The sequence below is a fragment of the Pholcus phalangioides genome, unplaced genomic scaffold (genome assembly GCF_987345545.1).
Source record: "Pholcus phalangioides strain wild (caught in Gottingen) unplaced genomic scaffold, Ppha-v1.0 ptg000004l_1, whole genome shotgun sequence".
Taxonomy (NCBI): Eukaryota; Metazoa; Arthropoda; class Arachnida; order Araneae; family Pholcidae; genus Pholcus; species Pholcus phalangioides.
This window is the reverse complement of record NW_028301597.1, coordinates 45,260,283-45,319,559: the sequence shown is the minus strand read 5'-3', so window position 1 is coordinate 45,319,559 and position 59,277 is coordinate 45,260,283. Positions and strand designations below refer to the sequence as shown.

At 37.9% G+C, this 59,277-nt stretch overlaps 3 protein-coding genes and 1 non-coding gene across 5 annotated transcripts; 3 read left to right on the top strand and 1 right to left on the bottom strand.

The window, feature by feature from the left end:
* Nucleotides 1-2,536: 2,536 nt before the first annotated feature.
* Nucleotides 2,537-14,060, bottom strand: LOC149087692 (F-box/LRR-repeat protein 6-like). The gene is made up of 2 exons (XM_089231864.1): nucleotides 13,864-14,060; nucleotides 2,537-3,992 (listed from the first exon to the last, which is right to left on the bottom strand). The coding sequence occupies exon 2, from the start codon at nucleotides 3,940-3,942 to the stop codon at nucleotides 2,740-2,742; it is 1,203 nt and encodes a 400-aa protein (XP_089087990.1). The 5' UTR covers nucleotides 3,943-3,992; nucleotides 13,864-14,060; the 3' UTR covers nucleotides 2,537-2,739.
* Nucleotides 14,061-14,392: 332 nt separating this feature from the next.
* Nucleotides 14,393-14,464, top strand: TRNAA-GGC (transfer RNA alanine (anticodon GGC)). The gene has a single exon. It is a non-coding gene; the product is annotated as a tRNA-Ala (tRNA).
* Nucleotides 14,465-20,333: 5,869 nt separating this feature from the next.
* On the top strand, nucleotides 20,334-51,793 carry LOC149087689 (uncharacterized). Of its 2 annotated transcripts, none has more exons than XM_089231863.1 (2): nucleotides 20,334-20,655; nucleotides 50,445-51,793. In XM_089231863.1, the coding sequence occupies exon 2, from the start codon at nucleotides 50,491-50,493 to the stop codon at nucleotides 51,673-51,675; it is 1,185 nt and encodes a 394-aa protein (XP_089087989.1). In that variant the 5' UTR covers nucleotides 20,334-20,655; nucleotides 50,445-50,490; the 3' UTR covers nucleotides 51,676-51,793. The 2 variants fall into 2 exon arrangements, with proteins under 2 accessions (XP_089087989.1, XP_089087987.1); XM_089231861.1 differs by lacking the exon at nucleotides 20,334-20,655 and adding an exon at nucleotides 24,882-25,009.
* LOC149087690 (uncharacterized) lies at nucleotides 31,621-36,081 on the top strand. Its single transcript, XM_089231954.1, has 2 exons — nucleotides 31,621-34,855; nucleotides 35,084-36,081. The coding sequence occupies exons 1-2, from the start codon at nucleotides 31,621-31,623 to the stop codon at nucleotides 36,079-36,081; spliced, it is 4,233 nt and encodes a 1,410-aa protein (XP_089088080.1).
* Nucleotides 51,794-59,277: the final 7,484 nt, after the last annotated feature.

The following is a 59,277-nucleotide window of genomic DNA, read 5'->3' as shown; positions in this document are numbered from 1 at the left end:
TCTTAAAGGGTGGTTGATGGCGTAAGCATCATACAAACCCCCCTCCCCGCCCACTTTGTCATCAAAAGTCAGCAAATCGGAAATCCCCATCGAAACTAACGTCATACCTGAATGACCCCATATACTGTATGTCAAGGCTTATTCAAGTATTACGCCAGCATCGATGGGGGGGGGGGGGTTTCATTTCGTTTTGCTGACGGGGGGGGGGGAAGGGGGTACTACATTTTTTTAAGATATGAAATATTCTTAATGGCATCTTACTTGGTGCGCCAAAACCGGGAAAAACCTTTCAACTGTAGTAACATCCCCCCCCCCACCCTTCATTGATAAGTGCCCCACAGAGCCACTTTAGTGATCTCTAAATTTTTCGGGGATCCAATTTATCTGGCCGCTCAAGTGCTCTGGAACTGTGCCACGCATCACTCAAGTGATCCTTAATTATATACCGCGTATCACTTAAATAATCTGAGAATGTACCGCGGGTAATTTGAGTGATGTAGAACCGCACTGGGGTTCACTCAAGTACTATAAAACTATGCCACATGTCACTCAAGGGATCTTGGTCCCGGGTCATTTAAGTGATCTGAAAATATGCCACGGACCACTTAAATGCTCTGGAATTGTACCACGGGTCACTGAAGCGATCTGTAAATGTGTCGCTAATTCAGTTTTACAAAATTAAGTTTGAGGAGGGCAGGCCGCATCAGATGACCGCCAGGGCCATATTTTGTCCGTGGGTCAAGGGCCTTCATGTGATTTACCATATATGGATTAGAGCAGTGTTTCTCAACCTTTTCAGGCGCACGGCCCGGTTTCATTCATTTTTGCGAGTCGAAGGCCCGGCCTGGCCGAACACACGACCAACGGAAAATGAATAAGGAAAAATGTAACGGCTAATCACTCGCGGCCCGGTATGAGTGATATCAGGGCCCGGTGGTTGAGAAACACTGGCTTAGAGGGTGGGTCGCAATGAATTTGTTAAAGATAAATTCTGGGTTCATTGCCTTCAAACAGCATTGAAATTAACGGAAATTTATTATAACAACATATAAAGGTATTTTCTTCCAATGTTGAAATTTAAAAAAAAAAAATTTCATTAAAAGAAATTTTTTTTTAATCGTCGGGGCCCCCAGGTCTCTGATCCCACCAATATGCGTTAGGCTTCAGAGGGGCAAAGCTGATGACGAAATTTTACTGACAAGGGAGGAGAGGTCAGAGTTTTGCTGACGGGGGGGGGGGGGGGAATCATAAATGGCAAAAATTTGCTCACCTAATATATGAACGGCCCCTTACGGTAAAAGCCCGAAGTCGAGTTGGCAAAATCCCGATAAACTTGTTACACATACATTTCGGGCTTTTACCAACCACTTCGATAAATGCTGACACTTAGTAACTGTCATGAAAATTGGTAAAAATTCAAATTTTGTAACTTCCATAAACCTCTGAATGCTTATAATTTATTAATCACAACGATCCTCATGCTAATGAAGTTAATAATTAATTAAGTGATTAGTCAATCAAATTCGTGAAAATTAGTAAAAATGTGATTTCTTTAATTCTCATAAGTTTGAGAGCTTGACATTTATTAATCACAGAGACTCTGATGCTAATTAAACTCATAATTAATTAACTAATTAGTCATTAAAATCTATGAAAATTAATAAAATATCGAATTTTCTGATTTTTATAAATTTCAAAGATTGTCGTTTATTAATCGCAACGATTTTGATGCTAATTAAAATCATAATTAATTAAGTGATAAAAAGTTTTTAGTGGATTTGAAGAGAAATGGATGTTATATTTTATACAGAGACTGTTATTTTTAAAAAGACTCTTAATTTTCATTTTAGAAATATGACATCCATATTTGTTATAGGCATCTCTCTCTCAGCCACCTCGTTGTGCATTTTGCCTGATGTGGCCTTGTATTTGTGATGAGTCTTCTTCATCGTTGTTTGTTTCAGCAGATTAAAATGTTCCAAAAAAACAGTAAAAATAAATGCTTTCTTTACTTAAAGATGTCTGTAAACTGTTTGTTTTTTTAGGTTTCAGAGACCCTTATTTTATTTAAAAATTCAAACATAAAATTATTTTGGGCATTTTTACGCGAAAAAAAATTCTCTGTCCCTTAATTGTCATTATAAATTTTCTTTTTAAACCAGAAATTGAAAGCTGAGATGTGAGGCTACCTGCAGTAAAATCCCCACCAGCCTAGGCAAAGTATAAGGGAAAATATCGAGGAAAATGCCACAAAAAGAGTGGCACAAATTCGCCTCAGTTTATGATAGTGTTTCAAAAGTTTTCCATAGCTGAGAAAATTATTGAAATAAGTGAAAAACTATCACAAAACAATAGTTCGTTCGCCTCAACAATGAATTTTGGAATGTTTACTTTGGTTGCCGTGACTCCCAAACTATGTGTTTCAGACATTTTTTTGTCTTGAAATGGTTTGTCACTTCTTTAATTCCAGTACATGGAAAAAAACTCGGGCAGGGCCGAGTGTATAGCTAGAACAAAACAAAACTACAATCACAGGTATAGTTTCAGACACCATGGTGCAAATTTAATTTCTTACACAACATAATAAAGTGTTAAAAGTTAAATCGAAATCAAAAATCAAGTTTAAGTCGATGTCCCAGGTTTACGTTCATAGTTTCTTGAGAAAGTGTTTTCTTCTTGTGAATGCTCTAGAATTCCATTGACATTGGTGGATGTTGATGATGTCGCATACTCCGAGTTCTAGTCAAGAGTAGACGAATTCGTCATTCCATCCAAAAACTTTTCTATATCCTCACGATTCCAGAGAAGGATGTGTTCAGGGCAACGGGCGTTGACGTATTTGAGATTTTTAGCAGCTCGCATAACTTCTATCAAAATGTTTTTGTTCACATATTTAGACCTATCAAAATCCAAACTTTCGAGGTTTGGGTTCGGATTTTGATGCAAATAAGCTTTCATAACTTCGGTTATGACACTCCACTTTGCCGTAAGACATAGATGTGTCAGCGTGGCTTTCCACTTGACCACGGCTTCTTCCAGGAACTTCGAACAACCATTCCAGATCCTTTCTCTGTAAGTAAATTGAAAAAAATTCACCTTGTTCGATGGAATACGTGATATGTTGCTCAATATCACGTTTCGGCAATCTTCTATACGTAATATCTCAAGGTCCTTTGAGTACTTCAGTATCGAATATACGTCCATTCCACCGAAATCATCGTAGTAAGCGCGAAACGACACCATATTTTCAAACCCGTAATGATTCGCCACAGCAGATGAAACCAGGTTAACACCACAAATTTCCAATTTTCTCAGTTTCGGGCATCCTATGGCGAGTTCATCAACTCGAGCTATCTCTTGAGTATTACCATAAAATATTAATTCTTCTAATGAGTGACAAGAATCGGCGATTGGCGACACAAAGTTGCGATCAGGTACATCATCAAAAATATTTAGATACAATCGCTTCAAGGTTTTCCCGCAGACTTTCAGAAATGTACCAGACAAATCTTCAGGCATTAGTGAATTATGCGCGCTACGCAAAAATAATCTTTCGATATTTGGGCACTGCTCCGCCAAAATATCAAACAAAACTTTAGGCATCAAGTCATATTCTAATTTCAATTCCGTCAGATTGTGGCAGTAACGAACCAGTTTAACGGAATAAGTTTCTTCTTTGCCGTAACGTGGAAAAAACCTAAAATCCAGTTTTTGGACAAATGAGAGGTATCCTTTTTCGCCAAAGTTGCATAATTCATTCGGAGACCAATCTTCCCCTCCAGTGTCAAGTTCTGCCCATAGGAGAGGAGTCGAATGAAGATCGTTCCATCTTTTGCATACCAGTGGAATGTTCTTTAAGAATCTTCGATGTCCCTGCGATTTGATGTAGAAGGAGAAGATGTGGACGAGGATTTCAGTAGGTAAGTCATTCATTGAGATCATGTTCTTGTGCCAAGATTGGGGCTTTACTTGAAAACCGGAATCCGAATAACCTGGGAAAAAAGTTAATAAAAATATCAAATCGCATGTAACTAAAAAACGCTAGAACATAATATTTTTAGATATATATATAGATAGATACAACCGTTCATAACCGCAGACTGGGGCAACGCAACTTACATCCGTATTACATTACTTCAAAGGAGAAAGGAGGCAATTTTTTGTGTCGGGGGAAAAAAGTTTGCGAAGATTTATAGCAGTGCCCGTCTGCCCCGTGCTTGCAAGTATCAAATCTCTCTCGTCGTTCTTCCAGAGACCAGGGCTATATAGTAAGGGCTGTCTCATCACTTTGAAGTTGCTCTTGCCGGCTGGCTCATTCGGTGTGGTGTCGGATCAGGTGCGTGAGCTGGTACCGACTCCGGCACGTCATGAGATACCCCTTATTATATGGACCTGGGTGGAGACGGCTATCAAATCGATGTAACGTACAAGACATTTGACTAAAAATGGATAACTGAACCCATTATCAAGGGAGAAATAATTGTACGTGCGCTTAGAGTTTCACATAAGGGCCGGAGGCCACAGCCTGGGATTTCAAAAGAAGTGTGAAGACTTGACGAGCAAAGAAACATGTTGAAAGGGGAGAGAGTTGAGAGTTAATGTTACGAAAAAATATCGGTAACGTAATTTTTAAAGAACTCCTCGGTACAATAATCTCCTTTTGCCAAAGCGAATACAAGGATGGGAGAAGGGCTCTGGTATACGCCATGAAATTCGGAGCAGCCCAGCAAGCTTCGAGGAGAGATAGGCGAATGGTCAGCGGTGCTGTTGTGGAGGACCGTACCGCGGACATCATCAGAGCGCAGAAAGAACTGAAAAGTGCTAAGAACGATTGTGGGAACTTGAAAGACAAATCACCGGTGTGCTGGAAAAGCCACCTGCGGAGCGCATGCTCAGTCACGGATGTAGATTACATTACAGAAATGTACAATTTTTTTTTCACATACGTTATTGCTTGTTGATCCCATTGTGACTATTTTAAAAAAAGTATGCGATAATATTCCATAGTTTTTATCTCACTTTATTCTGTTTGTAAATGATTACTTTTGTTATATAAATACTCTTGTTTCTTAAATTTTTTTTTGATAGTTTTCATTTAAACAAATTCGGGAGTTGAGTAGGGAGAAGGAGACTGAATTATTTTTCACAATTTTAGCAATACCGTCTTTTTTTTAGTGTTTCATTCAGTGTAGAAATGGCCGTTAGCCGCAAGAAACACGTCATGGATTGGATTTGAACACAAAACAGCAGGACATAGAAACTAAAGAAAAGCAGAATTTAAAGCAGCATCACAGAGATGTAGCATTTTTCTTTCACAAACGTTATTGCATATTGATCCCATTGTGACTATTAAAAAGAAAAGTATGCGATTCCCTAGTTTTTTATCTCAAATATTGAAAATTTTTCACTTTTGACAAAAGTTCACTCTATTGCTATTCAGCAAAACGTTTTATATTGAATTTTAACAATTAGCGAATTTAATATGAAATTTCAAAGGCTTTTGGCAATATGAACCATTATATTCTCATTCAAAAACTCAATTCAGCTGGTATTCCATATTTTAAATTGGTTCACTTCATATTTATATAATAGAGAACAAAGAGTCAAAATACAGGATAATTTCAGTAATTATGTCATATAAATAGAGGAGTCCCACAAGGATCTATATTGGGTCCTTTGCTTTTTCTGATTTTCATTAATGATCTTTGTCATTTAGAATTTGACGGTTCCATGATCACTTATGCCGATGATTCTGTTTTAATGTATTCATGTGATGATCTTGACAGCCTTAAGAATCATATTAACCATCTAATATTAATTCAAAAGTGGTTCTATGCAAAAATTAAATTTACAGAAGACAAAATGAGTTAGTTTCAATCTTATGCAATCTGATTTACATCTTAATCTTAAATTTCACACCCTCACTTGTGATTTTCAACCTCTTTGTCATTGCGATGCAATTCAAGAAGTAAATATTATTAAATACTTGGGTTTAAATGTAGACAGCAATTTAAAATGGAAATCTCATGTTCATGAACTACTTAAAAACACTTGTTTTGTTTTATATAATTTTTATGATATAGGTAAGAAAGTTTCCGCTAATTTCTTAAAAGACCTTTACTATGCTTGGTTTTATTCACTTATAAATTATGATGCAATTATATGGGGTGGTGATTATAAAACTAATTTATTGCCTTTATTTTCAATACAAAAGAGAGTTTTCAAAATTTTGAATCGGGGTCAGCCGCATTCTTCTACAATTTTTAGAAATCTTAATCTACTTCCTTTACGCCATAATGCCCTTTTTCGTATTATTCTGTCCTTAAACCGTAATAAAGGCTTATGCAGTTTAAAATATAATGTTTCCGAGCGAAGACCTCATATGATTTACCGTATTCCTACTTTTAAGAAAGAAAGTTTTCGTAAATATTTTTATTATTTAGCTCCGAAATTATATAATTCACTACCACTAGAAATACAAAATATACACACACACGCGACATTTAAAAAATTATTATTCAAATTAATAATTTCAATAGACGATGTAGATTCTTATTTTGACCTTTAGGAGGAGCAATAAAATTTATTCACTTTAGCTTTGCCACTTTAATTATTTGATTTAAAATGTACAGTAATTTGAAACAATAAACATAAAATAATTTAAAATTATAATATCATGTCCCTGCTTAATATAATCGTTGGTTTATAGTAGTTATCTTGATATTCTCAAAATTTATGTTTTGCAAAACGAACGATAAAAATAAATCGCTGCATATATGTTTTTGTGTTCACCTTTATGAAACGGAAACCTGTCTAAAACGGAAAATAATTTTAGTCTCGTGACGTTCTCCGTTTTATACAGGGCTCACTGTATTTGCGACATTTTCTTTTTTCTTTCATTTCAAACCGAGCACAACTCAGGTCTATCACAATCTATGGGCGTTTTTCTACCTAGTGAGTTGTGATGGAAGTGTAACTGTGTGTGTGTGTAGCTAATAGTCTGCCGGCGTATGTAGTGTTGTGTTTGATTTTTCATTGCTGCCACCTATATTTCAGAAGTGAAGTGAATGATGTGTTATGATTGAATTACAATTTGTACTGTTTGTAGGGCTGTTGCTCTCTGTGGCGAGACTTTTTAAAGGGGAGATCCTTGGAACCACAGAAAACCAACTTCAGCCAACCATCACTGTGGTAACGGTGGGGTTCGAACCCGGGACCTCGCGACGCAAGTACGTCACTATGTATTTGCGACCGAAACCACAGGGAGCAGCTAAGGGACGGTGATGGGAATGTAGGTCCTCTCATATATTTCCGTTCTCAGGCGTTTCCGTGTAGATGGCCATCTGCAAACTTTCTTTTTCAGCAAGAACAAAGAAAATGGCGAAGAAAAGAATGAATCACAGTAAGTGTAACAGCGCCCAATTTCAAAATTATTATTCCAAATCAGTTAAAAAATCCATTAAGAAATTATGAAGCGAAGTTTGCTTGGAAAGAGGGGAATGGGCTCGAGATACACATGCCAAAAATAAATTTAAAAAAAAACAAACAAACCTATTTTGATTTCTTACTGTACATTTCACGTCGCTTCTCATGCAATCTATAGCTTTTTTTCCCTTGATGGATGTTTTAAAAATTGACTAGTAGGAACAAATTTTTAAACATATAATAGATGGCGTATAAATTGTGTCAAGTTGAAAAATCGACTTCTTTTTTAACATGAACGTGGCCCATAACACCTTCAAAAATTAATATTTCATTATTGGTGCATAAGAGTTGCAAATGCGGATTAGGAAATATAATTTTTTCTCAAAGTATGTGTGAAATTCAAAGTAGGTTATGAGACAGTGTATACAGGTGTGACAACACTGTATACTGGGGGCCGAGAAGTACCCTCCTATTGTTGCAAAATATTAATTAGCAATAGAATGCAGTATTTTTTTTATTGTAAACAAATACACACACCATAGCAATAGAATGCAGTGTTTAGCAATAGAATGCAGTGTTTAGCAATAGAATGCAGTGTTTAGCAATAGAATGCAGTGTTTAGCAATAGAATGCAGTGTTTAGCAATAGAATGCAGTGTTTAGCAATAGAATGTAGAATTTAGCAATATAATGTGGAATTTAGCAATATAATGTAGAATTTAGCATTAGCGATAGAACGTAGCATTTAGCAATAGAGTTTTGGAGTTTAGCATTTAGCAATAGAGTTTAGCATTTAGCAATAGAGTTTAGCATTTAGCAATAGAATTTAGCAATACAATTTAGAATTTAGCAATATAATTTAGAATTTAGCAATATAATTTAGAATTTAGCAATATAATTTAGAATTTAGCAATATAATTTAGAATTTAGCAATATAATTTAGAATTTAGCAATATAATTTAGAATTTAGCAATATAATTTAGAATTTAGCAATATAATTTAGAATTTAGCATTTAGCAATATAATTTAGAATTTAGCATTTAGCAATATAATTTAGAATTTAGCATTTAGCAATATAATTTAGCATTTAGCAAAAGAATTTAGCATTTAGCAATATAATTTAGCATTTAGCAAAAGAATTTAGCATTTAGCAATAGAATTTAGGATTCATTAGAAGAACAGAAAATAGAAATTATCATTTATCCATATACAGTGTAGCATTTAACGACAGGATTTAGTATTTAGCAATGGAAAATCGGTTGAGTGGTGGTTGAAGTTTTTTACTTCTACTTGAAAGAGTTGTGTCAAAGCTTCTTTATCTGCAACCCCCCCCCCCCCCCCATCAAACATGCAGGACAACAGAGGAGGTGTGGTTGGAGGTGTCCATCAGAGTGACAGGTTGGCTACACCCATTAAGGGATTCTCTAGTCTTTGTTAAACACTCAACTTCAAGTATATTCAAAGTATGTGTGCGTATTATCATACGCTGGAAATTGCGGTACGTTTATCTCACAAGGGAAAATCCATTTCTTTCCTAAATCACTTCTTCCTAACTTTTCTTTTTCTTTTTATTTATGTAGACTGAAAACAAATTTATGTTTTTATGTTACTTGATTTATTTAGAACTTTTTATCTCTCTCTTTCCTTCTACTCTTTTTTTTTTCTTTCAACAGTAGCACTGAATTTCCATTGAAGCACATTCAGAAACTACACCAGTCAAGTTTACCCCTGAATCAAAACTGGATATTGAAAAAAATTTATTTTTGCTTATTGTATGTCAAAAATGCCCCTTAAAAAAGTTTCTTTTTCTAAAAAAACTAATTAATTAATTAGGGTCGATATCCTTACTAGGAATATTGGAGTTAGGTACACGTGTGTACCTCAGGTCTTGAAAAAAGAATCATTACAAACCAATTAAAACAGAAAAATCTAAAATTTTAAGGAGCGAAGAGGTTAAATTATTGAAACGATTAACTAGAAATAGCATGAGTGATGTGTATATATTCTAGATGGGTTTCAATGCTGGGTTTCGGCCAACAAAAAGGGTAAAAAAACTTTGGCAAAAAAGGGGTAAAAACATCAAGAATGAAAGTAAAATACTAGATAATACCTAAATGATCAAATATTGGTGTCACATTCTGCTTACAGGGCCGCAACTAAGGAGGAGCAGGCGGGTCTGGTTCGCCGGGCGCTGAACCAGAAGGGGCGCCGAATTCATCCTTTAACTGCTTCCCCTACATGCAAGAAGCGTCAAAATTGCCCAGGGTGACAAAGTATCTAGTGGCGGCACTGTTAGTTACGATTTCTTCATTCCTTGGATATCTTACCACAAATATATTGTTGAGGAAGTAACTTGCCTTCGATATACATTTGTATTCGATATAACATTTTGCCTTCGATAACATAACATAGAAAAAACTCAGTCATTAGTCCTTACAATTAACGGTCGTTGCAGTTTTGCGAAAACTTGACTTCACATAAATATGACAGTATATCAAACCAATAGTAAGATGTCCATTCAATTGGGAAAATATTCAATTTTTACCTATATGAGCGTCGTTATTGATTTTTGTTTTTTTAATTTCAATGAAAAAATAACAGAGAAAAAAGTTCAATTTTAAATAGGGATAAATGTGGGGGTGCCATGATCTCAATTCATATACAGTATATGCTTTAGATAAATCAGCTCCTCCATTAAAGTTTGGGGAGGGCGGGAACTGTCCTCCACGGCCCCCGCCCCGTATGTCCAGCCATGTTGGCGTTTCAGTCAGAGTCGACATAATTGAAGTTATTTGTCGTATAAATTAAAAATTTTAATATTAAAATTAGCGAGGAATTATGACCAGTGTTGCCAGAAAGAATAATTTTCAAGAGTAATTTCACTCCTCTCCAAAATTTTAAGGGATAATTTTGTGTAGAGGGGAATATTTATTTTTTTACTAAAATAAAAAATAAATTAGATATGACTACCTTCCTCCCCCCAATTTATTATTACCATTTTATAACAATTTTACATCAATTGGATTTTTTCTTCTTTATTGAGGAATTTCCCTCATCATTGAGGGAATTATATAATTTGTGTGAAATTACATTGCCATATGTTCATATATATTTTATGTAATTTATCCCGCAAAATTATTTCTTTCAGTATTTCAACGATAAATTTGTCGACATATCAGATCAAAATAGTGCACTAAAAATGTAAAAATAACTTTGGACAGGTTTCCGAGTAAAATACCCCACTATGCGTCGTATAAATGGGAAAAATCCCATAAAGGAGATATTCAAGAAGGTCGTATAAATGAACCGTATTCCCATAGTTCCACCTACATTGGTGATATGAGGGAAGTTTCAAATTAGGTCAAAATAGTCCCGTTTCATCCGATCTCTTGTTTCCCCTCCCACTTCCCTGGGTTACTGTCAATCAAGATAAAACACCCCGTAGTTTCACACTGAGAAGAAAGGCGAGTGATTGACGTACCAGCAAAATGTCTGAAACAATTCATATTTGGCCATATTACACAGGAATGTACCGTAATTTTAGTGATATACCCGTGTTTTCGGTCGTTCTCACTTTCCAGTTTATACACTTTTCCAGTTTTTTTTTAACACAGGTTATTTGAATTGGCAATCTCTACTGAAATTATGAAATGAATATAATTTTCATCAATTGTAAATTATATTATGATAACTGCGTATAAATATGAATATTCATCTAAACTAATTTGTTGTGTACTCTCCAAATTTCTTGTAGTTTCTGAATGAAATATATTGGATGTATGATAAAATATACACCCAAGTCATGTTGAAATATATTCTATTGAAATATATCTACTATTATTCTTTTATTATTCTTTTTCAATTGCGATTTGTAACAGCTCTGTCGGGAATTTCAGCAATAATTAGAGAAAATTCGTCGTATATTGCAGTTTTGTTATTGCAATTATGTCTCGTATTACGGATCGCAATTTCCTGCATTGTTCTCCTTGAGATATGTTTACCCTTAGAACGAAAATGTCTCATTTCCAATTTTAAATCATAAGGAGGCATTACTGTATTTACATAAATTACAACAATTTAAGTTTTTCGGTCCATAAAGAGTTAAATTACCATGTCTGCCTGTGGACCACCTGTGTCATAGGTTTGAAATTAAGGCAAACTGTAAAATTTTCTCTTAATTACCCCTGTGTGAAGAGGAATTTATCTGGCCCCTGAACTTTATTTTTCGATTTGTCAAGCCCTGATGTTGATGCATTACTTCAATGAAAATTATGCTAATATTATTTTGCTTCCGTTTTCGTAAAAAAAAAGTTTTTCATTACGTTTTCACAGGGTGAATCAGAGAGGGTTAAATAACTTTCAAAAAAAGTTTATTTTGTAATTCATTTAGTACAATGTGTTTTTTTACTTATGTATTTGCCATGTATATTCCAATTATGATTTCATTTTCATTTTCGTTCTAAGGGTAAACATATCTCAAGGAGAACAATGCGGGAAATTGCGATCCGTAATACGAGACATAATTGTAATAACAAAACTGCAATATACGACGAATTTTCTCTAATTATTGCTGAAATTCCCGACAGAGCTGCTGTAAATCGTAATTAAAAAAGAATAATTTTAGTAGATATATTTCAACATGACTTGGGTGTATATTTTATCACACATCCAACATATTTCATTCAGAAATTTGGAGAGAACACAACAAATTAGTTTAGATGAATATTTATATTTAATACGTAATTATCATAATATAATTTACAAGTGAGGAAAATTATATTCATTTCATAACTTCAGTAGAGATTGCCAATTCAAATAACCTTTGTTTAAAAAAGACTGGAAAAGTGTATAAACTGGAAAGTGAGAACGACCGAAAACACGGGTAGATCGCTAAAATTACGGTACATTCCTGTGTAATATGGTCAAATATGAATTGTTTCAGACATTTTGGTGGTACGTCAATCACTCGCCTTTCTGCTCAGTGTGAAACCACGGGGTGTTATATCTTGATTGACAGTAGCAAAGGGAAGTGGGAGGGGGGGGGGGGTGGGAAAAAGAGATGAGACGAAACGGGACTATTTTCACCTAAGGATGAATCGGGAAAAAATGAAACGGGACATCACACTTGGCCGCACAGAGCACGACACCCACTCTAAAAGAATATACTGCATTCTTCTATTCATTCACTTATCCTTCAAGCCACGTAAAAAAAAAGTAAATGAAACTTTCTTATCAGTTGATCACAGACTTGTGTTCGGTGACCATACGTCCCGGATGTCCAGGGGCAGTCCCTGTTTTTTTTTTTCTTCTGCTCACCCCGACTTTTTCTACACCAAATGTTCCGGTTTCTCCTGTTTTTCGCACGAAGCCTACTTGAAGTTTTAGTTCTTTTTGAAGATAGAGATTGAAATTATATCTAAACTCATAAATTATATAATTACAACTATAAATAAGAATTTTGTGACCTCATATATTTGTCTTGGTAAACGTTTTATTTCGAGAAATTTTCATTTCAATGCACTGCAACTTGCGGTATAATAATGCTTCTTTTCTCCCAACATTGTGACCTATCGGTGCTTTCAGCAATATTTGGCAACTTTGTTTAATTTTGACGTCATTTTTGGTGATAATCAGCATGTACCGTATTTGGAATCCCAATTAAAATTAATAACTAAATTAAAATTAGTAAAATAAATCGGGGGTTCTTAACCCTTCGTATATCACAGTTCCTTTGTACCAATGAAAGAGAGGTCACGATATAACATTGTAAATAATCTGCAAAGACCACCAATAATATTCAGTATATAGCTATCCAAAAACAATGATTTAATTGTTTTTTTTACCCTTGGTCACGGCGTTCGTGAAATTTCTCAAAGAACCCCTTCTATGAATAATCTATATGCCATTAATTTATCATATTCCAGTTCATTATTAGAATATAGTTTGAATGTATTTCTGTGCATAATTTCGTGGAGGGGTAAATATTAAAAATAGACTGATTTTAGAAAAAAAAAAATCAGAAGCGAAATTGGAAAATAATCTAAATATTTATAAAATTTATTCGATTCCTTTGATACAAAATTTGGGGGGGTAAAAAATACCGTGAAAATTACGCCCTTAAAAAAAATTCTAATGCAATACGTCTCCTAAGAGTTAATAAATTAAGTCATTTGTGCCATTGTTTAACTTCGATATGAAAGGGGGGGGGGGAAATACTGTGCAGACCTGATGAATCCTCCTACTCGCGCTCAGTTAAACCTGCACTGGTCTGACCTGTACAGTTATGCCGAATGAAGGAACAATTTTATTCAGGTCACCTGTGCAGGTCAACTGATGGTCCCTACACATATTCATTCATACTCACATTTCTCATCTACGCTTACTACTGCCGTTCCCAAATGAAATAAAAACAACCAAAAAATAGTAAAAACGCACTCACCAAGAGAAATTTTAAAGTTGATTAAATTTTTCTTTGACAAACCTTCCACTAAGCAACAATTTGGTTCCTGTGGCTGGAAAAAGAAACTGCGCAGCGATATCTATCCACCAACTTTCAAGTCAACGATTCACTCTTTTCAACTGTCTTTGAAGGGATTAGATGCGATTAGAACTAAAGTCTGCCCACAGCGCAATGCTTATTGTTCTCAATGAAAAAAGTCCCAGAATCCTTTGCGTTATGTTCAGGAAAGGTTACCTGAATAACTAACTTATCGCTTGAAGGTTTGTCGCCAAGATGGCATTATGCTGTCATCCCTTACATAAAATTAGATTCAAGATATACGGAAGACTGGATGTTGTGAAGATATTTATTATTTGAGATGTTAATTTTTTTTTTTAAGGAAGAAAAACACTCATCTCTGCCTCTACCGGGAGTCGAACCCGGGTCCCTCGATTGCCGGACGAGTGCTCTGACCACTAAGCTACAGAGGAGACAGAGATTTTCCTTCGCTAGAGCGTATATCTCTATCTCCTCTGTAGCTTAGTGGTCAGAGCACTCGTCCGGCAATCGAGAGGCCCGGGTTCGACTCCCGGTAGAGGCAGAGAGTTTTTTTCCTTCCTTAAAAAATTAACATCTCAAATAATAAATATCTTCACAACATCCAGTCTTCTGTATATTTTGTATTAACAAGTGGAGAGCGACATTCATGTCATAAAATTAGATTGGTAAAATGATATGACCAATTAACGATTGCGCTTTTATTTACTCTGCTCGCGCGACAATATTACCATAGTATATAATTTAATAGTAATATAACATAATGATCATAATAATAATGATATATAATACCGCAACGCAAAAAAACCTTTCCGATTACTTTATTAGTAAATACACCTGTAGGCCGAACTTCGTTCGGCGCGGGGCAGATGCGCGAGGTTGTCGCCAAATTGGCGGATTCTGCTAAACGCGGGTGTACATTAGCACGCGGAACTTGCGTTAACCTTAACGACGTTGTCGTAAATGTAGTATTTAGCAATAGAATTTATAGAAATTAGCATTTAATAATAGAATCTAAAATTTAGCATTTAGCGATAGAATGTAGCATTAAGTGATAGAATGTAGAGTATTTAGCACTATAATTCATAATTCAGCATTTACGGATATAGAGTGTAGCATTTAAGGACAGAATGTAGCATTTAGCAATAGAGTTTGGCAATGCAGTATTTAGCAATAGAATGCAGTATTTTTTTTTTTAGAAAGAAGGAGAAGAAAAAGACAAAAAACAATATATATAAATATATAAAAATAGTATTCTACTCAAGGGATCGCTTGATCCGTCCACAGTATACAAACATAAATTTTTCTGTGGTGGCAAACACTTTCGTATACTAAAAAGTACTAAACAAAGTACAAGTGTACAGATAGACAAATATTTCAGAGGCCTAGGTGTGACAACACTGTATACTGGGGGCCGAGAAGTACCCTCCTATTGTTGCAAAATATTAATTAGCAATAGAATGCAGTATTTATAGCAATAGAATACAGTATCTAGCAATAGAATGCAGTATTTTTTTTATTGTAAACAAATACACACACACCATAGCAATATAATGTAGAATTTAGCATTTAGCAATATAATGTAGAATTTAGCAATAGAGTTTAGCATTTAGCAATATAATGTAGAATTTAGCAATAGAGTTTAGCATTTAGCAATATAATTTAGAATTTAGCATTCAGCAATATAATTTAGAATTTAGCATTTAGCATTTAGCAATAGAATTTAGCATTTAGCAATAGAATTTAGCATTTAGCATTTAGCAATAAAATTTAGCATTCAGCATTTAGCAATAGAATTTAGAATTTAGCATTTAGCAATAGAATTTAGAATTTAGCATTTATCAATAGAAATTATCATTTATCCATATACTGTGTAGCATTTAACGACAGGATTTAGTATTTAGCACTAGAAAATCGGTTGAGTGGTGGTTGAAGTTTTTTACTTCCACTACTTTTTACTTCTTGTGTCGAAGCTTCTTTATCTGCAACCCCCCCCCCCCTCCATCAAACATGCAGGACAACAGAGGAGGCGTGGTTGGAGGTGCCCATCAGAGTGACAGGTTGGTCACACCCATATAATGCCCAGATCGCCCGAAGTCGGCCGAGTAGGTTAATGCCCATAACCGCCTCAAGTCGGCCCAGCTAGGGGGTATGGGTATGTTTTGGTGGGCTTTTGTCACCAACGGGGAAGAAGATGAAAGCTCTTGTCAGAGGCGGGAACGGGAAAGACAACTGCAACGCCCTATCAATGGGATTTTAAAAGCTGATGTACTAGAATGTTCCTTGAGAATGGACTAAGGGTACTCGATGCATTTTACAAAGAGATAATACTGTGAGGAAAGGGGTGTTTTCAGTAGATAAATTTATCTCCCGAAAATCCATTGAAATGAAGGGGTGAACGTTAATGCAAAGGGTGGCATGAATAGAAACTCATGGAGAAAGGGTGGGGAGAGGGAAAGTGGCCGAAATTTGGACGAGTCCACTTCGAACACAAAAAACTTGGTATTTTCACGACCCTCCCAGGTTTTCTATCTGGGCATTAAAGAGATTCTCTAGAAGAAGAGAGAGAGGAAGAAGAGAGAGGGATTCTCTATTCTTTGTTAAACACTCAACTTCAATATCCTGAGCTACACGCATTTTTAGGCGTGCGACACCTTCGTTTCGGTGCCTCCAAATGGCAATGCCACTGCATCAGCGTGGCTGTCGCAAAAGCATCATGTGCCCCCGTGCCAAATGATTTTTCCTGAACCCCTTTTAATGGCAAATTCTCGAAAATTTCAAGTTGTTCTTTTTGAGAGGGGTCATCTTTGGAGGCCCCGGGCTGTGCCCGTGTAGGTCCATGAATGAAAGCATTGCGACTGTGGCCCTTGATTTTTTTTCCTGCCCTCCTGCACGAACAGTGTCCAAGTAGCTCTAAGTTCGATTTCAACCAGCTCTCATTTTCTTTTTTTTTTTTTTTGGAAGGTCAACCTCATCTCTGAAGACTCCGGGCAGTGCCTGGGTTGGCGCATCCGTTAAGACGGAACTCCCTTGCTTTTCTTCTTCCACCCTCCTCAAATATAGTGTGTTAATGCATACCCTGTCCAAGTAGCTGTAGGTTCGAGCAGCGCTGTCTCAAGGGCATTATGGACCCCCGGGCAAAGTGATTTTTCTGAGGTTCCAACTGGGTTAAAAAAACTCTTCCTACCAATTTACATGATTAATCTCGAAAATTTCAATCAGATTGATACTGGCTTCAGACGATTACTACAGAAAGATTTTGTGCCAGAAGTGTGTGCACGCTTGCATAACAATCTGAGGGCATATTGAGTGATGTGCATGGATTTTTAATGCTGTCATCTACAGTCAAATCTCGATAAGTCGAATGTGCTGTGGCCGACAAAAAACTTCGAGTTATCGTTAGTTCGACTTATCGGAATTTCCGAATTCAGAAAAAGCAAGAGGAAGAATTTAGCTCTAATTCTAAAACTAGAGCTAAAAATTGCTAAATGCAAAAATTCAGTTGCTGAATGCTAAATGCTGAATTCTTTTCTATTGCTAAATGCTAAATTCAGTTGCTGAATGCTAAATTCTATTGCTAAATGGTAGAGAAATGCTAAATTATATTCTATAGCGAAATTCTAAATTCTTGCTAAATTCTAAATTCTTGCTAAATTCTAAATTCTTGCTAAATTCTAAATTCTTGCTAAATTCTAAATTCTTGCTAAATTCTAAATTCTTGCTAAATTCTAAATTCTTGCTAAATTCTAAATTCTTGCTAAATTCTAAATTCTTGCTAAATTATATTCTATTGCGAAATGCTAAATTATATTCTATTGCGAAATGCTAAATTCTATTCTATTGCGAAATGCTAAATTCTATTCCATTGCGAAATGCTAAATTCTATTCTATTGCGAAATGCTAAATTCTATTCTATTGCGAAATGCTAAACTATATTCTATTGCGAAATGCTAAACTATATTCTATTGCGAAATGCTAAATTATATTCTATTGCGAAATGCTAAATTATATTCTATTGCGAAATGCTAAATTATATTGCTAATTCTACTGCTAAATGCTATTTTTCAAGTTTCTCTCATTCCGGAAAATTCGACTTAAAAGAAGAAAACTTCGAGTTAAGGGAAATTTTTAACACCGAAGTACGGAAAAAATTCTAGGACTGAGTGAAAACTTCGACTTTAACAGATATTCGAGTTACCGGAGTTGGACAAATCGCGAATTGATTATTTTCCAAACTACGGGTGAAGTGCTGTGATTGAATGATTGCACCCTTGGAGGGGGGGGGATGCTCTCTGTGGCGAGTCTTCTTTAACGGTGAGGTCGGCTCGCATTCATGCCTCGAAATTGGGAGCCACAGGAAACCAAATTCAGCCTACCTGTGTGTCGTTGGTGGGGCGGCTAGTGATGGTAGTGTTGGATTTGATTGAGTTCTACACATATCTGACAAAGAAGAAGTCGACACAAAATATTTGGTTGGCGTTAAAATATTTTTTGGCGTTACCTCATTTGTATTTTTAAACATGATTTATGTATATTAAACATGAGCATTTTTTTTTCTTTTTTTTTATGGTGGCCATCTTTAATTTCTACATTGGTGAAAATGTCTGGCGAAAAAAATGTTCTAGGTCACTAAGAACAGAGCCTTGAGGCTAGTACAAATTAGAGCGCGAATCATGCAGTGAAAGTCACGGCCCCCAAAATGGGGGATGGGGGAAAGTGCTCAAGGGCGTAGCGGGGGGGGGGACTTGGGGATCTGCCCCCCCCCCCCGAAATATGAGAAAATGACCGATAACAGGGAAAAAGATGGCCAAATCTATTGAACTATCACTTTGGTCCCCCGAACGAAATTTCTGGCTATGCCCCTGGGGGTACTGACAGGGCTCTAGCCCTCTAGCCTGGGACATTTCTCTTCATTTTTTGTTTTTAACGCTATAAATTAAATACAGAATGGGGCCAGTGAAAAGTCTGACTGGGGGGCGCAAAATATCACAGCCTATGGGCCCACCTCCAGGATGTGGGGGCCATGATGAAAGCAATCGCAATCGGTTGTTCAGTAATTTGTACGGTGTTGTGAACGATTCTTCAGCTGTTTGAACTGGACCCACCTGGAATGGGTTTTTTTCAATGAACACAAGGGAAAGAAAGAGTAAAGGGACACAAAGTAAGTTTTAAGCACCCACGAACGATTAGAACCTCCAGAACAACCGTGGCCCCAGTGATGGTAACCCCGTCAAGCAAAATTTCCCACAAAAATTTCCCTTTTGACTAAATTTTTCCCACACATTCCGAAATTTTTGCTGCCATCTATCGGTGGAAATATGTAGTCAATTATTTTACACTAGAAAAGCATTGTTTGGCATTTATATATTTTTTTTCAACTGAAATTCTTTTGTTTGACCAAATTTCAAAATTTCCCTCAAACGCCAAGAAATTTCCCATATGGACCAATTTTGGCCAATTTTTCCCACGAACATGGGAAATTTCCCACGAGTTACCATCACTGCGTGGCCCCCGCTCTGTCGAACGCATGGCCCCCACATGGGGGGGGGCTGACAGAGCTCCAGCCCTGGGGCCCGGGAGTCAGGGGGGCCCGTGGAAAGATCTTTCGATTTTTTTCCCTTTGATATATATATATATGCCCCATAGGAAAATAGACAGGACTCTTTAATATCAATCACATCAATTTGTACTCGTATGGACGGATATCTTGAACTACGTACCTTAGATCTCATTGAAATTTTTTTTAACTATACACATGTACAAGTAAACAAAAAAAACGAAAAGAAAACCCCGGAAACGAAGAAAAGAACATTGTACAAGGCCCCCCCCCCCGGCTCTCATGGCAGTCGTTCTCCTAGGAAGGAAGAAAAGTGTCCTCAGGGCTATAGCCACTAGAATAAGGGAGGCCACTAGAATAATCCTTATCTAGTCGTCGAGCGTGTGTAGGGACCTACAGGGCTACCGCGCGACCCCTGCTGTTCCAGTTCGTAGAAGGCCATAATGTCTCGATAGAATGGAAATTGGAGTAAACAGACGTCGTATTCCACAGTGAAATTGCCTCTGGGTGCCGATAAAGCACATGAACCCCCCTCCCCCGCAACATCCTGGAACAGGGGCCCGTAGACTGCGCTCTTCAGCGGACCCCCTCTACAGTGAATTAATATTGTGGAAAAAACACAAAAAATGAGAAGAATGGTCCAGGCCCCACTCTCGTGGGTGGGTTACGATACTGAGACAGCTTTGCTGCAAGCTTTTGTATACAGTGGATCCCGCATTATTTTTTCCTTCTTGGGTCCTGCGACTCTCTGGTGCCAACTTTTATTACTGATACTCATCGAGATTTCTCGTTTAAAGCGTTTTCCCGCAAAAAGTAGTGTACGAAATAGCTGTAATGACGTGTGTACTGAATCACGTGATTTCGCTCACGGCCCCTCTAGTAACCCCCTCCCTCTCCCAGTCCGAACAAATCAAGGGGTTTTTTTCCTTGCTTCTGAAAAAAAAAGGCTACATTCCGCATCGGCCTTTTTTATTCGCTGTACTGTCTTGAGGACACATCTCCCCTCAAAACTTCTATTCACGGACGATATTGTTGAACAGAAAAATATTAACGGTTCGCGTCTGCAAAAATACAGTTGTTCGAAATCTTTTAGTAAAATAGTTGAACGAGTTTGCGTACATAAAGGATTAATTTTTTTCCCACGTGGATGAATCCTACGGTTCTAGCCCAAAAGAACGGTAAGCAAAACTAAAAATTTTAATTTTTGTTAACTTTTTATTTTGAGCATTAAGAGTTAACTGTAATGAATCTATGTTAGAAGAGTTTGGCCCTGCATCGAGGCCAGTTGCGATGTTTGTTGAATTGTGTTTCATAAAGTTTAAAAACGATTATTTTTAATAGGGCATATCTACAAATTACAGAGTAACCTCGTTCATATGTCACTCAGTTATACAACTTTCATGTTTATACGACGTTTAACTTGGGGAAGCAATTGGTAACAATACATTTTAATGTTAAAATATTTCATTCATTTATTTAACATAAAACCTTAATTATTCGACGTTTTCACTTCGACTAAAACTCGGAAACTTTTGAAAAAAGAAAAACGTAATTTATATCCATCAAATGCGCACAAAATTTTTGTATGCAGTGAAAAAGCGTTGCTGCAACAGTTCTAGCATATTGTCACCGCAAAAGACATAAATTTTAGGGTGATTGCTGACGTATACGAAAATTGCCAGTGAGATGGCTGATGATCATTTAGAGTGGACTTAGATGATTTGTTTATTGCCTCTTTCTGAGAATACGCAGATGTGGAGAGTCCCGAAGAAATGGGTTTCAATTGTTTTGACGGCCATATGACCTTTCAGAATTTTTTCTCTCCCTATGTTTTCAACGTTATCCAGAGAGGGTGAGAAAGTCTACTGTAAGCATTTGGGGGGTACAGGTCTGCCGAAAATAGGTACACATGCACAGCAAGTTCTTTCGATCATTTCCTGTAGAACTTTCTTTCGATGTGGTGCTTTGCTTGCTGACAGGGCCGTCTTAAGAGCATCATGGGCCTCCGGGCCAATCGATTTTTCAGAGGCCCAACCTAGAGAATTCTCGAAAATTTCAATTACTTCCCATTTTACTGAGGCCCCCCCCCCTCTTCTCTTGAGGCCCCCGGGCCGTGCTCGGGTGGGTCCATGCGTTCAGACGGCACTGCTTGCTAACTGTGTCAAATTCGTCGTTCGTAATGTCGGAAAAACAAAAAAACGCTCTCTCTAAAAAAAACTGGAAATTTTGGAAGAATTCAACAAGAATTTTAAATTGATAACGAAAGTTCATCTTGCAAACAGGCCCGTCATTTAGGGGCTTTAGGGTCATTAGGGCCCTGGCTTTTGAAAATACACTAAAAATGGTATATATATACATACATTGAGTACCCTTGTTTTCCCCCTGGAAGAATTTTGCCCCCCCCCCCCCCGGAAAAAGTTGCAAACCAGTTGAATATGTTCGTTTCGACTTTTTGAAACGATTATAAAGTAGAGAAACAACCAAAGAGCAAGCTCCTGATTGAAAATCATCTACCGCCAAAAAGTCCAAGATGGGGAAATTTTCGAAGTCGAGAAGACTTTGTTGCAATTTTGTACTCAATGTCGTGTCCCAAAGGTGATGTTGTGCTAAATTTTATTTCTTTAAATGATTTGAAATGTGATTTAATTTCCTCTGAAGTATGAAATATTTTTTTAGAACAGAATTGGAATGCAATTAAACACATAAAATTTTATAACATTTTATATGTATGAGGGGGGGGGGGCAATTTTTTGGAAAGGCTGTTATATTCACTTCGACTTATACATAAAACGTTTTATAAAACGTTTTGACTCGGCCTCTTGAACGTCGTATAAACGACTGTAACAGAATTGTAAAGTTGCTCAGTTGAATAGATGAAGTGAACATAAATATTTGAATTATTTCAGTTCACACACACAATTTTTCAGGCCGGTGCTTCAACCAAGGCCAATGAAAATAGTTTTCAGTATTATTACTCTAACTTTTTAATTCACTAAATTTATTTATTCTTTTTGCACGCCTGTAGTGAATCGCCTGGCATAACGGAATCGCTTCGTTTTATCAAAAAAATCATTGCATGGAATAACTTCCCGTTAGAGCAGGGCGTCTCAAACTTTTTCCACCTGAGGCGCCCTTTTCCCCTATTCAATGCTTATCCACGAGCTCCACCGGCTCTCCAGACCTGTTTAACAAAGAATATTTTCGAAAACCTCACACCATGACAAAGGTTGGAGGCGCACAGTTTGAGAACCCGTGCATTATAGGAATAATCTTTGATGTTCTAAATTGACGTTAAACGTTTGGATAGGATTTTTTTTTTGTGTAAAACACGTTTCAAACTGGTTCGTCATGAGTAGAGATTCTACAGTATTTTCATTTGGTATAGTATGAGTATACTTGCTTGCTTGGTGAACAACGAAACTATAGAGATGCGGTGGATATCTTATCTGAGAGAAACTAAGGATAAATTTGATACTGTGCATATATATCTATATATAATTGATTTTCTGTCTGTGTGTATGTTCTATATACAAATCCACAATTTTAAATCGATCGTCGCCAAAATTTGGATATATATACCAAACAGGGCCCGGATTGAACGATAGGCTACTTCAAAAGTTCGTCAGAGAAGGGCAGATACCCGAAATGGACGAAAAATCGTCGGCAACAATGGTTTCTGGGCCTCAATAATCACTTTCGAAATGTTTACTTTGATTACCGTGGTTCCCTAGTAATGCGTTGTACACGTGCCTTTACAATGGCTTGTCACTTCTTTAATCCTGCCAGTATTATATATTTAATCCTTTGTAATGGTTTGTCACTTTTCCAATCCTCCCAATAAATGAAGAAAACACGGGCAGCGCCGGGTATTGTAGCTGTTATTGCTAATATTATGCATGATAAAATTGCAGTGAAATCTCGATATAACGATATTCTGTGGACGAAGAAAAATACCATAATAGAGGTATTATCGTTAATCGAGAGACTTTGACATTGAACACTAGCCATCAGGGCCGCAACTAAATGCTTGATCAGCTGAGGTAAGCACATATTTTGACATTCCCCCCCCCCCCATCTAATTTTGAAGAAGAGGCTATGAAAGGTGAATTTTGCGCACTCTGCTAGTCCTGGGCAAGATACCTGCTTGTCCCCCCCCCCCCCCAGTTGCGGCCCTGCCGACCATGGATCGCGATCACCATTGGCGTATACAAAGAAGGTTTAGGGTTCTAACCCCCCCCCCCCAGAGCCGAGATTATAGGGAAAATTAATATAAAATTATTGCAGGAAAAAAGAACGTAACTCCCCACCCTCGTGAAAATGGCAATACGCCTATGGCAATCACAAGTTTCTATGAGAAAACCATATCGCCTAACCAATTCGTTCTTTTAACTGGCCCATAGGGGAGCTCTATTATATTGCGTAAAATTATATACAAATCACATGATCATATCTCGAAATGTGATAATATTTATCACACACACACACACACAATTATATTTTATTCTTTAGTTTAAATAGACAGTGAAACCTTGATATAACAATATTCTACGGACCAAAAAAAAAATATTGTGGTAGAGAGATTAAAGAGGTAACATTATCCTCACATGTGATCAAATGTATGCTATTGTCATTTTTTTTCTATATCGGCATTGTTAATATTATCGGAAAATACGCTTTTATGTATTTATTCGTTACAAAAAATTGTAATTGATTCGTTTATTTATAAAATTCACTTAGATGTGTATTGTCCCTGTACAGAAGCTTACCGCATAGTGCTTTTGTGTGTCGTACACATAGTGCCATAGTGCAGCAATACAAATAACGTTAGCTTTCGGTGATCATTTAGTGCAAAATATTGTGGTAGCGATTTAAAAATTCTCCTAAGAATATCGGGTTATAGAGGCGTTTTTCATAGTAGATGATGTCTTTGTACTGAGAGTTTAACATTAAGCCAGGCAATTCCAAACAAGATTTGAAAAAAAATATCATTGTAGATGTATTTATTATCGATTATCGTTGTAGCGATGTTTTGCTGCATATACAAATACCGTATCGTATGCAGGATTTCTCATGGGGGGGGGGGGAGAAGGGCATTCAACATTTTTTTCTTCCCGAAAGGGGTTTCTTTTTTTTTTACTGAAAAAATACACCATAATCATTTCCCAAGGTTTGCACAAAATTTTTCGCAGGGGGGGGGGGGTAGGGGGCCCGCGAAAAATCCTGGCCTGGGGGCCCGGCACTAGCATGTGGGGGCCATGGTCGAACGATTAGAACCACTGCGGGGGGTCGTGCGTTGCAAGTTCAGTGCGCCAATGCACACGCGTCTTTAGCAGAATCCGCCAATTTGGCGACAACCTCGCCAATATGATCCTTTGTGAGTTTGTCTCTCTTTGTCGTTCAGTCGTTCACTTCACTTCATTCCTTTCAAAGACGCTTGAAAAGGCAGTTTTCTTCCAGCCAAAGGAACCAAATTGTTGCTTAGTGGAAGGTTTGTCAAAGAAAAATTGAAAATCAACTTTAAAATTTCTCTTGGTGAGTGCGTTTTTGACTATTCTTTGGTTGTTTTTGTTAGTTTGAGAACGGCAGCAGGGCCGTCGTAAGAGCATCATGGGCCCGGCCCCCGAGCCAAGTGATCTTTCGGAGACCCCCACCTTTGTAATTCTAGAAAATTTCAACCGGATCACATTTTTGTGGGCCCCCTCTTCTCTTGAGGCTGGGTGTCTCGCGGTTTCTCCAGTTTCTCTTGAGGCCCCCGGGTGGGCCCATGCGTTAAGACGGCACTGAACGGCAGTCGTAACCGTAGATGGGAAATGTGAGTATGAATGAGCGTGTGTAGGGCCATCAGTTGACGTGCACAGGCAGGGCCGGTTCTCGAACAGCTTTTCGAGGTCATCTAAAATACATTTACCCGATTCCCCGGTATCCTCAAGCACCTCGGCGCTCGCCAGATTCATACAAGCACCAGAAAACCGACTATCAAACTATGTACTACTATATTAGATAATAGAAAAAAGACATTGATAATAAATTCTGGCAGTAACACCCACCGCCCAGCGAGAAAATTTGTAAGCGTGGCACCGGGTACTTGAAGGTTTATCACTGATCTGCAACCATGGGTCCCGCAACGGGTCAAGCTGACAGAGCTCCAGCTCAGAATGAATTCTTGTTTTTTTTTCTTTACCGTTTAAAGTTAAACCATATATGCTCTACCCATGTCCGACGAGCCATATGTGACTCGAACAGCTTTTTCGAGTCATATGATGTGCCAGTGACCGGGAACCTAATTTTTGTTCAGAAAAGTAACCAATGACACATTTAATGACTGATGACTGAACTGACCATTTGTAGATTGCTTCACCCCGGCCCATGCTTCATTACTCAAGTGAACCGCGGCACACTTTCAGATCACCCGAGTGACCTACGGTACATTTCCACAGAGCCGCAACTAGATATTTTGTTAGCCGGAGCAAGCACGCAATTTGGCGCTCCGTTGTAACGTTGAAGAAGAGGTTAAAAGGTGAAATTTGCACCCCCTCCGATCCTGGGCAACATACCCCGCCTGTTCTCCTCTAGTTGCAGCCTTGTATTTCCAGATCACTCAAGTGGCCCACAGCACACTGACAGATTACTCTAGTGACCAGGGCCATATATTCACAGTTCATTCGAGTGACTCGCGGCACAGCTCCAGTGCACTTAAGCGGCCCGCGACACATTTTCAAACTAATGAACCCATTATAACCAAAATAATGTTTTACGTGGTCGAAAGAGGCGGTTCTGAGCTATGAAAAAAACCACAAAAACATTAATATATTTAGATTTATTTTGGACTGAAACCGTTTCTTCCCCCGACCCTTCAAATGGTTTCTTCATTCGGGCGACCTGTGCAGTAAGTATGCCCGTATGCAGGTATAAGTGAGCGTGTGCAGGAGGTGCCACCTGCGCTGTTATTTTGGTTATAACGACTTTGAACTAATTTATTAACTTTAGAGACGGATTGCCTTAGTAGAAGGGTGGATAGAGCCTGGGCGGTGCACGGAAGGAAATGAAAATGAATAATTTCTTTTAATGACGTAATTTTCACGGTATTTTTTACCCCCCAATTTTATATCAAAGGAATAGAATAAAATTTTAGAAATATTTCGATTATTGTTCAAATTCCCAAATTTTTGCTAAAATCAGAAGCGACTGATTTTAGCCTTTTCAGTCTATTTTTAATATTTCCCCCCTCCCGAAATTATGCGCCGAAATACATTTAAACTATATTCAAATGATGGAATGGGGAATGTGATAAATTAATTGCATATAGTTATTCATAGATGGGGTTCTTGGAGAAATTTCACGAGCGCCGTGACCAAAAGTGAAAAAAAACCAATTAAATCACTTAAATCAATCACTTAAAAATTACCTTAATAAATCACTTAAAATCAATTAAATAGTTTTTGGATAGCTACATACATTATTCACAATGTTTGGTCGTGACCTTTTATTATTGGTACATACGAACCGTGAAATACGAAAGAGAACCCCCGATTTATTTCACAAACTTCAATTTACCGGGACATGGTTGAAAAAAGGTTGAGAACCGGCACCACATAGTGTATGTGTGTGGAAATATATAGTAAAATTTAAGCTGATCTTGTTTCCTCGAGAGAAACATGGGAAATTGGGTTTCCAAATACAGGACGTCACTGATTATCGCCGAAAATGATTCCAAAACTGAAAAAGTTGCTAAATATTGCTGAAATCGCGGGAAAAGTCACAGTGGCGGGAAATGAAGAATTGCTGTGAATGAAGCAAGTTGCAGTAGATTAAAATGTATTTCCCGAAATAAAACGCTCACAACATTCTTATAGTTGTAATTATAAAATTTGTAAGTTGAAAAACAATTTCCATCTCTATCTGAATAAACAATGAAATTCCAAGTAGTTTTCGTGCGAAAAACGGGGAAATTTTTTGTGAAGAAATCAGGAAAACCTGGAAGGAGTCGCTCAAGTTTTAAGTAGGCGGATTTCTAGCCATTTTTGAAATCCCTCCCCCCCTCGTAGTCAACAAAAGTAAGCAAAATTCTGACATTTCCTCCCCCCCCCCCCCCGGCAGAATTTCGTCAGCGTCTGCCCCCCCCCTACGCCTATTGGGATTCATTAAAAAATTCAAATTTCGGAAGAAAATACCTTTATATGTTATTATAGTCAATTTCTGTTAATTTCAATGCTATTCGAAGGCTAAGAACTCAAAACTTCCTTTTAAGAAATTCATTACGACCCTCCTTCTAAGCCATAAATGCTAAACCAATGGCCCACGGACCAAATATGGCCCGCAATCTCAAACCTGATTTTGTAAAAATGAACTAAGTGGCACATTTATAAAACGCTTAAGTGAGCTGTGGCACAATTCCAGAATACTTAAGTGGCTCTCAGCACATTTTCAGATCGCTCAAGTAGGCCCGTGGCTCATTTACTGATCACTGGAGTGATCCGCTGCACAGTTCCAGAACCCCGTGTGGTCTGTGGCACATTTAGAGATCCCTTGGGTGACATGTGGCACAGTTTCAGAGCACTTAAGTGGCCCGTGACACATTTCTAGAACACTTTGAGCAGCCCGGACACATTCCCAGATCACTTGAACGATCCGCGGAACATTTAGAAATCACTATTCTACAATAAGAATGAAAGAATGCTTCAACTGTTCTCTGCTAACAATAAACGCACAACTGTCAGATCAACAATAGCAAGATAAGAAGATTTCACCAAAGCTGTTTAAAGAGTTATAACTCTGTAATCGGCTTTGGATTTCACTAATACATGGCTTACTCATAAGTAAATGCAATACAGTATCTACTTAGGAAGGGGAGGGAAAAGGCTGTTATTTGCAATGCGTTCGAAGCTACTGAAGCTGTTTATCTGCTACAGGGGGTACACGCTTATCTGACCTTCCCCCCCCCCTCTCTCTCTCTCTCTGAATATACGTGTAATCACGGATACCGAATGTACAAGACTTTGGGGTGATTCAAGTATTACGTGAGCATCGATGGGGGAAGGAGGAGTTTCCGATTTGATGACGGGAGGGGGGGGGGTTGGTTTGGATGATGCTTACGTCATCAACCACCATTTATGAGAATATGAAATATGCGGCAAAAACGAGAAAATCTTTCGCTAGTTTGTGGGCACCTGAACTAACATTTCTCCCTAATAATAAATCCCTTACAGAGCCACTTTAGCGATCTCTAAATGTTTCACGGATCCTTCAAGTGTTCAGGAAATGTGTCCGGGCCACTTAAGTGCTCTGAAACTGTGCAAGGCATCACTCAAGTAATACGTAGTTATGCCACGGATCACTTAAGTAATCAGGGAATGCTTGTCCGCAGGTAACTTAAGTTATCTTTGAATGCACGAGCCTACTTCAGTGACCTGAAAATGTGCCACGGGCCACTTAAATGCTCTGGAATTGTGACACGGGTCATTTAAGTGATCTGCAAATATGCCACTTAATTCATTTTTACAAAACTGGGTCTGGGGGGGGGGGCAAGCCACATCAGATAACCTTCAGGGCCACATTTGAACCGCGGGTCAAGGGTTTACCATATATGGCTTAAAGCGTAGGTCGCAATGAATTTCTTAAAAAGAAATTTCGAGCTCTTACCCTTCAAATAGCATTGAAATTAATTAACAGAAATCGATTATAATAACATAAAAATGTATTTTCTTTCGAAAATTTGTAATTTTTTAAAATATTTTTTACATTAAAAAAATATTCGTTGGGGGGGGGGGGGCGTACGAGCCCCCTACTCCCCCCCCCCCCCCCCCCGCGTACGTTTCTGATCCCACCAGTATGCGTTAGGAGTAGAAGGTGGGAAGGCGCAGTGCTGACGAAATTTTGCTGACAAGGGAGGGGGGATCAGTTTTTCCCCCGCTAAAAATGGCGTATTTTTTTTGGGATAATTATGTCAACGTTTGCTGTTGCAACCCACCAAACCGCAGTGAACAGTTAGGCTGCCGGCACACTACGGTTCGGCTGGCGCGGTTGATCTTATCAGCAACCGTGAAATTTTGCGTGAAAAACACACTGCTGTTAGCAACCGGGTTTTTTTATTTTTTTATGTCACGTGACATCTCGGGATTGGCTAAATTTTTTTCGCCAAGCTGAAGTTGGCTCCAGTTAGCATGCGAATTCGTGCTCATAAGCTGCATTGCAGTAAAACCCCGTCTTAAAGGATACTCCCTCTTTTACGGACAAATAATAATTTACAGATGTATAATATAAAAACGTATGAATTTCAAACCTCTTTGTAACGGTCACCCATTTTACATGTATTTAATTATTTTGTCCTGTCCGTGTTCACAAAAAGGAGGGGGTTTTACTGTATATACTAATAAAAATATTCATGTAATGAAATTTAATTTTCTGTAACAATATTTGCCATTTGAAATTAATTCAGAGTTGAAGAAAGACAACCTACAAGTTGACCCATTTTTGGTGCTTTTACGATTCGTGACCAAATCGCACAAATTTTTTTATATATCATGACTGGAATCATCATAATTAATTTAAATAACATATATATTAAAAAACTATTTAAGTAACATATTTTTGAAGTTTTGGCTTGAAGAAAATTATTGGCCATGAATTTAGCACGTTTTTCTTTGTAATTAAAGTAAATTTCCAATTAATTAAATTTCTAATTAATGGAAATTAAGCATAATAATTGTAATTTTGGGAAACCCCATATGACCAAAAGAAAGTCAAGGAAAAAATGATTTTCTCCTGTTTAAAAAATATATATATTTCTTTTGATGGTCAGGAAAAAAAAATTCAGATAGGAAATCGGAATGAAATTTCTGAATTTCATGTTTTAAAAACTGTAAAAAATCAAATTTTTTTAAAAAAACATTTTGATACTCATTAGACCTTTTAGTTCCCAAAAATGTTCATTTGGTGTGATTCAAGTATTACGTCAGCATCGAGGGGGGGCGGGGGCGGGATTTCGGATTTGCGGACATTTGATGACAAAGGGGCGAGGGGGGTTTGAAGGTCACTGTGATGTCCATGGAATCCTACCCCTTGAACTTATGTGGACTGCCCCGGCGGGTGCAGACAAAACATCTGCCGGTTGTAAACACCTGCTCCTGTAGAGTAGTACGCCGTCGTCTAACGAGAGAAGAACTTGGAGAGAGAGAGACGAACCGAGATAGTGAATGGATGTGCGACCAACGTGGTCGACACTAAAGTATTTTAACTAAAATGTAGAATGTACATATATTGTTATTTAAAATTAAAAATCATTTAATCAAGAATAACGATTTGTTATCTCATTGGCAAAAATGAGTTCACCACTACGCTACAGCTAAAAATTTGGTGGCAGCGGTTTGGATGTGTTTCACGTCGTTCCGATGTTCCTCTTCGTAAAAGTTTTTGATTGTTGATGTCTCCAACAGGAGTTTCGAATTCGGCCATCCGTGCCGTAGGGAAAGATTCGGCCATCCGTGCCATCGAAAGATTCGGCCATCAGTGTCATTGAGAGATTTGGCCATCAGTGCCATTGAGAGATCCGGCCATCCGTGCCGTGGAGAGATTTGGCCATCCGTGCCATCGAAAGATTCGGCCACCCGTGCCGTCGAAAGATTTGGTCATCAGTGCCATTGAGAGATCCGGCCATCCGTGCCGTGGAGAGATTTGGCCATCCTTGCCATCGAAAGATTCGGCCACCCGTGCCGTCGAAAGATTTGGTCATCAGTGCCACTGAGAGATCCGGCCATCCGTGCCGTGGAGAGATTCGGCCATCTGTGCCGTCTGGATAAATCTCGGAACTTTGGAGGAATTGGGTCATCAGCTCCGTCAGGAGAACAATAAGTGCCTTGAAGTAGAGTAGTGTGTAAACAGCAGTTTCACCCAGTGACTTTTGCGACAGTGATAGTTATTGTTGGATCATCAGATCATCTCGTTAGGTTCTAAGTCTCTCCGAAGTCCGAAGGGGGTAAGTGCCATGATTAAGGCAAAAATTTTTCTTTTTTGAGGCACATTATTGTTTAAAATGTACCGCAGTTGATTTTATTTATTTGTGGTAGATTGTATATTGTGATTATTCTTGAAAAATAGCTGAATTACTTTTATTTTGAAATTAGTTTGTATAACTAATATTATCAGCTATGGCATTCCTTGCAAAAGCTAGAAAAGAAGATTTGAGGTTGTTAGCAGAAGAGTTGGGGGAGAATGTGAATGATAGAATGAGAATTTTGGATCTAAAAAGACTGATTATGAATTCAGCAGATTTTGAAGAAGAGTTTGTTAAGGGGCAATTTTTTAATATTGTCGAAGAGCGAGAGGCTAGGGAGGAATTAGCTAAGAGAAAACTTCAGGAAGAAATAGAAGAGAAACAGAAAAAAGAAGAATTCGCGAGAAAACAAATGGAGGAAGAGGCAGAAGAAAAAAGAAAAAGGGAAGAACGGGAGTTTGAATTAGAGAAACTACGCTTAGAAGCAGCAATAAAAAACGAGGGTCGAGGTTGTTTGGATTTCGATATAAGAAGCGGTGGGGGAAGTTATGAGCTGACAAAGCTTGTCCCCAAGTTCGATGAAAAGGAAATGGATATCGCGTTGTTTCTTGCTTTATTTGAAAGGCAAGCTAAAAGAGTGGGGGTAGAAAAAAAAAAGTGGGTATCAGCCATGTTGGCTCTTTTACCACCCGACGTGGTACAACTTATAGCAAAGGAATCAGAAGAAAATTTTGATAACTTTGAACACATCAAAATGGTTCTCCTAAACAGGTTCAAAATGACCCCAGAAAATTTTCGATTAAAATTTGTCAAACATCAGAGAAATTCAGCCAAGCCGTGGCGGGATTTCGTTTTTGAACTTTCTAAATATTTTGATGAGTGGGTGGAAGGTTTGCAAGTGACTGATTTTGAAGGGTTAAAAAAATTGATGGTCACAGATCAAATAAAAAGGCGCGTTCCACCGGAAATAAGAGAACATTATATTGATGAGTGGACGAAAATTATCACTCCCTATGAATTGGCCGAAAAATTGGATGCTTACGAGAATGTTAGAGAAGGGTCGAAAACCCCTCAGGACAAAAAGTATAGCAATAATAGATGGCAATATGCAGATAAAAAGTTCCCTAATAAATCTGCTCACTACGAGAAAAAAGATCTACAAAAACAAGAACATAGAGAATTTGAGAAACGTAGGTCCCTTAAATGCTATCAATGTGGTTCGCCATCGCATTTACGCCCAAACTGCCCAAAATTGAAGCGAACATCAGAGGGTACAGTTAATTATGTTAATGATGGGTCAAAAGATCTTTTAGACCCATATACAACCCTTGGTAGAGTAAATGGCATTCCTATGAAAATTTTGAGGGATTCGGGGGCCACAATAGATATAGTTTGTGAGAAGCTTATCACTCCTGATATGTTGACAGGTGAAAACATATGGCTTAAAACGCCGTTAGATCCTGATCCCAAGTGCCTACCCTTGGCACATGTTGAATTATGCGGTAGTTTTGGAAAAATATGTACCAAAGCAGCAGTCATTAGAAACGAATTGGATCAGGGGCGGTATCTCTTAGGAAACCGTACGGCGGAATTATTGGAAGGGTGTGAGAAGCCTTGTCTTTTGTCCCCAGAGGCGTTGAATGCCGTAGAAACAAGGGCTCAAACGAAAGCAAAGTTTAATAAGGGGATCATCCCAGAAGAGAAAAATGTTGAAGTTCTCGGGGAGAGTTGTTTAGGCGCGCAAGAAAATGAAGAGGCAGGTGATGATCGTCTGTTATCAGATATTATTGTTGACGAAAGTGATAATCTTCAATTGCCAGAAATCAGTGAAGGGGCTGCGGAATTGTCTTTGTTGAAGGTTAGTTCTAAGAAACTATCTAAAATGCAGCAGGACTGTCAATCCTTAAGGGAATTAATGGCATTAGCCCAAAAGCCTGTAAATCCTACTGCGAAGAAAACATATGTTTTTGAAAACAATCTGTTGTTTAAGATGCATGAGGACCACCTCGGAAACATAACAAAACTACTACTAGTACCGATAGAACTCAGAAATAGTGTTAAGGCACTTTGCCATGAAAGCACTTCGGCTCATGTAGGAGTTACGAAATCAAAAGATAAGCTTTTGAGATATTTCTTTTGGCCTGGGTGTTATAAAGATATGGAGGAATATGTGCGTACTTGTGACCAATGTCAAAGAGCGGGAAAACCTAACGAAAAGAAGAAGGCACCTCTCAAATTGGTTCCCATTATTCAGGAAGTATTTTCAAAAATTAACATAGACGCTTGTGGACCTCTTCCAGAGACTCCAACTGGGAAACGGTACATCATTACAGCCATGTGTCTATCTTCTAAATACCCAGAAGCTATACCGGTCGTTGATATTAAATCAGTGAGTGTGGTCAATGCACTACTCGAGATATTTAGCAGGACAGGTTTCCCGAAAGAAGTACAGTGTGATCAAGGGACGTCGTTTACGAGTGCTCTCACTTCGGAATTTTTTCAGAGATTTGGGGTTAAGGTGAGTCACAGCTCCGTGTATCACCCACAGTCCAACCCTGTGGAACGGTTTCACAGAACCATTAAACGTTTGTTGCGGTGTCTGTGTGAAGAATCTGGGCCCGATTGGGAAAAACACCTTCCGCTAGCATTGTTAGCGTTACGTACAGTTACACACGAAAGTACAGGGTTCACTCCTTCAGAACTAGTGCACGGGAAGAATCTAAGAACTCCAGAAACATTAGTGTATGAACAGTGGACACAGTCAGGGGATGAGGAAAGTCCTGTTACAGAATATGTTCTTAAACTCATAAATAGGATGAAAAGGTGTCAGGACTTGGCAGTTAGCAAAATGGAAGAATTACAGGTAACTAGGAAAAAATGGTATGATAAAAATTCTGTGAAAAGGGAATTTAAGCAAGGTGACGAAGTACTCATTTTTGCAATTTCTAAACCGAATAAGTTAGCAGTTCAGTGGACTGGTCCCGGTGTAATTCAAAATAGACTGTCCGAGACGAATTACATTGTTAAGCTTCCGGATAGAAAAGAACAAATATATCATGTAAATATGCTAAAACCGTATTACAAAAGACCCGAGAGCATTAATTTCTTGGATTGCGTAGGAAATGATGGGTACACGGACAATGATATAGATTTTCCCCATTTGGATACCAATCCAAATATTTTCAATTTTGAAGACATTGTCCAGAAAAGTAACTTGCTTGAACGTATAGATCCCCAAAGAATTGAACAATTGCATAAACTGTTGAATAAATATTCTGAGATGTTTTCTAACGAGCCAGGAATGACCCATCTGGTTGAACATGATATCACGTTGATAAATGATAAGCCCGTCAGAGCTAGGCCGTATAAGATTTCTCAACGACAGAATGGTATTTTAAAAACTGAAATTCAACGAATGTTAGATTTGAAAATAATTGAAGTAGGGGAATCAGATTATACCTCACCAATGATCTTAGTTGAAGCACCACATAAGGATCCCAGACCTTGTATTGATTATCGCCGGTTAAATGAGGTGATACGCACCGAATTTTTTCCATTGCCAAATATCGAAGAAAGGCTTGAATTAGTTTCATCAGCAAAATTTATTACCTTGTTAGATTTATCCAAAGGATACTGGCAGATTCCATTGAGTCCCACAGCTCAAAGATTTGCCGCTTTTGTTACCAGTTTCGGAACGTACAGGCCACTACGCATGCCATTTGGTCTGAAAAATGCTCCATATTTCTTTAGTAAACTTATGGCAGAATTACTAAGAGAATACGAAAATTTCGCTGTACCATACCTCGATGATATAGCTATATTTTCTGAGTCATGGGAGACACACCTGAAACATGTCGAATTAGTGTTAGAACGCTTGAAGGGAGCTAAATTAACACTAAAACCATCAAAATGTCGTTTCGCCCAAGATCATGTCAAATATTTGGGTCATATAGTTGGGCAGGGGTATAGGAAACCATGTGAAGCGAAAATAGAGGCCATTGAAAAGTTTCCTACTCCAGAAACCAAAACTGAAATCAGAGCTTTTTTAGGATTGGTAGGGTATTATAGTCATTACATTCCTATGTTTTCGGTATTGGCTGCACCGTTATCAGAAGCTTTAAAAGGGAAAGAAAAGAAAGGAGAAATCATCTGGACTCCTGAGTGTAATGCGAGTTTCACTTATTTGAAAAACAAGTTAATTAGTCAACCAGTGCTATATGCACCAGATTTCTCTAAGCAATTTATTGTGCAGACTGATGCGTCAAATATGGGAATGGGTGTAATTTTAGCTCAAGAGGATAGTGCAGGAGAAGAACATCCTATACTTTTTCTCAGCAAAAAGTTTTCTCAGGCAGAAAGAAACTACACTACTACTGAGAAGGAATGTCTGAGCATTGTTTTTGCTGTTAAACGTTTACACTATTATCTAGATGGTCAAAAATTCTTGATTGTCACTGATCATAATCCTCTCGTGTGGTTACAGAAGAATTGTAGCACAAACCAGCGTCTGATGCGTTGGGCATTGTCACTCCAACAATATGACTTTCAGATACAGCACAGACCTGGTCGCAAAAATAGGAATGCTGATGTGCTAAGTCGTAATATTCCCGAATGACTTGCAATTTGTTGAATGTTTCGAAAATTTTATGTATGAATGCTTTAATTTTTCTTGTTATTTTTTGTGTTATATTATTCCATTATAATTGCAGAGTTTAATGAAGAATTGTGTTTTTTTTGTGTGTTGTTCAAAAATTATTTTGAATTCGGTTATATATAAACCCAGAAAATTCTACGTATCATATTATTATTTTTTATTTTTAAAATTTACTTTTCTGTGATTTAATTGCAATGTATCGCGAACAATGTTTTTTTTTTAATTTTTTTTGTGCCTCAATTTGCCTGACATGGTACTTCAGTGGTAATATACCCCTATATAAGTGTTAATATAATTTTATTGCAATCTTCTTATAAGCTTATTTGTGGTTAATTTAGATTGTGAATTTCCATTGTGAAAATCCCAATGGAAATTTCTTTAAGGGGGGAGGAAGCTGTGATGTCCATGGAATCCTACCCCTTGAACTTATGTGGACTGCCCCGGCGGGTGCAGACAAAACATCTGCCGGTTGTAAACACCTGCTCCTGTAGAGTAGTACGCCGTCGTCTAACGAGAGAAGAACTTGGAGAGAGAGAGACGAACCGAGATAGTGAATGGATGTGCGACCAACGTGGTCGACACTAAAGTATTTTAACTAAAATGTAGAATGTACATATATTGTTATTTAAAATTAAAAATCATTTAATCAAGAATAACGATTTGTTATCTCATTGGCAAAAATGAGTTCACCACTACGCTACATCACTTACATCATCAACCACCCCCTTATACGAAATTATTTACATGCTTCACACTAAATCTCTTTCCAGACACAGATTTATGGCTTCGCCACGTGCTGGCTATTCGAATTGCTCTGCCCCCTATTCACGTTATAATTTAAAGTTCTTGACCACGAATTACTCAAATTTGCCGCCCCTCTGAACTTGCTACCCCGGCCCGCTTTACACCCTGTACATACGACATCAGGGCCGCAACTAGAGATGAGCAGGTGGGACTGGTGCCAGGGTCGTCTTAAGAGTATTATGGGGCCCCCGGGCCAAGTGGTTTTTAGGAGGCCCTACATGGTATATCCTTGAAAATTTCAATCGTATCTCATTTTTGGAAGGCCCCTCTTCTCTTGAGGCACCCGGGCCGTGCTCGGGTGGGCCCATGCGTTAAGACGGCACTGACTGATGCTCCGAACTCCGAGCCAGACAGGAGCGCAAATGTTAACCTTTCATCTCTCCTTCAATATTAAAAGGGGGCGCCAAAATGCGTGCTTGCCCCGGCTGACCACGCATGTCGTTGTGGCCCTGTACATCAGTATGTATGTTGCAAGGTTTAAGGTACATACAGGGCCGCAGCTGGATACTTTTTTAACTGGAGCTAGCAAGCTTTTGGCGTCCCCGTGTAAGGAAAGGTTAGGAGTGGTGTTAAAGGGGCAATTCGGCGCCCCCTCTAGTTCAGCACTCGATACAGTGGACCCGCTCTCCCTAGTTGCGGCTTTGTAAATCAAAAACTGCTTGAAAAGAACGGTAGGTGTGAAAATTGTCTTAGTGCACTCTTCGATATTACCCGCATACAACGTTTTGCCTAGATCAGCGGTTCTCAATCTTTTTTGACCCACGGAGCCCTTTCCAGTATATAATTTCTATGGTGGAGCCCCGTAGGCCTATTTTTTATTTATTCATAAAAGTTACTGATTTATTTTTATTCAAAAATATTAATAATTATTTTTTTCAAATTTACTGGTTCTTTTTTTAATTTCCTCGAGGGCCGCGGAGCCCTTGGGAGTTCACACGGAGCACCGGTTGAGAACCGCTGGACTAGATGGTTTTTTTTTCATTGCAAAAACAACAGATAGACAGCCACATTCATATACGATACAAAAATTAATACCAAAAAGACAGAATAATGAAAGCAAAACACACACACGCAATGCAGCTCTTAGGGACATATTTCATCCCCGGTTCATACTTAGGCTTTTAATAAATGTTTCAAAAGTTTGATATGGAGAATTTGCAAATATAAAAATATATTCCTTCAGATGTCTGATTATTTTTACTTCTAATTTTTTATGAATTTATTATAAATGGTTGGGCCCCGTGGTAATTTGTACTCTTTTGGATGAGGTAACTAATTGGTTTTTTGCTAACACGTTATAATCGGGATCCAATGCATTTCATTCAAGTGTTCTAAAATATACATCTCGGTTTTAGCGTAATCACGTTAGTTTATGAATGTCATTATAACCGAGTTTTAATGTGTGCTCATGTAGAGCAAAAAAATTTCACTAGTTAGAAATTTTTTTTTTCTTCATTGGTTTTTTTTATTGTTATCAGTGCAAAAGCGCCAAACAAAGAATTAGCTTCTGTCGAATAGAACACTTCACCAAACAGTTCTTCGAATTTGTCTTTTCCCCTCATTTTTATGGCAACCTGAGGAGAGCAATTCCTTTGTCCAGTGCATCCGAAATCCCGTCACCCTCCTTGTCAAACCACTTAATAGACAATGGAAGAGAGCAACCGCAGGTCCAGCCGAACCGTCATCAGGGAGCGCAAGCCTTTGCAATACATGATGGCAGCTTTCCGGTTACCCCAACCGTCCCAAAAAATGTGGATTTTCTCGGTTGAAAAAACCGCGCTCAGCGGTTGCAGTTGTATCTGTGCGTTGACAGAATAAAACTATAGATGATGCCTTCCCCCCCAACCTCAACCGCGTCCAACCGCGCCGTAGTCAGGGGCCCCAACCGGTTGGGGTAACCGGAAAGCTGCCATCATGTATTGCAAAGGCTTGAGCTCCCTGATGACGGTTCGGCTGGACCTGCGGTTGCTCTCTTCCATTGTCTATTAAGTGGCTTGACAAGGAGGGTGATGGGATTTCGATGCACTGGACAAAGGAATTGCTCCCTTTCTCAGGCTGCCATAAAAAAATGAGAGGAGAAGACAAATTCGAGGAACTGTATGGTGAAGTTCCATGCGACGGAAACTAATTCTTTGTTTGGCGCTTTTGCACTGATAACAATAAAAAAAACCAATGAAGAAAAAATTAAATTTTTCTAACTATTTTGCTAATACTAAATTTTTTTGCTTTCCTACATGAGCGTACATTGATACTCGGTTATAATGACATTCATAAACTAACGTGATTACGCTAAAATCGAGATGTATATTTTAGAACACTTGAATGAAATGCATTGGATCCCGATTATAACGTTTTAGCAAAAAGCCAATTAGTTACCTCTTCCAAACGAGTACAAATTACCACGGGGCCCAACCATTTATAATAAATTCATAAAAAATTAGAAGTAAAAATAATCAGACATCTGAAGGAATATATCTTTATATTTGCAAATTCTCCATATCAAACTTTTGAAACATTTATTAAAAGCCTAAGTATGAACCGGGGATGAAATATGTCCCTAAGAGCTGCATTGTGTGTGTGTGTTTTGCTTTCATTATTGTCTTTTTGTTATTTATTTTTGTATGGTATATGAATGTGGCTGTCTATCTGTTGTTTTTGCAATGATAAAAAAACCATCTAGTCCAGCGGTTCTCAACCGGTGCTCCGTGTGAACTCCCAAGGGCTCCGCGGCCCTCGAGGAAATTAAAAAAAGAACCAGTAAATTTGAAAAAAATAATTATTAATATTTTTGAATAAAAATAAATCAGTAACTTTTATGAATAAATAAAAAATAGGCCTACGGGGCTCCACCATAGAAATTATATACTGGAAAGGGCTCCGTGGGTCAAAAAAGATTGAGAACCGCTGATCTAGGCAAAACGTTGTATGCGGGTAATATCGAAGAGTGCACTAAGCCAATTTTCACACCTACCGTTCTTTTCAAGCAGTTTTTGATTTACAAAGCCGCAACTAGGGAGAGCGGGTCCACTGTATCGAGTGCTGAACTAGAGGGGGCGCCGAATTGCCCCTTTAACACCACTCCTAACCTTTCCTTACACGGGGACGCCAAAAGCTTGCTAGCTCCAGTTAAAAAAGTATCCAGCTGCGGCCCTGTGTGTACCTTAAACCCTGCAACATACATACTGATGTACACGGCCACAACGACATGCGTGGTCAGCCGGGGCAAGCACGCATTTTGGCGCCCCCTTTTAATATTGAAGGAGAGATGAAAGGTTAACATTTGCGCTGCTGTCTGGCTCGGAGTTCGGGGCATCAGTCAGTGCCGTCTTAACGCATGGGCCCACCCGAGCACGGCCCGGGTGCCTCAAGAGAAGAGGGGCCTCCCAAAAATGAGATCCGATTGAAATTTTAAAGGATTTACCATGTAGGGCCTCCTAAAAACCACTTGACCCGGGGGGCCCATAATACTCTTAAGACGACCCTTCATAATGTTGTATCATAATGTTTTTTAAAATTTGATTTTTTACAGTTTTTAAAACATTAAGTTTTCAGAAATTTTATTTCGATTCCTATCTGAACTTTTTTTTCCTGACCATCAAAAGAAATATATATTTTTTTAAATAGGTGAAAATAATTTTTTCCTTGATTTTTTGTTTGGTCATATGGGGTTTCCCAAAATTACAATTATTATGCTTAATTTCCATTAATTAGAAATTTAATTAATTGGAAATTCACTTTAATTACGAAGAAAAACGTGCTAAATTCATGGCCAATTTTTTTAAACTTCAAAAATATGTTATTTAAATAGTTTTTAATATATGTTATTTAAATTAATTATGATGATTCCAGTCATCATATATAAAAAAATTTGTGCGATTTGGTCACGAATCGTAAAAGCATCAAAAATGGGTCGACTTGTAGGTTGTCTTTCTTCAACTTTGAATTAATTTCAAACGGCAAATATTGTTACAGAAAATTAAATTTCATTACATGAATATTTTTATTAGTATATACAGTAAAACCCCTCCATTTTGTGAACACGGACAGGACAAAAAAATTAAATCCATGTAAAATGGGTGACCGTTAAAAAGAGGTTTGAAATTCATACTTTTATATATTATACAACTAAATTATTATTTGTCCGTAAAAGAGGGAGTATCCGTTAAGAGGGGGAGCACGAATTTGCATGATAGCTGGAGCCAACTTCAGCTTGGCGAAAATAATTTAGCCAATCCCGAGATGTCACGTGACATTAAAAAATAAAAAAACCCGGTTGCTAACAGCAGTGTGTGTTTCACGCGAAATTCCACGGTTGCTGATAAGATCAACCGCGCCAGCCGAACCGTAGTGTGCCGGCAGCCTTACGATGCGGGAATTATTTTTTCTTTCCCAAGAGGTGACAAAAAACTATATGCCGACATTATTATAGATACACTACACCAGAGGTTCTCAACCGGTGCTCCGTGTGCACTTCTCAGGGGCTCCGCGGCAACTCGAGGGTAATAAAATAAATCAGTAAATAAAATTTGATAAATAATTAAAAAGAAGAGGCCTAAAGTGCACCGCCACATAAATAATATACTAAAAGGGGCTCCTCTACTTAAACAGGGCTCCGCCATAAAAATTGTACACCAAAAAGTGCTCCAAGAGTCAGAAAAGTTTGAGAACCGCTGCACTACACTATTACAAATAGTTTTTTCTCTAAAATTTTTCGAATTTTTCCCTCTCATCACATGGAGCTAATCCATCTCCTATGTATGGGATGCACGGGTAACATGGTGTATGGCATTTTACTGGCGAACCGTTCATCTTACAGCAGGGCCGTCTTAAGAGCATCATGGGGCCCCGGGCCAAATGATTTTTTTGAGGCCCTACCAGTCAAATTTTCGAAAATCTCAACCAGATCCTATTGTTGTGAGGCCCGGGTAGGCCCATGCCTGTAAGACGGCACTGTCTTACAGGCATAGTTTCAATTAGAAAAAGTGCGCAGATAAAATATTCATGTTGTAAAGGGTTGTATAGTTATTAAAATACAAAAAAGTTAACTTTCTATACGGGCACCCCGTGCTCAAGAACCCAATTACAAAGTTGCTGTCCTGCCTCTCCTGATGCCAAAAAAAAATCCACGTTTTTAAGTGTAATATTCGCTGGGATATTCGAAAATGTGGGAAGTTGGGGAAAAGAAAAGCAACGCTGAATGCGAGTAAAACGGTTTGCCCGTATTCAGTGCTGTTTTCCCTCCACCTTTTCTCCGTTTTGGAAATTCAAATATCTCAATGAATATTGTACTTGGAAACGTGGAACTTTTAGACATAAGGGTTTTTGGTAAGGGGTTGTGCGTTTTGATATCCTCATCTAGTAATTTTCGTGGAACAATCAAATGAAGGCAAATTAACAGCATATTGACTTCAGTTTCTTACTTTTCTGATACCAGACACAACCAGAAACGGCTTTAAAAATATTTTTTAAAATTAAAATTGGCTCATTATAGTTCCTTTTTACAGGATAAGTGTCGGTAATGATGACTCTCGTCAATAAGAGCTGTAATGTGAATTGAGATACCTGGTATAATTTAAGAACTTTAGAATGACTCTAGACCAAAAAACGGTATGATCTCTTTAAAAGCGGGATAAATGGTCACGCTATCCCGCTTGGTAAACACAATTGTGTTTGTATTTTACAGGGTTCCCTATAGCAAGGGTCATTGGAGACCCTTAATAATAATGAGGCTATTTCGCAGAATTTTAGCAAATTTTTGAATATTTATCCAAAAAAAGTTTGGATAAATATGTTTGTAATATTATATGTTATGTAAAAAGTTTGGACTGTTGGTTGCAGTCCCTACTGCCGCCACAACAGTATCATAGCCCCAGGGCAAAATGAAAAAGAGGGCTTTGGCATCACCTCTGAATCAGGGCAGTACGCAGGCAGTATCGACCTTTTGCTTGGGGAAGGGTATAAAAATTGTTTTCCCGAGAAACTTTTGAGTTATCACCCTTCAAAAAGCATTTTAACTATCCGAAATTGGTTAAAATAGCACGAGATAAAAATTATTTTCTTCCGATATTCTAATTTTTTTTAATCGAAATATCGAACTTCTTTTTCAGTTTTTGGTTGGCTTAGGACGGGACACTGCCCCCTATTCCCCTCCCTCATTCGTATGGGTTTCTGCTCTTAATATGCATATTTATTGTCATAAATCATCGTGCCAGATCTTGTCGTGGAACCCCTATTCAACTGAGATCCTCGCACGGCCCCTACAAGGCGGTGAGGATGGCAGAGCTCCACTCCGGGGCTCACGATTATCCTCATATAATTTTTGTTTTCCACATTATAAGTTCATAATAGAGAGAGCCCGTTAAGTCTTACCTGGGAGCCCACAAAAAAATATCACCTTGGCAGGGATGGGCAGGATGGGCGGGACATGAGGCTTTGCACCCGGGCGGCAAATAAGCTCGAACCGCCCCTGGGGAGTCTTCCCTTTCGACAAGAAAAATGTTAATCCATGAAGTTAAATGGAGCTCAACGACCTTTCATGTTATATAAACACAGATTTTTAGTGTTCGCATATTTTGCTTGTAGTTCGTTTGTAGTTTACTTATTAATGCTAAATTAAATTCGAGCGCTTAGGAGAAAAAAGCAGTTAGGCAATATAAAAATATGCATTCGTAATTGATTAACGAGATTTGTTTTGATTAACGCGAGCAGTCAGTTAATTTCAATAAAAAGAAATCCGATTTTTTGATTGTTAAAACATCATAATTTTTTTCATTCCCTGTTCCCGTCGCCCCCAAATCAAGCCCACCTATATTCTATTCTAAACCCAAAAACTGCTGAAAGACCCGTGAACCATTCCGTCACCCATTTTGGGAAACACTGTTCTAAACAACACTGCTCACCAGCTTTGAAACCACTGTCAAAGCTGCTTCAAGTAAATTTTCAAGCAGCTCTGCCATAGATTGAGAAACGCTGATCTGGTGAACCCCAGATTCATTTTTCTTGGAACTCACCCTACTTTAAAAAAAAAAAAACTTTTATCTTCTTACGAATCTATTATCCACTTTGTGAAGGAAAATGCTTCAAGACTGTCTGTCAAGTGGCTAGGGCCCTGCCCATGTGTGGGACGAGAATCCCCGTGTTTAGTAAAACTATTCATTGTGTTCTTATCACTAATTCTTAGCCCACCAGGGTGTGAAGCCTGTTGGTGCCTCCACGCACTAATCCATAGAAATGGTTGAAATTAGATGTTTTGTCCCGTTTTTTTTTTCACACACAATGTTTTTTTTTTTACTTATTTTGTGAGAATCTTATCAGTGTGTGTGTGTATATACACACGTGTTCAACGAACGAAAAAGAGTATAGAACAGTGTGCAAGCATGTGAGTGACTAAAAGAGTGACTTTAAAGACATTTTTACTGGGGGAGGGGCTGTGTTATAGTAAAGGGAGGTGAATTCAAGGAAAGAATAGTCAAGAAAATTAGATTAAAATTGGAGAAGGGTGACAAAACTATAAATACGTCTCTGACCCCAGGGTTCCGCGGAACACCATTTGGGAACCCGTACTCTAAGGTAAAGCCCTGCCAGCCTTAAGAATTTTACCGCCCCTTAAAGAATTTCTTTAAGGGCGGGACATGAGGCTTTCACCGGACGAAAAAGTGTATATATCAGTGTTTCCCAAGCTTTCTTTTTGCCATGCCCCACCTTGTAAAATCCTTATGTGCCCCCATAAAGGCCACACGCACGGGGGGGGGGGATATGCGTGCCCGTAAAATTCACCAAAGTGTTGTCACCGCCAACGTGGTGACTTTTTTTTCGCTCCACGCATTCCCCCGTTTTTGTTGCGGTCAATACAAGATGGCTGACGAAGAACACATACGATCACGGCCGTCTTTAGAGTATCATGGGTTCCCCCCCCCCCCCCCGGGCAAAGTCATTTTTCTCAGGCAAATTCTTGAAAATTTCATCCAGATCTCCTTTTTTGTGAGGTCCGTCTTCTCTTGAGGCTCCGGGGCCGTTCCCGGGGGAGCCCATGCCTTGAGACGGCGCTGCATACAATTGTGCAAAAGATTCAATTTATTGCATGAAATAAATCCAATATCCGGCAATCAATCAAAATATGCGAGAAATGCGGAAAGCTACGAAGGAATAATACAGAAAAAATTGAATTAGCGAGATATGCGGTTAATGAAAGGGTTGCGAAAACTAGCAAACACTATCGGCTATCAAGGTTGCTAATTCTGCGCGAGAAATAAGTCGCCACGTTGGCGCTGACCACGCTTATGGAAAATTAACCGACAACAATTCATCAAATGGAAAATTCACCGCTGGGAAAATTCACCGACATCACAGTTCTACATGAGTGAAAGCAGCCTGTCACTCATTGGGTTGCTCCCTCTGTGTCACTCACTAGGTTGTCACTAGATATACTCAATCATCTGGTTGCCCACTCTGTCACTCACTTGCTCCCTGACTAAGTCGCTCGTTCTATCTCTAACTCGCCAGGTAGCGCATTCTATCACACACTCAATCACCGGGTCATGCGCTTACTCACTAGATCACTCATTCTAACACTGGCTCGCTCAACAATAGAAATCATAATGGTTATTCCAAATAACACAACAAATAAACGAGAATTATTCGCAACACAGGGGAGATATCATTTTCTCTACTGACTACGCGTGTGGTAATGGTGGTCCTGTAATTGGCCTAATCCTGAGGGTCTAGTATCATTTTATTTTGGACTTGAAATCAATTTAACATAAAGCAGTTATTATAAACTATAATCAAAACAATAGACGGATCAAGTACAACCGATTTTTCAGCTAGTATTTGGACCCTTACCTTTGTATTTAGTTATTTTTCTCTTCCAAAAATTATAAATGCTTTTTTTAGTGCCTATTTTAGGCATTTTTAGTGCCTTTTCGCCTGCCTATTTCGACCATTTTTAGTGCATAAACTTCCGGGCTTTAGTTATATAATATCTATGATAGGGTAGAAAGTGAACATATTTTGAACTCCGGCCTATCCGGCTCTTTTGTTATCCGGCCTGCCCTTCCGCCAAATTAGGCCAAATAGTCCAGAGTCTATATATATACTGTTAGAGATGTAAAATTCTCGAAAATAATCTTTCGGAGAATCTTCGAGAATACTCTCTGTGTGGCAGGACTTCTATTATAAATAACTTGGGAAAGTTCTTGATGAGAGAGAATATTCTCCTGTTATTTATAATATAGTTACATATAATATCCTTGAGAATTCTCTGGAAGGACTACTTTCATTAATTACTGGGAATATTCTTGTAGAAAGTAATAAGGATTATTCTGAAGTTATTAATAATAGTCCTTCCATAGAGTTACCGAAATTTTCTAGAGAGTATTATCAAGAATATATCTGTGGTGTTTGGTCATAACATGATGTCTCCGAAAAATGGTTTTTGATCTGAAAGTAAGGGCCGTTCAAGTATTACGTCGTCATCGATGGGAGGGGGTTTCCGATTTGCTGACTTTTGATGACAAGGGGGGGGGGGTTGGATGATGCTGACGTCATCAACCACCCTTTATGAAAATATGAAATATTTTTAATGGCATCTTACTCGGTACGCCAAAAACGAGAAAACCTTTCGATAGTTTGTGGGCACTTGAAGTAACACCCCCCCCCCCCCCACTGATAAGTGCCCTACAGCCACTTTACTGATCTCTAAATGTTTCGCGGATCCAAGTGCTCTGGAAATGAGCCACGCATCACTTAAATAATCAGAGAATGTGCCGCGGGTAACTTGAGTGATATAAAACCACACTGGGGCCACTCAAGTGCTCTAAAATAATGTCACATGTCACTCAAGGGATCCCTAAATCAGGGGTGGGAACTCTGCGCCAATTGCGCCGCACTGCGCCAAAACTAATATCTTGCGCCATCCTGCTCCAAAAGCGTATTTTCGCATTTTTCTGCTCCAAATAGCGAATTTTGCTTCAGTATGCCCGGAATTTCGGAAAGGACGCCTAAAAATTTTTGTTCCTGCTAGCCACGAAACGTTTCTTTACGAGAAGAGCGTGTTTTATTCCACTATACTTAAACTATCGGCCCCTGATCGGGCTTTCCATCGCGAAACCCCGATATTGTCCGTGATCGTGGAACTGAAGATGGTTTGCAATGCCTTTCAGCTTTAAAGTGCAAATTTGAGTGTTTCCGTTTAAAAAAAAAAGTCGTCACTGGAAGCAGCAGAAATTACTGTAGTCGATTGTCATTGTGTTAAATCCCGATGTTTCGTGAAAAAAAATTTCATTCCGGGAGTAAAAAGCGCATGTTCGCCGAATTACGAATGTTAGTTTAGAAACTTAAACTAAAACGTTAGCCGGATAACGAGCATTAAATCATCAATCTCGCCAAATAGCGAGCGTTAGATCGCCAATCTCGCCAGATAATGAGTGCTGAATCACCAAACATCGAGTTGATTCTTCCGAAATTCTCTCCCATTTTGCAACAATTTCTTTCCAAGTATAAAAAAATTAAAAACTTATAAATTTTTTTTAGCTCATTTGAAGTGCTGCTGTTCAAGGCAGCAAATAGTGCCCACAGTAAGCAAAAATCATCTTAAATAGACGGGTGCAAAAAATTTTATGACAGCCGCTCTTTCAAACAAGGTGTCAAAAGCCTAAAACACCAAAAACAAAAATCAAGCTGACGAAAAAATGTTTGATATCAAAAGACAGTGCAGTTTTATTTTGAAAAGGGTTGAGGGTTAACGAAAATATTCTTGTTAATTTCACTGCTCCGAATCCCATGTTTTGCTGCTCCAAAATTGCTCCAAATCCTGAATTTTGCTGCTCCAAAGCTGCTCCGAAATGGACTTAGTCACTTCCCACCCCTGCTAAATGTGTCACGGATTGCTTAAGTGTTCTGGAACTGTGTCCCGGGTCATTTAAGTGATATGAAAATGTGCAACGGGCCGCTTAAATGCTCTGGAATTGTACCACGGATAATTAAGCGATCTGTAAATGTGCCGCTTAGTTCATTTTCACAAAATTAGGTTTGAGGAGGGCAGGCCACGTCAGATGACCCCCTGGGCCATATTTGGTCCGCGGGCCAAGGGCGTTTATACGATTTATCATTATATGGCTTAGGTCGCAATGAATTTATTAAAGATAAATTTTGAGTTCATAGCCTTCAAATAACATTGAAATTAACAGAAATTGACTATAATAACATATAAAGGTATTTTCAATTTTTGAACACGATCAAATTTTTTGATCGTGGGAGGGAAGGCACGAGCCCCCCCCCCCCACCGTGTGTCTCTGATCCCAACAATATGCGTTAGGGTTAGGATTCAGGCGGGCAGAGCTGATGACGAAATTTTGCTGACAAGAAGGGGAGCGGGTCAGAATTCTGCTGACAAGGGGGGGTAGGGGATCAAAAATAGCTAAAAATTTGCTTAACGTAATACTTGAACGGCCCTTAAGTCTTGCTAATTACAAGTGAGATAAATGCACAAATGCATGCGCATGGCTAAACAACATGCTGATGCATGATATTTTCATTTGTATTTTTGTGTGTACGCTTTATTTTCGATTTTTAAGTGACAATGAGAAAATGCTTATAACTCAAAACTGTGATTTTGGAGTTATCATGTTCTGACCAAACGCCACAGATATGTAAATAACATGTAGGCCCATTATAACAAATAATCTCAATAAACAACTTGAGAATATAACTATTATTTTCGATAAGAATATTCTCTAGTAATTTATAATAGTAGTCCTTTGAGAGAATATATTCTCTGTCCCCCATCTCTCTTCCCGTCAAGAAGATGGGAATATTGAAGTTTATAGACACCACAATATTAAAGTTTGAAAGCAAGAAAATGAAACCAACATGGCTGAATTTCGCAACTTGCAAAGAAACGTGAGGGTTACAGTATTTAAGTGTATTTGTACATTGAAGAAAGCAACAGTTCTGTATCTTCTCAGAATGAAGGTCATTATATAAGAATAGTTTCCTTTATCAATTAATTTTGATTTAATTTCTTTTGTTGTGAACTTATTTTTCTGAAAATTTATCTTATTTTAAAATAATTTTTTAAGGTTTTAATCTGAAGGTTTTTTTTCTAAAATCTCCATAACCAAACTTTTAAAACCTCCCATCATGACCTGGAGAATTCTCAAACTAAAAGTTGTCATTGGTGATTATACCAAATATTGTTTTGTTGTAAATGTTTCAGGTAATGAAAACTGATTTATATTTCACAATATAAACAAAATTAGTAAAAAAATTTAAATTATTTAAAAGAAAAATGAATATTCTCGATTATTCTCCAATTTTTACATCCAGGAGAATATTCTCCCTCACCCCACATCTCTATATACTGTATTATTTCCTATTTATATTTAAATATTTGTTGAAACATTCTGTTTTCACATAAAAATATTCATTATTACAAGTAATATATTTTGTATGTATCGTGTATTTTCGACCTTTCTCAACTTTCTCCCACTTCAACATGTCAACTTCTTTTTTCCTTGTTGCACAAGTGATCCATCCCCACACTATTTCTTTTTGAAATCCCAAGCTGCGGTGTCCGGCCCTTATGTGCCACTGGGTGCACGTGCAATTATTTCTCAATTGGCGTTGGATTATTCAGCTATCAATTTTTAGTCAAATTGCTTGTAAGTTACATCCACTTGATATCTGTCTCAGCCAGGGAAGAACGGCGCGAAAGATTTGATACTTGCGATCATAGGGCAGAGGAGAGCTACTACTATAAAAATTAATATATTAAATCTTCGCTAACTTTTTTCGTGACACAAAACCCTGCTTCATTTGAGGTAACGGAAGTAAGTTTCTTTGCCTCAGTCCAATGAATGTTCGCGTTTCTATCTATCTACCTGACAATATTAAGTTCTGGTGAGTTTTAGCTAATACCCGATATGATGGGTTTCTATCAACCCCTTTCCGATCACGGACGAAATATTGCTTTCAAACAATATTGAAATAATGTCAAACAATATTGAAATAATGTCAAACAATATTGAAATAATGTCAAACAATATTGAAATAATGTCAAACAATATTGAAATAATGTCAAACAATATTGAAATAATGTCAAACAATATTGAAATAATGTCAAACAATATTGAAATAATGTCAAACAAGTTTTCTCTGTTTCTTCAATTTCTCTTTACCATCACAAACTTTCATAGTAACCCCTATCAACTGAAGTTGATTTTTCTTAACCTCCTTATTTTCTATAATCCTGTTGATGATTTTTTTCCACACATATACAATATATCTTTACTATATACATGTGCAAGTGAAAGAGAACACGTAGGGTGTAAGAGACGGAAAAAAAACACTCTTTTTTATTTACTTCAAATTTTATACTTTTTCTTCCCACTTTCTTCTTCTAACGTGCGTTTAGTTTTTGACGAGGTTACCAGATTTATGTAGGATTCGTCAAATAGAGATAAGCCAAATGTTGCCAAAAGCTTGTACGTGAAAAGGTTAATTTTATTTTTTTTTTCTCACAGGTTATTAGGATTCCGGATTTCAAGTGAAGGCTCCCCAATCAAGGCTATGAAGTCAATCACTGACTTGCCAGCTGAAATCCTAATCTCCATCTTCTCTTTCTACATCGAATCCGAAGGTCATCGAAAATTCTTGAAGAACATTCCACCAGTTTGCAAAAGATGGAACGATCTTCATTGGACTCCTCTGCTATGGGCAGATCTCAGCCTTGGAGATGAATACTGGTCTTATACAGAATTATGCAAGTTTGGCGAAAAAGGGTACCTCTCGTTTGTCCGAGAACTGGATTTTCGGTTTTCTCCATGTTATTGCGAAGAAATTGATTTAGTTAAATTAGTTCGTTACTGCCACAATCTGACGGAAGTGAAATTGGGAGACGGCGTGATGCCAAAAGTTTTGTTTGATATTTTGGCGGAGCAGTGCCCAAATATCGAAAGCTTTGATTTGCATCATCCGCATAATTCACTAATGCCTGAAGATTTGTCCGATTCGTTTCTGAAAGTCTGCGGAAAAAACTTGAAGCAATTGTATATAAATATTATCGATGATTCACCTAACCGCAACTTTGTGTCGACTATCGCCAATTCTTGTCCCTCACTCGAAGAATTAATACTTCATTTTAATGCTCAAGAGATAGTTCGACTTGATGAACTCGCCGTAGGATGCCCGAAACTAAGGAAATTGGAAATTAGTGGCGCTAACTTGGTTTCATCTGTAATAGAAAATGACTACGGGTTTGAAAATATGGTGTCATTCCACGCTTCTTACGATGATTTCGGTGGAATGGACGTATATTCGATACTGAAGCGCTCGAAGGACCTAGAGATATTGCGTATAGAAGATTGCCGAAACATGACGTTAAAGAACATACCTCATATTCCATCAAACAAGGTAAAATTTCTTCAATTTATTTACAAAGAAGAAAGATGGAATGGATGCATGGAGTTCCTGGGAGAAGCCGTTACCAAGTGGAAAACCACGCTGAAACATCTAATTCTTGGCGGAAAGTGGCGTGTCTTAACCGAAGCTCTTCTAACTTATTTGCATGAGAATCCAAACCCAAAGCTCGAAACTTTGGATTTTGCGTGGTCTGAATATGTGAACAGAAACATTTTGTTAGAATTTATGCAAGCTGCTGAAAATCTCGAATACGTCCACGCCTTTTGTCCTGAACGTATTCTTCTTGGGAATCGTGAGGATGTAGAAATGTATTTGGATAGAATGACGGATTGATTCAGACAGGACTTGATCACGTGGTGTTTGACGACATCATCATCACCCACAGTTTCAATGTAGTCTCGGAGAGAGAAGTTACAAGAAAAAATAAATTTTCTCTCATTTTTGCAATCGATTTAACTCTCAACACATTATTATGTTGTCTTAGCAATTAAATTTGCACCGTGCTGTCTGGAACAGTACCTGTGATTGTAGTTTTATTTCGTACCAGCTGTAGCAATCGAAGCTACACGATTTGTTTTTCCATGTAATGGAATTAAAGAAGTGTCAAACCATTGCAAAGACAAAAATGCCTGGAACGCATTGTTTGGGAGCCACGGTACCAAGTGAAACAATACAAGTCATTGTTGGGGTCCAAGAACCATTGTTGCCCATTTCGGACATTTGCCCAGCTGTGACAAACTTTTTTAGTATCATATTTTTCAAGTCGGATCCTGTTTGTTATATATACAAAATTTGGCGGCGATCGGTTACAAATTATAGTTTTTTTATAAAACACACATACAGACAGAAAATCAATTTTATGTCAGGTTTAATAGATAAAAAGACACATGACATTTTACTGGCGAATCGTTTGTCCTAGAGCAGTGTTTCTCATCCACCCGGCCCTGACATCAGTCTAACCGAGTTGCGCGTTCACCCCGTTTCATTTTCCCCCATTTATTCCACGCCAGTTGTGTGAATGACCGGGCTTCCACTCACAAAAACGGAACCTACCTGGCCGTGGGCTTCTAAAGGTTGAGAACCACTGTCCTAGAGCATAGTTTCCCAAACTTTTTGTTCCATCTCGCCCCCTTCATCAGAATTTTTTCTCTCATCGCCCCTCCAACTCGAGTGAACCCATTATGACGCATTGAGGCTTAATGATTCCTTGATCATATATGGATGTGAATCCAAAGTCTAGGAAAGCATCTTTACATATTGGCGTTTGGGCATAATTGAGGACTTGTGCAAAACACATAATTGTTACAAAAAAAAAAAGTTGAAAAATTATTAAATTTACTGCGGAAGACAAGTACACGCTCATCAAAAGCACAAACAGGAAGAAAAGTGCTCTGCAGAACAGGCAGACAAACACTGAAAAAAGAGGCGATAAGATTTGTTTTTTTTAGACCCTAGAGAAGATAGCCTTATCAATAGGGAAGTGTTGCCCAAACCGTCCCAGGCCCGTCATTTGGGGGGGGGGTGTTAGGGGGGGCCGTTGCCCCCTGGCTTTTGAAAATACACTACAAATGATATATATATATATATATACACAAAAATATACATATGCATACGTTGAGTACATGTTCTTTGCCCCCCCCCCCCGGAAAAAGTTGAAATGACGGCCCTGTCTGCACCATAGAGTAATAATAGTAATATAGAGAGAGCGTGAGGGGTTACAATGTGAAGAAAAGATCGTAGTCACGTGACTCCGGTCAAAATCAAAATTCTGGTCAGGGAATCTCGCTGGCAATGCTTTCCATTAAGGTTTCTAGAATACATATATAGGCTTTCCATATGGCTGTTCGTATGGCCCGTGCTGTCGTATTTTTGATTGGAATGGTCACCACGTGTGCAGCAGCTTTCGGATGTTCTGAACGGTTAAGAAAAGGAGGAACATTATCCTTTCACAAGAGTGAGTACTTTTTTATTTATTTCCCTTCTTATAAATTGAAAATTGAAATATTAAATTGACGATTCAATGGATTTCTGACGTAATCTCAGTTTTTGACGACTCCATTTTGGATTCGTTAAATGCGAAAAACTGTTTCACCCAAACTCCCAAATTTCCTCCGTTTTTCGAATATCTCTGTGAATATTGCACCAGAAACGTGGATTTTTTTTGTTAGCATCAGGAAAGACAGGACAACAGCTTTCTACTTGGAAGTTAGAGCAGACGGAAACCGTATTAAAAGTTTAGATTTTTTTATTTTGTTATACACTGTATTTTTACTTTCAAAACTGGTACAGGGTATTTTTTGAATGTCTACTGAGCATTTTTTAAATTAGAATGATACCTCTACGATGGACGGTTGATGAGATAAAAGCTGTGCTAGCACTTACAAGATACCCTGTGTATTTATACGGATATTTATTTCTTTTTATTGCAATTTGTTTTTTTTCCCCCTTTCCAGAAACCTCTTCTCCACCTCCAAAAAGATTTTGTTATTTGGGAGATTTTCAAGAAAGTGATATTAAATCCCCAACTAAAGCTCAAAAGGCATTTTTGATGGCAATTAGAGACAGGAAGAGGAAGTCGTCTGCCATAAAAATCCTTCAACAAAAAAGTAAACGATTGAAACAACGAATATTGCAGTCTGGAAGAGATAATTACAGAATTGAAATCATAAGAAGAAAGGAAGCATTTTCACCTGAACTTCGAACTTTTGCTCTCTCACCTTATATTTCTATTCTAGTAAGGCATACGATTACGTCAGGAAAACATTCGCTTTGGCTCTTCCCCATCCTGCAACACTGAGGAAACGGTATAAATCAGTTGATGGTGAGCCAGGGTTTTCTCAAGCTGCATTATCAGCACCGAAAGAACAAGTATATTCTTTTTCCTTAAAGAAAAAGAAACTGGTATGTTCCCTGATTGTAGATGAGATGTCTATTCGTCGACATATTGAATGGGATGGGACAAAATTTCCAGGGCATGTAGATTATATGGAATGAATTTCGACGATGACCAGTTACCAGTTGCAACTGAAGCATACGTTCTTATGCTGAATAGTATAAATGGTAACTGGAAGATACCAGTTGCATACTTTTTAATTGCTGGTTTGAATGCATCATAAATAACTGTCTTGAATTGTTGCATGAAACTGGAGTAAAAGTTATATCGCTAACTTTTGATGCCACCCAAACAAATTTAACCATGGCGAAAGAGTGGCGAAATTTGGGGTTGCTCATTAAAAGTCTATAACATTAATCCTTCTTTCGAACACCCAGTGATAAAAGAAAAAATTCAGATTCTGTTGGATCCCAGTCATATGATCAAATTGATCCGAAATTGCTTTGCGTCGAAGGGGATATTATATGATGGCGATGGGAAACCAATTGAATGGAAACATATATCTTCCTCGCACAAACTCCTGAAAGATGAGGGCATACATTAGGGAAATAAACTTAGAAACCGACATATTGAGTGGGCAAGGGAGAAGATGAAGGTGAAATTACCAACACAAGAATGTTAAGTGCAAGTGTTACTGATGCTCTTATGCATCTCTGTCATGGCAAACACCACCCAAATTTTGAAGGATGCGAAAGAAACATTGAGTTTCTTAAAATTTTCAACGACCTTTTTGACATTTTCAATATTAAAGTTTACTTGCAAAAGGTCGCAAGTCTCCTGTGCAAAGCTCAAATAAGGCTGATATCTTCGATTTTTTGAATGAATCCGAGACATACATAAGAGGCCTGAAGATCTCTGGTTGCTCAGTATTAGAGAGCAGCCGAAAAACAGGATTTCTAGGATTTCTTGTGAACATTTACAGTTTGAAAATGTAATACATGCGTATTGAAAACAGCGATTTGACATTTTTGATGGCATATAAAATGTCTCAAGATCATCTAGAAATGTTTTTTAGCCGTGTAAGAAGTAAGGGTGGCTTCAACAATAATCCAACAGCGAAGCAATTCAAAGCCGCATACAAATTCTAACACATCACTAACTACACTCTTCTGCTTATTCTAATCGCATTCCCCTAGATCAGCGGTTCTCAACATTTTTTCAGTCGCGCGCGGAGCCCTTTTAAGTAAAAAAATTCTATGGCGGAGCCTAAAGAATTTTTAATTATTCATCAAAGTTACTGATTTATTTTTACTATTTAAAAATATTTATAATTACTTTTTTTAATTTTACTGTTTTTTTTTATTTTCGTGGAGTGGCCGCGGAGCCCCTGGACAGTGCACAAGGAACCCCAAGGGCTCCGCGGAGCACCAGTTGAGAACCGCTGCCCTAGATGATACTAATATCTTAAATGTATCCTCACGCCCAAATTTATGCCATGGTGGACTCGGTCACTGCCAGATTTCAGACACTCAAACAGATCAGATTGAAAGTGACAAAACCTATTAGCTCAGACATTAACAGTAATTTATCACTTCTCAATAATAACACTGTCAGTTACAAAGCCGGATTTATAATTAAAAAATTGAAGTCATCAATAAAATGTCACGTTTGCCCCAACATTCTTTAACTCTACGTCCAGTATATTCAGAACTAATTGAACAAAAATAAGAGGAGGATTAACATATACCCTGGATCGAATACTGAAAAGTTGTGCAAAATCGCAAAGAAAAAATTAAAATCATGTACAAAAAAAAATCTAATGAGAAAAAATTTAATACATTTCCTAATTGTGAACGCTTTGATGGATATAGACGAAAATTCATTTGACGATTTGAATAACCATATGTTACAACAAGAACCCTTAAATGATCATAAAGCAATTTTGGTGAAATGCATTTTGTTTGAATACTTCAAAATAAGACTCAACCATATATTGCCAAATCATACACGGAGGATTTGCAGAGATTCAAAACTAGAAGCATTAATATAAAAACTACGTTATTTAAAGGTCAGTAATATGTGAGCAACAGTTTATTTTGTATATAATCTACATTTAACGTAGTCGGCATATTATATGCGTTACAGTAAATGTGAAAATCCCGCAATTATGTCTAATTATGTATTAAAATCTCCAATTTATCACATTTACCGTAACATATACATTTTGTATGTAGACTGTCACATTATTTGCTCAAATATATTCTGTATTTAATTTGAGTATATACATCATATATGTTTTTATTAGATGTACTGTGTGTATATGTTACGCCCACAGTAAGTATTATACATTCGGTTATTATGCATAATATAACCGGACTGTACATATAACTCCCTATACATGATCATCTACCCTTTTGGCAAGTTTGATAAATTCCATTGCATTTATCACTTTTTACCGGTAATTATGTATAATTCCCTAGCTTATATCGATAAATATGACGAATCGTCAAACAATAAATTTTCCAGACATTATGCCCAAACTTCCGTCTAGGAAGATGAGTTCGATCAGTATAAACGTTGGTTATGTTTGCAATATGCTGATAAATACAGCAAAAGCCAACATGAACTAAAAAAAAGCCGATGAAAAAAAAAATATCTCTTTATCTTCACATTTATTATCAATTTATATATTAATTATATATCATTAAATATGCGTAGTGCACGCATCTCATACGGACAGAGTTGCTAAGTTGTTGAAATAAAGTGATATTTCAGTATGGATGTCTTCCATATTCATCAAACTTACTAACTTCATTTGAGAATTATTTGTTCATTCGTTAAAAGTGATAAATGCTATGAAATTCATCAAACTTACTAAAAATATTGGTAATTATGCATATATTTACCCATGATTATGCGCAACTACCGATTTATCACATTTGCCGTAACATAAACATTATATATTTGTTGTATACAATATTTTGTTTCCTGTGTGTGTGTGGATATTTAGAAAGCTATTAAAAACTGCCAAAAAAATTTTATTTCATGAAATTTATACTGTTTATATTCACTTCCTTCAAATATTCACGAGAACTGAAATTTAAAAACTCAGGTCTTAAGAAATTATTAATAATTATCCCTTATGGTGGAAAATAAAGAAATTCCGTTTTTCAATATTTGTTTATATTATAGAATTTATTTATTTTTTTCAAATCTGATACTTCCTAAATATTTTACAAAAGAATGAATGAAATCCATTGAACAAATGAAGGAATGTTCATCACAACTTGGATCGAGTCAAATTTCGTTACAGCAACATCCGAGCGTTAACACGAAATCGCCAGGTTCTGCGAAAACGCGCCAAATGTAATAGCGCAGAACAATACTTTTCCCGACAATACTGCTCATCTTTTTCTTCACGTTCGACAAGTTTTGTGAATATAGCGTGAGCCGTCTATATATATCTTTAGTCTGTGGCAGCGGTTCTCAACTGGTGCTCCGGGGAGCCCCAAGGGCTCCGCATGACTCGAGGAAAATAAAATGAATCAGTAAATTTGATGGATAAGTAAATAAGAGAGGCTTACAAGGTTCGGTGATGAAAATTATGTCCAATAAAGGGCTCCTCGAGTCAAAAAAGGTTGAGAACCGTTGCTTTGGTCTATGGTCTGCACGGAGAGAAGAAAAGGCGGGATGATCAGAAAGGGGCAAAAGATTGACAGATACAAATATATACAAATACAACGCCACAACAGACAAAATGCCCAACGAGGTGGCTGATAAAAAGATGCCCATAAAAATATGGATGTCATATATTTCAAAAATACAGCAACCCAATTAAAAATGCAATTAACACAAATTATAAAATTAGTGACGGGTCCGGCCAATCACAAACTCACCAAAGTCCAAATTTCAGAAATGACTCGGACTTTTGCCGGCCATTTCGCGAAGTGTCCGGAGATCCCTGGCCAAAGTTTGATGTGCTGATGTAAGACGGCCCGTTAGGAGCCAAATCCATTTTTTTTTAATCGCCAACGTGTGATACATGTCTGTATATAGCAGCTGTATTGGATTAGTTTCATGTGACGAGAGAAAAAGTGAAATTTGAGAGAAAAAACTAATAAAATAATTATATAAACATAGTTTTTTTTTCAGCCAAATTTTGAGAAAAAAATTATTACCGCATCGTGACTGCGGTTTGATGGGTTGCCATAGCTTACGTGGACATAATTATCACGAAAAAATACACAAACCTGACGATGATTCCGAATCATGTCTTTTGTTATCGGACTTTGACCAGGGGGAATCACGGGTCCCTTTCGCGAACTGGCCGGCTCAATATTTAATGAAATTGGCCAATTTCAGGCTTTGGCAATAATATATACATATTTGTGTTGTAGGTCTGTGATCGCCGTTGCAACAGAGCTTTTGGACGTCAATACGTCTTGTGACGATACTGGGAGCATTCGCAAAAGGTTGGGTGATGAAATTATTTAAACACTCATATCTCAGGAAGCGCCCAAAGCGAGTGAAAAGCAATGGTATTGTCAGATGCGCACATTGCAAAGATGCATTCAGTATGATATCATTCGTTTTAATATCCCTTCCCGTCTCGGCACCAGGCCCGCTGCTCTGATTCGTAACAAATTGTTTTCCGCTACATAACGAGCCAGGCGGGGATCTATGGGGTGGGAATCACCCGATCACCCTCTTCCCCAAGCAAAATGCGATAATTCGTGAAATTTCCGGAACTTTTATATGATAATATTGGATTTTCAATCAATCCGTTGAAAATTACTTGTATCAACGTTTTCTGTGATTAAATAACAAATTCAAGAAAACGTCAACTGAAAAAGGAAAAACCAGTACATTTTTTTCGAAAAATTCGGGACAGAAAAAACCCCGAGGCTGTTCTGGAAAACACGGGACAACCCGTGGGACGTATGGTCACTTCTTTTATTTATTTATTTTTATTTTAAATAACCCCTTCCAACAGCGAGCTGTAGATTCGCCCATGTATTGAGTAGCTCACAAAGAAAATAGACGACATTGGCACAATTTAAGAGCATTTTTTTTGCAAAACCGACTTCCAAACCAATTGGTCA

Excerpts from the sequence above, each read along its gene's own strand:
- LOC149087690 (XM_089231954.1), top strand. The coding sequence starts at position 31,621 with ATGGCATTCCTTGCAAAAGCTAGAAAAGAAGATTTGAGGTTGTTAGCA. Across the intron at positions 34,856-35,083 it reads GATTTCTCAACGACAGAATG|ATTTATCCAAAGGATACTGG; the intron begins GTATTTTAAAAA and ends TTACCTTGTTAG.
- LOC149087692 (XM_089231864.1), bottom strand. The coding sequence starts at position 3,942 with ATGATCTCAATGAATGACTTACCTACTGAAATCCTCGTCCACATCTTC.
- LOC149087689 (XM_089231863.1), top strand. The coding sequence starts at position 50,491 with ATGAAGTCAATCACTGACTTGCCAGCTGAAATCCTAATCTCCATCTTC.